Raw genomic sequence first — 72,089 nt, forward strand, 5'->3', positions numbered from 1 at the left:
AAGTCCATCATTTGAAATGATGTAATCTATGAAATCGACTTGAGTAGTGTAGAATACACACTTTTCTATCTTGGCATAGAGTCCTGCATCTCTTAATTTTTGTAACACACGACGAACATGAAGTTCATGTTCTTCTAGATTCTTAGAATAGATCAAGATGTCGTCTAGATAACAAACCACAAAATCGTCCAAAAACTCTAGAAAAACATCATTCATTAGAAGTTGAAAAGCTGCTGGTGCATTTGTAAGTCTAAAAGGCATGACGTTGTATTCAAAATGTCCATACCTATTTCGAAACGCAGTCTTCTATTCATCTCCTTCTTTGATGCGTACTAGATTGTATGCTCTCTAAAGATCTATTTTTATATAGATCTTAGCTTGATTCAGCTGATCAAGAAGTCCAGATATTAAAGCTAGTGGATACGTGTTCTTAATGGTAATCTTATTGAGTCCTTGATAATCAACACACATCCGTAATGATCCATCTTTTTTCTTTACAAATAGCATTGGAGCTCCTTCCAGAGATTTTGAATGGCATATGAAATTTTTGGCTAGATTTTCTTCAATATACTCCTTGAGTTCAGCCAACTCATTTTGTGATAAACTATAGATTGATCCGAATGGCGGTTGTGCTCCTTCTTAAAGGTCAATTGAGCAATCATAGGGACGATGTTTCGGGAGTGTATCCGCATTTTTTTTTTTAAATACATCTTGAAATTCTTGATATTGGCTTGGAATGCCACTTGAAGTCTTTTCACCAGTAGAAACGAGTGTAGCATAAATAATATATGGTGATTCTTTCATAGTAGCATGCAAGAAAGCTTTTACACCTATAAATATGGATTTAATTGAATTAGACTTATGACTCTCTACTTGATTAACTATACTATTAGTTATACTTTAAGAGAAAGTAAGAGTTTGGAAAATCTAATCTATTTGAGGGTTGTATTTTTCTAATCATGATAAACCTAAAATGACTGGATTAGAGGGAGATCTAATGATATTAAATACTACAAAACTATTATGACCATTGATTATTACTTCTATAGGAAGGGTTTCGTGAGTAATATCTCCAAAAGACAATGGACGACTATCTATGTCTTCTACATGAACAGGTTTAGTTTTCTTTACTAAAGATATGCTATGTCTTTTAGTAAATTTTTCATCTAAAAAACACGTTGAGGCTCCTGAATCTAACAAGGCAGAGACTTTGTAATGTTTAGGTTCTAAAATAATATTTAGTGTAAAACAAGGAGAGGGCTCTGAAGAGAGAATAAGACCTTTACTAGATGTTGTGCAAGGTTCCAGCCGCACGGTCCCTATTGTAGCTGGACAAACTCGTTTTCTGACATATTATCTTCTTTCACAGCCATACTCCTCATTTTGTGATTGCATCATTTCTTTGGACAATATTGAGCAGTGTGCTTTGGTTCTCCACAATATAAACATAATCCTTCTTGACGATGACGAGTCTTTTCTTGCTTTGTAAGAGGTTTGAAATGTATTGCATCAATTTACATTTCTTCTACTTCCGAATGTATGTGTTGAAGAGGTGTTGTTGTTGCCATTGAATTATAGTAACGTTGAGGTCCACTTATATGATTTTCAGATCGGAATTCAAAAAGGTCATTGTCGCACTTCACATCAAAGTCAATTGCTTGACTCAATGTTTGAGGATCAAGTAAGTTGAGCATTAATTTTTTTACCTCATATTGTAATCCATAGAGAAATTGGCTAATAAGTGCAGCATCATCCCACTTGATATTAGTTACAAGTTATCGAAATTGTAAAGCGTATAACGTTACTGATCGATTGTCTTGTCGTAAAATATGGATCTTATTGGTTGCAACATGAATTGCATCATGTTCTCCATACATGGATCGAAACTCCACCAAAAAAGCCTCTAGATTATCCAATATTGGATTTCGTTGTTCAAGAAAAGATGAAAATCACGATAGTGCTGAACCTGAAAGAAGCGTACCAATGAATCTAACTTGCGATCCTGGAGTTGGATAGCTTTGGGGTTGAAGTTCAATCACAAGTTACATTTGATTGATTAATCCTCGAAACTTGGATTTGGTGCCATCAAACTTCTCGGATAGGGTAATTCTTGGTTCTCTAATTTTTGAAGGGTGTTCCACCATAGGAGAAAGGACATGATTTGGTACAGATGTTGAAGCAGCTCCAACCATTTCTATATCTTCACTTCCTGCCAATCTTGTTGTTCCTTGTGGTGGTAAATTTAGTTGATGCATCGCAAGCATTAACTCCCTCAATTGTTGTTGCATTTGTGCCATTGCACTCTTCATTTCAACAAGTTCTGCTATGATAATACTTAGAAGAGAGAAGATGTCTAATATCGCTCAAGACAAATAGAAGAAAGGACTTGAGAACAAAGAAAATACTAAGGACAATATCAGTTTAGAAGAGGGTAATCCGCAACTTCTAATATGCTTATATCTTATGAAAAAAAAGGGGTAATCCACTCTTAATTAAGATTAGACAAAGCTCTAAAATTGTAGGTGTACTCTTGTAAATCTTTTAAGGACAAGAACTCGATGAAAAAATAATTCAGACAAGTGAGCCTTCACTCAAAGAGAGGTAACAAAATATATATAAACAAGTATATATATTAAAAGAGAAACTCGAATGGCTATTGCCAAAAGACAAGAAAACTAGAGACCCTTGAAACTAGACTAGAAGCAAGAAAAGAGTTGACATGAGTGAAGAAGGCTTCACTCTTGTCTCTATATATACTATCTAACTAGGGGCTACGTGGCGACGTTCTATAGGACCTCCAATATGTGTTGACTTTGTAGGACACATGCCTTGACTTACAAGGCAAGTTTTTCTAAGTGTGGGCCACATAGTTAGCTTGATCTTCAAGCTAACAACATGTGTGGTACATGGCCAACTTGTTGACCACGTTTCTAATCCAAAAAGTCAATTAAAGACACCTATGAAGTCAAAGCAGCATCTATGAAGCTTCTAAGAAGCTTTTATATTAAATACTATAGAATTAACTTATTTTTACCTACTTTTACTTACTTCTACGTATTTGTATATGTAATTAGTAGCTTACATGATTATGTTCGTGACACAGAGTGCTTCAACCACCACATCAAATGACAATAGAGGTTCCAAATTTTCAAACGACTATATCTGCTTCAATAAATATGAGAGGTGCATCCATTCCAAGTAATGATCTGACAATAATAATAATAAAAGAACCAAGGATCAGCCTTTTTAAAAAAGTTTGTTGGCACCCGCTCGAAATTTTGTGGCTTTGTAAATCAAGTATGACTAATCACCTTACTTCAACCTCAATGATATTCTATTGAAGCATCTTATGATGGTTTAGATGGAAACTTGCTCTCAGATCAAGCTTTATCTTAGTTTGCTCCATTATTTGAATAAATTTCTTCTATATTGTATAATTTTGAAGCATTTTTGGCAGTATTTACAGAAGTATTTAGTAAACATAATAAGATTTGTTCTTCAACAATTAAAATTTAAAGCCTTTGACAAGGAACACATTCTGCATCAACATATGTCTCAGATTTTCAAGAACTAGTATGTGATATAAATTGGGGAGAAGATGTGTTGATGAGCCAATTTCATTGGAAATTAAGAGACGATGTCGTGATACAACATGACTAATAGGTGAAAGAGTGTGGAAATTATTTTAATGTAGGAGATCTTAGTTCAAAGTATTAGAAAAAATTATCTTAGAAATATAGTTAATAGTCAAAAGGATAGTAAAAGAAAAGGGTACTAATGCTGCCTTTTAGAAAGATAACTTCTACTTACTTTAAATAATATAGGCATCTTTAGAAAGAAGTTAAGAGTAAATTCTAGCAAAATTTACTTAGAAAAACTAGATATTGATATCCGGAGAGGGCTGGTTATGAACCAGCGTCGAAATCAGATCCTGAGGTACAAAACTGAGTCTCGACGACGATTCTAGGTTTCTTTTGTAAATCGGAGAGTAGAATTTGATAGCAGACTAAATAGGATTTCTATAAGTATTGGTTTTGGATGATTTGGATCTGTATTGACTTTGTAAGAGCTTTGCAAAGTCAAGGTTTGTTTTGGATGACTTGGGTTTTATGAAATAAAATAAGATTTATATTTTGAATGATTTCAAGCGTTTTGTAACAGATCTACAAGTGAAAGATTTTGAGTTAATGGTTATATTTGTATTCAATATGTGCTGTGAATTTAAACTTGATGTAACAGTTGAATTGAGGATTATTGAGATTTAAGTGGGTCAAGGTCTTAGAAAGTTGAATTCTAGGTCCAGTGAGGGGTTTTAAGATTTCTTGCAATCTACTAGTTGGATTGGAATGAAATTTGTGTAAGAAAATATTAGACTTATTTTTTATATGTGTATGAGAATTTTGAGATCAATCGAATGGTGAAAAAGAGAGATATTGGCTCTGGTAGATTAGCATCAAGGTTGGAGAAGGAGACTGGCCAATATCCGAGCACATTTTTGAGGTTATCGTCTATTTGGTTATTTTGATCCTTTTAAAATATTTTTTTCTTATTTTCAACTTACTTTTTAAAAAGTGTGCAAAATTTGAGTTAAGATCAATGGTTTATTCATTAGTTATTGAGGTTTAAATCTATTATAGGAATTACTAGGATTTGGTTAGGGATTGGTTTAGGGTTTAGAATTTGGTTAGGATTCGATTTAGGATTAGGATTTGATTAGGATTTGATTTAGGATTAGGATTTGATTAGGATTTGATTTAAGATTTAAGAATATGGTTTGGAGTTGGATTAGGATTTGATTAAGGTTTGATTTAGGGTTTAGAGTTTGGTTAGGATTTGATTTAGGATTAGGTTTTAATTAGGATTTGATTTAGGATTTAGAAATTGATTTAGGATTTGATTAAGATTTGATTTAGGTTTAGGGTTTGATTTAGGGTTTAAAGTTTGGTTAGGATTTGATTTAGGATTTGATTGGGATTTAATTTAGGATATATTTAGGATTTGGTTTAGGATTTAGGAATTAATAAGGATTTGTTAGGATTTAAGATTTAGTTAGTTTTGGCCTAAAGTTTGAATGAAGTCCAATAGGATTTTAACTAGGATTTAATTAAGATTGAATTGAGATGTATTTGAGATATATTTGTGATCATTCTAATATTTCTTTAAGATTTCTTATTGTTTCTTTGAAATTTCTTTGAGGTTTCTGTGAATATGATTAAAACTTGTTTAGCATTGTTAGTATTCTATTAGAATTAGGATTTTGTTGTTGCAATTTCCATTCTACCTTCCATAGCCAAGTGTTTGGAGCATTCTAAAGCAAGACTTTTTGTATTATGATAAAGATGTCAAGGACTTATTGTTTCCTATACTAGATCTTCAAACACTCAATGAAGCTATTAGTGAAGTTGTGAAGTGCAATAATCATTTATTTCAATGATGACAAGATAAACTTTCTTCAATTATGCCACATGTATATACCAATTATTTTGTAGTTTTTTCACCTTTCAATTCTAATGAGCATTTGGAAGCAGAAGATATGAAGATTGATGCAGTCTGCTTCAAACTTATTTCTGAGCAAGAAAATAAATATCGAAGGAAAATTTACCTATGCTTATATTATGAAAAATTTAGCCAGAAGGATAGTAAGTATTCAAAGAAATGTTAGTGTACATATTGAATGAAGAGTGCAGCTACATCTTCAAAAGCTTTTCAAGAAAATAAGGGCATCTAGTTACAGTAAGGAATGTGTAGTTGGATTCTTCATTATCACAAACTAAAAAAGATCCTGAATTCTTTGCCAGGCCTTCCTATTGTTTTATTATACTTGTAGAGTTAGGAGTCACAAAACTAAAGTATTATGCATTATTTGACTTGGGAGCCTTTGTATGTTTTATTAGTAAAGAATTTTCTAGATCACACAAAATCTATATTGTCAAAAAATCCAAAGCCATACATGTAGAAGTAATAGATTGTCAATCTTTATTTTTTGGAGACATCATTTATGAATCAATTTGATTAAAAATAACCTTTGATAACCATAGTAGTCAAGTAGTATTCAACATCATTAGATCACTATTAATTCTAATCATTTTAGGACTCTCATGGCTTGAAAAATACAATCTACTAATAGATTTGATATCCCAAAATTTAGAATTTTTTCTAATAGATCATAGAAACTCCAGATCTATAAAATAACTTTTAACACTTGACAAGCCAAAAGTTAAATAACATTCACTTGTTAGAATTAGAATATTTGTAAGGATGGCCAAACATGGCACTACATTTGCTGTCTATGCAAATCCATAATCAAAACTTATCATTGCTACAACAATAATTCCAAAGGCATATAAGGATTTTGAAGATATATTTGAAAAAAAAAATATAGATATCCTAGCAAAGCATCACCCTTACAATTGTACAATTGATCTTCAAGAAGGTGCTTAACCACCATTTAGATCCATCTACAATTTATCTTAGAATAAACTTACAACTTTAAAGGAGTACATTGATGAAAATTTGGCTAAGAATTTTATTCAACATTCCAAGTGACTAGCTGGTGCTCCAATATTATTTGTGAAGAAGAAAGATGGATATTTATGGATGTGTGTTAATTATCGTTGTCTTAATAAAATCACAATAAAGAATCAATATCTATTGTTGTTGATATCAAGACTTCTTGATCAACTTAGTCAAGCAAAGATCTTTACAAAGATTGATCTACAAGGCGCATATAATTTGGTATGTATTAAGGAGGAAGATGAATGGAAGACAACATTTTGCACCAGGTATAGTCATTTTGAATATAATATCATACCTTTTGGACTTACTAATACACTAACCATACTCCAATACTTAATGAATGATATATTTTACAAGCATCTTGACGACTTTGTTTTGATTTATTTATATGATATTCTAATCTTTTCGAAGAATCTAAAAGACCATAAAAAAAATATCCACCTTGTATTAAAAAAGCTACAAAGTACTAAGCTATATGTAAAATAGAAGAAGTATGTATTTCATGCACCTCAAGTCAAATTTTTTGGATATATTATTTCTAACAAAGGCTTTTTTATGGATCCAAAGAAGGTATAAGCAATCATCAATTGGACAAAGCCAAAAATTGTATGTAATGTCCAATATTTTTTTATATTTGTAAACTTCTATAGGATTTTTGTTAGGAATTACTCCAAGATCTTTGCTCTATTTATGCAATTGACATACAAGGACAAGCTATACTAAGGCCCTTAAGCAGAGAAAGCTTTTCAAAGCTTAAAAGATATTTTTTATTATAGCTCTAATTTTGATACATCTAGATTTCAACAAGCCTTACTTTATGGAGACCAATGCCTCAGACTTTGCATTGAAATCAATCTTATCACAAATCCTCAATCATGGACCCTCTTTTTCTTAATATCAAGCATCTTATCAACAACCTTTTTGAAGAGTCTTCTAAATTTAAGTATAAAGACAACCTTTTGTTCTTTGAAGAGCATTTGTTCATTTCTAAAGGAGCAACTCGCTTATACATTCTGCAAACATGCCATGATTTTCCTATAGTTGGACATTTCAGATTCAACAAGATCTTAGAACTTCTATCTAAAGACTTTTAATAGCCTAAAATATAGAAGGATATTAAGGAATTCATACTTTCATGTGATACTTGTTTAAAGTCAAAGAACCCTCAATACTAGCTATATGGACTTCTTCAATCCCTTCCTATTCTAAGACAACCATAGTCATCTATCTCTATAGATTTTATTACAAATCTTCTACCATCAAGCTCATTTGACACTATTTTCATAGTTGTTGATCAATTGACCAAGATGGCACATTTTATACCTTGCAAGAAATCAATTACTAGTGAAGAGATGGTAAGATTCTTTATTAATAATGTCTATCTTTACTACGGATTGCCAAATGATATTGAGTTAGATTGTAGGCCACAATTTGTATCAAGATTTTAGAAGGCAGTCTTAAAGATTCTTAAGATTGACATCAACCTTTCTTCTGCCTTCTACTACCAAACTAATAAACAAATAGAGTAGATCAACCAATTTTTTGAACAATATTTGAGGTGCACCATCAACTATGAATAAGATGTCTAGACTTCCTACTTCTTGTTGGTAGAGTTTGCATATAACAACAAAAACTATGCATCTATGTTATAAATGCCATTCTACTCAAATTATGATCATCATCTAAAGTTGAATATGATAGAGCCTTTAAAGTTGGCAAATCTAGTAATAGAGAAGTTTGCTACGAAGGTGGCCAAATTTCAAGTAACTATGAAGACTCATCTAGAAAAGAGTCAACAACGTTATAAGCCAGTGGCAGATGAATTGACAAAAGAACATTCAAAGTTGGTGACAAAGTATGGCTTCTTTGGTACAATATAAAAATTAACATGCCATATGATAAGTTGGACTATTAAAAGTTGGGACCATTTGTGATTCTAAAAGAAATCATCAACGTAACTTATCGCTTGGAGTTACCTTCATCTATAAAGATTCATTTAGTCTTTTATGTTTCACTTTTAAAAATATATAAAGAATCAAACATACCAAGTCGAAGACAACCACCACTTCCTATAATTGAAATCAATGATCATGTTAAATTTGAGGTAGAAGAGGTATTAGATTCAAGGAAAAGACATGAAAGGCTTGAATATCTGATCCATTGGCAAAGGCATGATATCAACAATCACACGTGGGAACCAGCTGACAATCTTATAAATGCACAAATGAAGGTTCAAAAGTTCCATCAATGACATTCATTTAGACCAAAAGCAATAAAATAAAAAATAGTAGCTTGGTAAGTTCACTTGACCATGAAGATTCTTAGTTCTTAGCTTCATAAAGAAAGAAAAGAGGCAATTTTTTCAAATGTTTAAAATAATATAAGTTAGTAGTTTGAGTTCACGACTATAGTTTGTTTATATTCTTTTGATCTTATCTACTTTATATGATATGGATAGTTAAGAGATAGATATCCTGCTAGTCATACCATCTCTTCTAAGTAACTCGTGAAGACGACCTCAAGATGAAGGACTGATTGATCAATAAAGACATCGAAGGATACCAAATAATAGATCCCTAGTAATTGTATTTGAGGTAGAACGTGCCTATGAAGGATGCTTAGAAGAAGTGTTTGCAAGACAATTCGATAACAAAGATACCAAAGTTAATGCTTGGTCACAAGTAAAAGGCTTGGAGCACTATTAATGGCTACAGGGGCCTACAAACCATTTGCCTCACAAAAAATAACTAAAATATATAACAAATACCATATGAGAAATCTTCAACTTCTTGTACATATATTGACTTGTAATAACATTATTTCTTAAAGATCTCAAAATTAGAGGAGGAGGTGACGTCATAGACATACAACTAAAGAAGGTTTGAAAAGGTTCCAAGAGATTTTAGAAGGTTTTAAGAAGATTCTTGTAGGTACTAAAAGATTCCAAAAGATTCCAATAGGTTTTAAAAAGATTTTAGAAGGTTCTAGTAGATTCTAAAAAAGTTCTAGAAGATCATAGGACATCTTGAAAGGTTCTAGGAAGCTTTAGATGATTTAAAAAGTTATTGAAGAAGGATCTTAGGCTTACTTTGTTTCTAAGCTTCATAAAGCTTCCTAGGACCTAATATATATAGGAGTTGAGGTTGAAGAGATCTTTAGTCTCAACAGCTCACTTCTTATAGTCTAGCTAAGACCTTGCTTTGTATCTAATTATTGTTGAATTAATTCCATTTTTTAGTCTTGAATCTTGATCTTATATATGGTCCTTAACAATACTAGACTCATAGCTTTTCATAAAATTGTTAATAATACTCTAAAAAAAGTCAAATTTATAAGAAATTTAATATATCAAGGGATTATATTTTTCATGCCATAATAAATCTAAAATGATTGAATTAAAAGAAGATCTAATTATATTAAAAATTATGCAACTATTATGACCATTTATTATTAAATCTATAGAAAGTATTTCATGAGTAATATCTCCAAAAGATAACGAATGGCTATCTATGACTTCTACATATATAGGTTTAATTTTTTGTATTAATAGTATTCTATGGCTTTTAACAAACTCTTTATTTAAGAAACAAGTTGAGGCTCTTGTATCTATTAGAACAAAGGCTTTTTGATTATTTGGTCTTAAATGTATATTTATTGTAAAATAAGAAGAGGGTTCTAAGGAGAGGATATGACCTTTATTTGTACAAAATTTCATTTGTACAGTCTCTATTATAGTTGGACAAATTTTTTTCTGATAATTTCCACATCTTTGATAGTTGTATTCTTCATTTTGTAGTTGCGTCATTTCTTTGGAAAATATTGAGTAGTGTGCTTAGCTTCTCTATAATATAAACATAGTCCTTTTTGACAATAATAAGTCTTTTCTTGTTCAATAAGAGGTTTAAAATATATCACATCAATTTGCATGTCTTTTACTTTCAAATATTTAGATTGAGAGATTGTTGATGTTGTCATTGAATTATAATAATGTGGAGGTTTTCTTATACAATTCTTAGAATGAAACTCAAAAAGTTGATTGTCATACTTCATAGCAAAGTCAATTGCTTGACTCAATGTTTGAGGATTAGGTAAATTGAGCATCAATTTCTTTACTTCATATTGTAATCTATAGAAAAATTAGCTAATAGAGGTAGCATCATCTTACTTAACATCAATTGCTAGTTGTCAAAATTGTGAAGCATATAATATTACTAATCAATTATCTTATCATAAGATATGAATCTTATTGGTTGCAATACAAATTGCATCATGTTTTTTAAACATAGATGAAAATTCTACCAAAAAGCTTTTTAATTATCCAATTTTGGAATTTTATCGTTCAAAAAAAGATAAAAATCATAATGATGCCAAATTTCAAAAAAATTTATTAATGAATCTAACTTGTGACATTGACATTAGATAGCTTTAGAGTTGAAGTTCAATCAAAATTTGTACTTAGTTGATAAATCCTCAAAACTTGGATCTTATACCATCAAATTTCTTGGATAAGGAAATTCTAGATTTTTTAATACCAAAAGGATGTTCTATTATAGGAGAAGAGATGTGATTTGATATAGATGTTGAAGAAGCTCCAATCATGTCTATATCTTCACTTTTTACTATTTTTTTACTCTTAATGGCAATAAATTAAGTTAATATAGTGCAAGCATCAATTCTTTCAATTTCTCTTACATTTGTACCATTGTACTTTTTATTTCAAAAAGCTTTGCCATGATAATACTTAAAAAAAAAATGACTAATATCACTTAAGACAAGACAAAGAAAAGACTTGAGAATAAAGAAAATACTAAGAATAATATTAGTTTAAAACAAGATAATTCTCAACTTCTAATATGCTTATATCTTATCAAGAGAAAGGAATAATTTACTCTTAATCCAGAGAAGACAAAGCTCTAATATTGTAAGTATATTCTTATCAATCTATTAAGGACATGAATTTAAAGAAGATGCATAAACCTACGAAATCCGTGTTAAAAGAAAAGTGAAAAAATAAAAATAAAGAAGTATGTATATTAAAAGGAAACTGGAATGGCTATTGCCAAAAGACAAGGGAATTAGAGACTCTTAAATATAGACTAAAAGCAAGAAAAGAATTAATAAGAGTGAAGAAGGCTTCACTTTTGCCTTTATATATACTATCTATTTAGGATATATGTGATGACATTCTATAGGACCTCCAAAAATGTGTTGACTTTGTATAACACGTATTTTGAATTGCAAGACAAGATTTCTATATAGATGCTATATAATTAGCTTGTTTTATAAGCTACTAATACATGTGGCATGTGGTTAGCTTGTTGACCAAGTTTCTAATCTATCAATCAATTACAAACACATATAAAGTCAAAACAATGTCTAAAAAGCTTCTAAGAAGCTTTTGTAGAAGATATTATGAAATTAATCTATTTTTTCTTACTTCTATTTATTTATATTACCTAGATAATAATTACATTAGATATATATATCTGTAATACCTTGGCTAAGGTACCATAAGCCTACAACATCCACCTCTTAGTTGTAACCATTGGTACCAATGAATAGAGATGTCTTAAGACATGAATCATATTGTCAAAGATTAAATTACACCTAAGTATGAAGTGAAATGTTTTTAATAATCTTTAATATCAAAAATTCTATTTTTAGATCTTTAAAACTTATTATAAATATTAAAAAAATTTAAATTCTATGCTTAGTATATAGATCAAATCACTTATTATTGTATTATAAAGAAGAGTTTGTTGATTTGATGTTGCATTTTTGGTAATAAATCTAATTTGATTGTACTTTAAATATTTTTCATTGTGAATGTAATATGCCCAAGCTACTTAATCATACTATCAATCTTAAATTGCTATAAAAATCATCTAAATTGTGTTATATTCTATATTCTTTATTACTATTGTAAGACAAGGACACAAGTTGTCAATTACAATGTAGCATGATAGTTCTATAATTTTATTACAATTAGATTGTAATGAAAATATCAGAAGATAAATAGTTTCAAAAAGTCCATATTGTATAAAATATCGTTAAATAGTCTTTATAGTATTTACAATGATCTTCAAAATATTCTAAAGAATAATAATAAAATACAATATTTTGACAACTCAACTGCTTAAACAAATCTTCAATTGATCTCTATGAAAAATTATTGAGAGTTGTTAATTATTTCTATATCATAGCTTGTAATAATCATCAAAATGAGGATCATATGGACAACAAAGGTATTATAATTACTTATTAGTTTCAAGCAAACAATCATGTATTTGTTGCATAAATGCTTGATATAAGAATAGTATCAAGGGCATTAATCTTAATAAACTAAAAGATCAATATACTCTTCTATAACTTAAAAAGATTAAAACATTACTAAAAAATGATATAAGATTAAATTAGAATGGCTATTACGAAAGATAAGAAGACTAGAAAGTCTTGAAATAAAACTAACTATTAAAAATACATTGATAAGAGTGAAAAAAGCTTCACTCTTACATTTATATATATTATCTAATTAGAAGTTATGTAGCAACATTTTATAAGACCTTTGAAATGTGTCTAATTTATAAGACACATATATAATTTATAAGATAAGTTTCTTATAAGTGTGCCATTTAGTTAGCTTATTCTACAAGCTATTAACACATGCCATATATTATCATATTATAATACAACTATATAATAAAAATATAAATAAAATTATTTTTTAATTAATATTCAACCATCTTGATTTAATAAGAATTCAAGAAAATTAAGAAAAGCTTTGTGAAAGTCTTTTAGATTATTTACTTGTCTTAATAGCTAATAAATTAAAGGTAGCTATCAAAGTTTCTTTTTAGGTTGTAGAAATTCTTTTATTACTTTAGAAAAGCCATAAATTTGTAAAAATAAGGTAGATGAGATAAATAATTGATATGATTGATATTAGGATAAAGATGAAGATAAGGTTGTGCTTAAAAATATCTAAGATAGGTTGGATTGATACTTAGATAGGACCGATTTCTAACTTGGATCAAAATCCAATTTTGAGGTACAAAATAGTGAATCTACTACAATTTCGAGGTTCTTTTGAAAATCAAAATATAAAATTTGAAAGAAGACTTCATAATTTTTTTTATAGAATTAATTTTAAATAATTTAGATTTGTAATAACTTTGTAAGAGCTTTGCAAAGTTAGGGTTTTTTTGGGTGACCCTAGATTTTGTGAAATAAAATATGGTTTATAATTTGGGCAATTTCATGAGTCTTATAGCAGACCTATAAGTGAAATTTTTTAGGCTTGTTTGTATAGTTGTGCTAAATGTATATTGTAAATTTGAGATTAATTAGACAATAGGATTAGAGGTTATTAAATTTCAAGTGTATTAGGATCTTAGAAATTAGATTTTTAGATCCAGTAAGGTTATCTAAGTTTTTTAATAGTTTGCTAATTGGATTGAGGTGAATTTTATTAAAGCTAATAATTGACTTAACTTCCAATATTTATACAAAATTTGTAAGAAAGTTAATAGTTCAATTAGAAGTTATTCTTGCTAAAAAATCAATATTAAGATCAAAGATAGAAGCCGTTTGATACCTAAGTGGATTATACTATTTTTATTTTATTTTATAAGTTTAATTTTCTTCAAATTTATTGTGCTTATTATTAAATAAGAGATTAAAAGGTGTATAAAATTTTAAGCAAGATTAAAAATCAAATCAATAGCTTTTATATATAAAAAATATATTTAAATTAGATTTTTGAAAAAAAAATTGAATTTTTTGGACTTGCCATGATATCAGAGATAAGAAAATATGTTATATCAATTGTGAAGTATTATAGGAGTTCATGAGAGACATTTTTACATGTATTAAAAGATAAATATTTCTAGGGGGAAATTTATTGTATTACTAAGAAATTATTTTTAGAATAGATTGAGTGACATAATAAGAATTTACAAGTAATAGAGCTATTAAAGAAATTTGAAAGGTAGTATTCTCAATTATTAAAGATAGAAAAGTTAACATTAGAGCCAAATAGTATTGAATTATTTCTTCAAGGTGTTGATGGAAAATTACAAGAAAAATTGGAATTGCTTATTAAAGACAAAGAAGAAGTTGAAGGATTAATAATAAAGTGGAGAAATATTAAGAATACATTTGGTTTGCTTATAAAAAAAAGAAAAAAAGAATATACATATCCTTTGTTTAGAAATGTAAGAATGTACAAATGTATTTTTTGATATTAAAGAAGCAACAAATTTAAAGGAGGTGTTAGAAGAACATATACTAAATGCTAAGGTGGAGTTCACATTGAAAGAGTTTTTAAGAATTACAAAGGAGTTTTATGATGTTATTATTGGTAGTATATATATAAAAAAAAAAGAGATAAAACTAAAATAAGTCATGTTATTGATATGATGATATACAAAGATAAAAAAGAGATTGATAATTGTTACGAGCAATCATCAAGAAAAAAAAATGATTATAATCAATAAGTATATTTTGAAGATTTTAGTGACAAAAAAATAAAATCTTTAAGCCATTATAATCAAAAGTATTTGATAAGGGTAATTACAAAAGTATTAGTGAAGGTAAAAGATATAGAAGAATCAATTGTTGCTTTAGTTGACCACGGTTCTAAAATAAATCTTATGTCTAAAGACCTTTATGAGAAGCAAAAGTGGCCAATTGATATGGAACATAGATGGACAATACAAGCAACTAATAACACATGAGGTGAATTATATGGAGCTTGCCTAAATGTTAAAATTTGGATTGAAGATGTTGTAACAAAGTAACATTTTTTTGTATTAGATACAACATTTTATCTAATGATTTTAAGACAACCATATATTATGGCAAAAAAATAGAAACAAAAGTACTTGATGATGGTTCAGTCTATATACAATTACATAGTAAAGATGGAAGGAAAGTACCTCAATTTCTAATTGTACCTCTTAATCATAAATGAAATTGAGATAAGTTGAAGAAGAAGCCATTGATAAGAGTTATTAAAGAATTTAAGGATTTTAGAGAAGTACCAATATAAAGTAGGATTATAGAGGTATAAAAGAGGAGGTATTCTAATAAAATATACGTAATTTTGATGTAAGTTTTATTCATATTTTTAAAAATGGAAATACTAGAAATTAACACAAAGACCAAAGAAAGGAACTGGGATGCCACAAATAATAAGAAATATAAAAGACCAACAAAAATTATTAAAAGGATTTTATTGTAGCATATGGATATGACATAGAAAAATTTTGGGCTACTCTTGCTAAATTAAAAGAACAATATTGGCTGAAAAATATGTATTGAGATGTGCTTTATTTATAGAATTATATAAAACTTATTAAATATATTTTAATATATGACATTAACGTGGTCTACATCAAGCATATTCTATGAATATTTATTTTAAATGAGTTGTTGATTTGATTATAATAATAAATGGATTATATCAAATAAAATATTTGGATTTAGCTTATGAAGTTTTAATAGGCCTTATAAAAGAAATAAATCTTTCAAGATAAGAAAATGAATTTGATTTGGATAGAAAAAATATTGAAAAAGATTTGAATGAAGACATTGAAAATATAATATAAATCAAATAAGATTTGGATTATTTTGTTCATATCAAAGGATACTTAAGTTCAAAAGAGGTGGATGTCATATTGTAACACAACTGTATGAAGAAAATATAAACAAAATTGAGTTCTAATTAATATTTAGCTATCTTGATTCAATAAGAATTCAAGACAATTAAGAAAGGTTTTATGATAGTCTCTTAGATTATTTATTTGTTTCAATAGCTAGATACCAAAGTTTCTTCTTAGGTTGTAGAAACTCTTTTATTACCTTAAAAAGGTTATAAATTGATAAACATAAGATAGATGAAGTAAATTATTAATATGATTGATACTAAAATAAAAGTAAGCATAGAGTTATACTTAAAAATTCCTTAGATAGATTGAATTGATACTTGAAAAGGACAAGTTGCTAACTTGGATCAAAATCAGACTTCAATGTACAAAATTGCACACTTATGGTGTCTCTAGGATTCTTTTAAAAATCAAAGAGAGGAATTTAGAAGAAGACTTTATAAGATTTCTTAAAGCATTGATTTTAAGCACTTTAAATTTGAAATGTCTTTGTAAGAGCTTTACAAAGTCAAGATTATTTTGGATAAATCTAGGTTTTGTGAAATAAAATATGATTTATAATTTAGATAATTTCATGAATTTTATGGCAGACCTATATGTAAAATTTTGTGGAATTATACATATAATTGTGCTAAATGTATGTTGTAAATATGAACTTAATAAGACAATTGGATTAGAGATTATTGAAGTTTAAGTTGATTAAGATCTTAGAAATTAGATTTTTAGGTCTAATAAGGTTATCTAAAATTTGTAATAGTCTATTTATTGGATTAGGTGATTTTTATTGCACCTAATAGTTGACTTGATTTCTAACACTTATCCAAAATTTGTGAGGAATTTTATGGTTCAATTAAGAGTTATTAATGCTAGAAGATTGAGATTAAGATCAAAGATAGAGGCTAGCTAATACTTGAGTGGATTATGCTATTTTTTTCCTATTTTATAATTCAAAATTTTCAATTTTATTTATTTATTTTGATAATTAAGAGATTGAGAGGTGCATTAAATTTTAAGCAAGATCAATGGATTAATCAATAAATAATAAGTTTCTAAAATTAACTCTGGATTAATTTCAATTAATTAGATTTTGGACATGATTTATTTAAGAATTGATTAAGATTTGATTTAAGATTTAGGATTTGATTAGAATTTAGGATCTCATTAAGATTAATTTAGGATTTAAAATTTAATTAGAATTGTTTCAAGATTTAGAATTTCCTTAGGATTTTTTTAGAATTTCTTTAAGGTTACTTTAAATTTCTTTTATATTTCTTTAGGATTTTTTTTTAAATTTCTTTTAAGATTGTTATTTTTATTTTTCTTCTGAATTTCTTTTGGATTTCTTTAAGGTTTCTTTAAGGTTTCTTTTGAATTTTTAAATATAATTTTTGGATTTCTTTAGGATTTTTTAAGATTTCTTTAAGATTTATTTTTATTTTTATTTTTAAATAATTTCTTTATGATTTCTTTGTATTTTTTTATAATTTATTAAAAAAATTAATTGAAATTAATTAATATTTTATTATATTTATTAAGCTTTAATTATAATTTATATATGATTTCATTAGAGTTGTTAGGACTTGTTGTTGCAAATTTCTTTTATATTCTACAACCAAGTGCTTGGCCCATTGTCAAGAAAGAATTTACATAATACAACAATATGGCTAATTTGTTGGCTAAGTTTCTAACCTATCAATCAACTATAAATAAGTATAAAGTTAAATATGTATCTATGAAGCTTTGCCACAAGATAATGCCAAATCTACCTACATTTATCTTTTACCTAACACTTCCTATCTATCTATCTATATATATATATATATATATATATATATGATATTACTATCCTTTTTAAGGACAAGTTCTATGAGGAGTGGCATTTATGTATTGAGGAGGTTCAAGATGTGGCAAATTGTATATGCTACATATTACTTTGATTTTTGTTCTTTTTATAGGTGGTTGATAGATCTTTTTAGCCATTGATAGTATCCCATATCAAGATAATAATACCACCATGATATTTAATCATTTTTTATGCCTTTGTAATTCTTTCAAATAAAACATTTAAAATACTATCAGGGATAGTTCCTATCTATAATAAAATCACTAAGCATTGAGAGTCTCTTTTAAGATTTTGATACCAAACATATTGTATTTCACCATCTATTTTAAGAAAAACATGTTATTCTTGAAGATCTTCATTTCTATTATATTGTCTAGAAGATTGTGACAATTACAATACCTTCTTTGATAATTCAGCAAATGATAGCTCTTGAGTTGAATTTGTTAGTTGTAGATTCTTTGTCTCCCTAGTGTCACAAATGTTAAAATTTACAAACAAGAATAGAACGTAGAATGTAATCTTTTATAAAATATGTTTCTTTTGTAACAAAGATTTGTTTTTCTTCATCTTAATTTTGATGGATATTATCAATAAAAAAAACATCAACCTTCTTTGTTGCATTTATAATATTCTTAATTGGCTTCTATATATATTCACTAATATCATATTTATACCAATGAAGAAGATATTTTAATCTAAATCAATGATATCCTGAGTCTTAAACTTCTTTAATCTTGTACTCTTGATTATTGTTCACTTTTATAAGATAAGGTGACATTTGTTATTTTTTTTATACATCTATTTTTATCTTAACTTGCAAGACAAGTTTTTTATATAAGTGCCACACAATTAGCTTGTTCTACAATCTACTAATACATGATTAACTTGTTGAACAAGTTTCTAATCTATCAATTAACTATAAATACATGTAAAATCAAGTAATATATATGAAGCTTTTAAGAAGCTTTTCTAAAAGGTCTTATGAAATAAACCTACTTTTATTTACTTTTACTTATTCCTACCTAATCATATAGATATTTACTGAAATATTTATTTATGTCCATGATATTATCCCCCCTTCTAAGGACGAGTTCTAAGAAGAGAGGTCTTCATATGTTGAAGAAATCCAAGACATGGCAAATTATATTTACCACATAATTTGATCTTTATTTTTTTTAAAGATGATTGATAAGCCCTCTCAGCCATCGATAGTATTCCATATCAGGGCGAAAAGACCACTCTATTATTTGGTCATTGTTCAGGCCTTCATAACTTCCTTCAAATAAAGTATTTAGAATATTATCAAGAATTATTTCTACCTCTAATAAAATCACCAAACATCAAGAATCTTTTCTAAGATCATGATACCAAACACGTTGTATCTTACCATCTATTCAAGGAAGGACATTTTGGTCTTGAAGTTCTTCATCTCAATTTTTCCGTCTTAAAGTTTTTGATAATCGCAATGTCTTGTCTGCTAAGTCAGCAAATTAAAGCTCTTGAGTTGAATGTGCTGGTTGTTGGTTTCTCCATCTCCTTAACTACACAATAGCTATAAAAAATGATAGAATATAGAGTATTATCTTCTTTTGATCTTATTTCTTTTATAGCAAAGATTTGCTATTCTTCATCTTACTTTTGATGGATGTTAATGATGAAAAGCTTCAACTTTCTTTGTAAATTTATAAGATTTTTTTATTGGCTCCCATGTGCATTCATTGATATCATATCCATGCTAATGATTAAGATATTCTAACCTATTTGGATGCCGCCTTGAATCTAAGACTTTTTTTACCTCAAACTCTTAATTACTATCTACTTTTATAGCAGGAGATAGCATTTGTCTTCTTCCTAAGATATTCAATGTCTTATATGGGTCAAGAAAGGTCACGTTTTTGTATTGTGGTTTGGCTACCATGTGAAAATAATGTGTTTATATATTTAATACACAATATACTAGACAACATGGTGAAAGCCATATTATTGGATTTTTGTTGGTTATAACATGTAGATAGATTATTAGCTCAAAAAGAGATTTAAAAGGGCTTCTATTAAAATTTATATAACTTTATTTTCTTTTGATAATGATTTTAAATTTGATCTTATTAGTAGTAACTTTTAAATATTTAGAGTCACCTTTGTTAGATATGGATGATCCATAAAGTCTTACTTTATTTTTTTATATGGTATTTATGACATATATTGTGTAAATCTTATAAAAAAGGAGTTGGAGAAGAATTTGGTAGCAAAAAAAGTAGTTAGGATACCTATATGAATGAATGGAGATGGATGATGTAAATCTCGATTCCTATTGGTCAAAAATCATGATCAATGGGCTTCAAGGAGACTGCTCAAGGCCAAATTAGGGATTAGGATTATACTTTCGATCCATTTGAGCTTTTGGAGGCTAAAGTCAATAGATTCAGGATTTTGACCATGTTTTTGGTACAAATTTTGAATCAATTGTAGTTTTTATGAAAGAGATATAGGCACTCAAAGTTGAGATGTTGATTTTGTATCTACTATCACACTTTTGGATATAACGCAAATATATAAAAAACAATAGAGGATTGACAACTGAGGTTGGAGAGAGCACTTTTTTTACTATAATTTTGGCTTATTTTTTGATAGATTCTAAATTAAAATAAAAGAGATATTAGAGGTTGAAGTCAATGCTTGCAAATCTAAGGGTAGTAAATGACTGGATTTGCTAGTGGTTTTGTTTTGAGCTATATCTTGAGCAATTTGACAAGATTTTGGCTCAAAATTTTTAAAAATGTGTATGATCATGTTCATAAATTTTATGTATAAATATTATGGTATTTGGATTTTGAATTTGTGAGATATGAAAAAAATAGTACTCAAATACTTGTGAATTAGGATTTGAAGCACCTGCTAGGGTTTTCAAGATGTCAGATGATCAATAGCAAATTTATAATTGAATTTTTTTAATAATATTTAAGAATAAATTCTATATTTATCTGTAAATTTAAAAAAAATTAAATAGTTGAATTGAGAGATATGAATATCTAAAATTCAAGAAGAAGAAAACCTTTGTGGAAAAAATATATTTTGAAGGGATTTTATTATAAATTGAGTATTTTATACAAAGTAAAGGGGTTTTTTGGAAGTCAAAACTGTATATATATGTTGAAGATGGATTTATGAAGCTACAGTTAAATTTTGATATAAAGATGAATTTTAAAGAAGAAATTATGGATTTTCTTTGGAATTATTGTAAATCTAACTTACTAGCAAATTGTTAGTTATGATTTGATATAACCAAGAATGTTAGGAAATTCTTAGATATTTTAGAAAGCCTTATGTATAAACTTTCTTAAATATAAAAGATTTTACTAGTACAATATCTTTTTGATATTATAGTATTTATTTGTCTTCTACTTTAAAGGTTAAATAACTTATTGGAGCTTGGCTAATAAGTTAAAACTAAACTATGTACAACTAGGTATCCAATGTATTCCTAGATAGAAAACCACGCAATACAACAATACAAAATATAAGGTGGATCTTCGTAGACTCTGGTAGATATAATCAATAAGCAACAAAGTTTACTTCTTTACAAATAAGAAAAGGTCTCAGCCTACGATAGTCCAACTTATCACAAGGATGAGTAGTCTTGATATTGTGACAAAGTAACCATACCTTATCACCTACATTAAATTTTTTTTTGCTCCTTATAATAGGCATTTGTATTGATCTTTTGTCGTTCTTGAGCTTCTTTTAATTGTATCTTCATTGTTGTATGTAACTCTAACAAATGATTTACTAAATCTTCCATTTCAAGATTATCAACTTTTGAAAAGTCAAAAGTATCAAGTTATGGCTGATAACCATAATTAACAAAGAAAGGTGTTTATTGAATTGAAGAATGTATCAAATTATCATATGCAAACTTTACCAATGGAAAAAGAGCTGTCCAATCATCTTGATGATTATTGATGGTACACCTCAAATACTACTCCAAAACTTGATTCATCCATTCTGTGTGCCCATCAATTTGAGGATGAAAAGTCAAAGAGAGCTTTATATCTACTTTTAAAATCTTGAATAGGATTCTTCAAAATCTTAATACAAATTGAGTGTCCCTATCTGATATAATATCTTTTGGTAATTCATGATAGCAATAGATATTGTTAATGAAAGGCTTAGCTATTTTTTCATCTAAAATAGATTTTTTACATAGTATAAAATATGCCATTTTGATGAAGAAATCTAAAATTATAAATATAGAGTCATGTGAATTTGAACTTAAAAGATTTTTAATAAAATCTATAGAAATAGAAGACCATGACTGTTCGAGTATAAGCAATAGTTGGAGAAGTCCATAAGGTTGATGACGAGGAGTTTTTGATATTGAACAAATGTGACATGATTGGACAAAGTCTTTTACAGCCTTCTACATTTGCGGCCACCAAAATTCTTTAGATAAAAGCTCTAAAGTCTTGTTGTATTGAAAATATCATGTTGTTGGAAAGTCATGATATATTTGATGAACACGTAAATATGCTTCTTCTTCTAGAACATATATCCATCTTTTAAAATAAAGTAGATTGTTCTTGAACTAGAACTTTAAAACATCATGAGACTTAAAAGAAAGATTTTTGATATCATGAACAAGATAATCAGAGGATATACTTGATTGAATTTATTTGACAAAGGTCAAATCAATAATCAATGTTGATTTTATTACTTAAAGATAAAAATGCTATTGCTTCTTTATTAATTGAAAGATACATTTTCTTGTTTTGGTGCAAGATAAGAGCATCTAGAAAGAACATCTAATAAACTTTATTGTTTTCTAAGTTGATAAGTGATCTTGAAATCAAATCTTCATAATGACATACTCTAATAGACTTGACAATGATTCAAAATGCGTACCGATATGAAATACTTGAGATTCTTGTGATTTATATATATTATGACTAGAGTTAAAGCACCTTCTAAATAATGATGCTATTCTTGAAATGAATCCACAACTGCAAGAAGTTCTTTATTGTAGATGTCATAGTTAATCTTGGCTATTGAAAATTTTCTGAAATGAAAAGCTACTAGATGGAATTTGTCATCTATTAATATTTGTGACAGTACTATATTCAAATCAAAGTCTAATGCATCTATTTTAAAAAAAAATAACTTAAAAAAGTCAACACGATATAAAGTTGGTACAAAAATAAATTCTTTTTTCAGAACAACAAATGACGCTTCAGCTTTTTTATTCTACTAAAGTTTGCCTTTACAAATCAAACTTTTAAATAGAGCTACAACTTTAGAAAAATTCTTCATAATGATTTAGTAATTATTCAAATCTCAAAAAGTATTATATAATTCTTACTATTTTTGAGGTCTTTCAATCTATGATAGTTTACACCTTCTTTGGATCTATCATAAGGACTTCATTGGAAATGATGTACCTCAAAAAGTCAACTTGAGTAATATAGAATATACACTTTTCCATCTTTATGTATAACCCTGCATCTCTTAATTTTTGTAATACATGACAAACATGAACTTCAAACTTTTTTATATTTTTAGAATAGATTAAAATATTATCTAAATAATAGATAAAAAATTCATCAAAAAATTCACAAAAGTCATCATTCATTAGATGTTGAAAAGTAGCTAGTGTATTTGTAACTACAATAGGCATGACATTATATTCAAAATATCCATACTTAGTTCAAAAAATAAACTTCTATTCATCTCTTTCTTTGATATAGACTAAGTTATATGCTCCTCATAGATCTATTTTTATAAAGATCTTTGCTTGATTTAATTGATCAAGAAGTCATGAAATCAAAAGTAGAAGATACTTATTCTTGATAGTGATCTTGTTAAGTCGTTAATAATCTACACACATCTGCAAAGAGCCGTCTTTTTTCTCCACAAATAAGATAGGAGCACCGGCTCAAGATTTAGAATGGCATATAAAGTTCTTAGCCAAGTTCTCATCAATGTACTCTTTGAATACAACTAACTCATTTTGTCATAGTCTATAGATTGGTCTTAATAGTAGTTGAGTTTCTTCTTAAAGATCGATGGAACAATTATAAGGACGATACTCCTAAGAATATCTATATTTTTTTTTTCAAAAACGTCCTAAAAATCTTAATACTTGTTAAGAATACCACTTGATATCTTCTCATGATCGGCAATGGGCATGGCATATATAGAAAAAGATGGCCTTTTATTTGCAGTATACATAAAAGCTCTTGCACATATCAACAAAGATTTAGATGTACTAGACTTATGGGTTTTTACTTGTCTAGTAAGACCTTAGGCTAAACTATGGAAAAAATCAAGATTGCAAGAAATCCAATCTATTTGAAGGTTATATCTTTTTAACCATAATAATCTTAAAATAATTGGATTAAAAAGATATTTAATTATATTAAATATTACTAAACTATTATGATGACTAATTGCTACTTCTTTAGGAATAATTTATGTGTAATATCACCAAGAGACAATAAATATCTATCTACTACTTCTACATGTATAGGTTTGATTTTCTTAACTAAGAATATATTTTATTTTTTGACAAAGTCTTCATTTATAAAACAGACTGAGGCTCCTAAATTTAAGAAGACTAAGACTTTGTGATTTTTTGGTCCTAAATAGACTTCTATTATTAATAAAGTAAGGGATCTGAAGAAAGAATAGGACCTTTACTAGATGTTGCATATGATTCCAACTGTACGGTCTCTATTACAGCTAGAACAACTCATTTTTTGACACATTGTATTCTTTGGCAATTGTATTTCTTATTTTATAATTATTTTGTTTTTTTGGACAATGTTGAGTAGTATGTTTAGCTTCTCCATAATGTAAGCATAAGCCTTCTTGACATTGTTGACTCTTTTTCTGCTCTGTGAAGGTTTTGAAACCTATCATATCAATTTACATTGATTTTTTTTTTCATAATTAAGTTTCTAAAAAATTAGGAGCTACTGTCATTATTTGATTTGTTTTTTTTAGCCATATCTTTCTTCTTCACGTCTTTTAAATAATTGATTGTGACATGTAATGGCTTAAACAATAAATTATTCTAAAGATTTTTTCTTTGGCATTATCAATAAAAAATCTTTGACATTATTCTTTAATCCATATCAAAATTAATTGATAAGAACTTTGTCATTTGAGTCCATATCACAAGCTTGATTTTAGAATTCAGCAGCATATATGCTAATCATGATCCTTGCGATAAAGATAAGAGCTTGGTCTCTCCTACTCTTTCTTCATTACTTTCTCTGAATATGGCCATAAACACTTCTAAGAATGAATTTAAATCATAAAGAAGTTATAAATAATTTTTATTAAAGGTACAAACCAAGAAAAAGTACTTTTTAATAGAAATGTGCCTATGAATCTGACTTGAGTAAATCCATCGATATATTAGAAAAGATGCAACTTTAGATAGAACTTGACTTATTACAAAAATCCTCAAAATTTTGTTCTTATTCCATCAAACTTTTCAAGCATATTAATCCTTGTCCCCATCATACTTATAGAAAAAAAAACTCCTTAGATTTGGTTGTGAGGTCGATCTACTTGCTTCCTTCAATTATATAATTTTTTGCTGTAGATCCTAAACTTCTTTGATAGGCATATGCATAATACTTCTATGATTCACATTAGAAATACATGAGATTTCTATTCTTAAAGTGTTGATAAATTCGTGAAGATCTACAATAGTTATAAATCTATTCTCACTTCTGTCCAGAATAGCATCCATAATTTTTCCTTCCATAGATAAGTCAAACAAATTCAAAAAATTAAATTAGAAGATGATAATCTGCAATCTCTAATAAAAAAAATTCTACAAAGAGGAATAATCTACTTTCTTTAAGGAAAAGATCAGTATTAAAAAATAAGGTTTTTTGTCTAAAGGATGATAGTTTGCAATCTTCAAAATACAACAATAGAAGTGGAATAATCCATTCACTTTTAAAATAAGATAAAATTAGTAAGTTAGTACTCTTATTAAATTTTCAAGGATATGAATCTCAAGGAAAGAAAATTCCTAATATACTTGTGTATCATTGAAAAGAACTAGAAAATCCTCCAAAGATGATGTAATATTAAATTAGAATGGCTATTGCCAAAAACAAGAAGACTAGAAAGTCTTGAAACAAGACTAAGGACTAGAAAGGCATTGACAAGAATGAAGAAGGCTTCACTCTTGCCTCCATACATATTCTTAACTAAGAGCTATGTGGCGATGTCCTATAGGACCTCCAAAACATGTTAACTTTACAATACACGTATCTTAACTTGTAAGATAAGTTTTCTATATGAGCACCATATAATTAACTTGTTTTGTAAGCTATCAATATGTAATTAACTTGTATACCAAATTTCTAATCTATCAATCAACTATAAATACATGTAAAGTCAAGCAATGTCTATGAAGCTTCTAGAAAGCTTTTCCAAAAGGTCTTATGAAATTAACTTGCTTTTATCTACTTTTACCTATTCCTACCTAATCATATAAATATTTACTAGAATACCTATGTATGTCGGTAATACAAGGATGAAGAGTTTTTGATCTTGAAATAATGTCACATGATTGTTCAAAGTCTTTGACTGCCTTTTATATTTGAGGCCACCAAAAATCTCTAAATATTAGCTCCAAAGTCTTATTGTATCCAAAATATCCGGGTTGTTAGAAAGTCATGGTAAGCTTGAATAACACATAATTATACTTTTTCTTTTGAGACATATAAGCAACTCTTCAATAAAATTTGCTTGAAAAACATAGAATCAATAATTACCATTAATTTTGTTACTCAGAGATGAAAATATTTTGGCTTCAAGAAAATTATTTTTTGATGGTTAAAGTCTGACTTTTCTTTTTTTGGTCAAAGATAAGAATGTTTAAAAAAGATATCTAACAAAAATTCTTCCTTTTTCTAATTAATAAGTCATTTTGAAATTAAATCTTCATAAAAACATACTCCAGCAGACTTTATGACAATTCAAAATACATATTGATATAAAATACTTGAGATTCTTGTAATTTGTATACATAGTGATTGGATTGAAAGTGCCTTCTAGATAATGATGTCATTATTGAAATGAATCAACAATTATAAAAAGCTTTTATTTATAAATCTCATTTTTGATCTCAATTGCTAATTTTTTTTTAAAATAGAAAGCTATTAGATGGAATTTGTCATATATTTTTATTTTTAATAATATTAATTTTTAAATAAATACTAATGCATCTATTTTCATAAAAAATATCTTAAAAAAGTTGACGCAATGTAAGATTGGTGCAAAAATAAAAGTTGTCTTTAAAACTTCAAAAAATGCTTCAACTTCTTTGCTCCACTAAAGTTTGTCTTTACATGTTAATTATGTAAGAGAAGCCACAAATTGAAAAAAAATCTTAATGAAGATCTAGTAGTAATTCATAAATTCTAAAAAATATTGAACATCTCTTTTTATTTTTGAAAACTTCCAATCTACAATAGTCTTGACCTTCTAAAGATCCATTATAAGGCTATCATTTGAAATGATGTATCCTAATAAGTCAACTTCAGTAGTATGAAATATATAATTTTCTATCTTGGCATATAGTCTTCCATTTCTAAATTTTTGTAATATACAAAAAATATAAAATTCAAGCACTTATATATTCTTAGAATAGATTAGAAGGTTGTCTAGATAATATATAATAAAATCATAAAGAAATTCTTAAGAAACATCATGTATAAAATGTTGAATTGCAACTAGTACATTTATGAATCCAAAAGCCATGACATTATATTTGAAATTTCTATACTTAATTTAAAATGTAATCTTTTAGTCATCTCTTTTTTTGATGCATATGAGATTGTTTGTTCTTTGTAGATCTATTTTTGTAAAGATCTTTCTTTGATTAAATTGATTAAGAAGTCTTAAAATCAAAGATAAAGAATACTTATTCTTAATAGTGATCTCATTAAATCTTTAATAATCTATGTACATCTATAATGATCTATTTTTCTTCTTTATATATAAAATAAAAGTACCTACTAGAAATTTTAAATAGCGTATAAAGTTCTTAGCCAAGTTTCTTTTTAATGTATTTCTTGAATGTAGCCAATTTTTTTTGTGATAAATTATAGATTGGTTCAAATGGTGGTTGAGCTTTATTTCAAAGATTAATTGAAAAATCATTCAAATAATACTCTAAAAGAATATTTATATTTTTTTTCTCAAAAAAATCTTTATAATATTGGTATCAACTTGAAATACTAGTTGTCATCTTTCTACCATTAAAAATAAGTGTGGCAAATATAACTAAAGATGATCCTTCTTTTGCAACATACATAAAAGCTTTTTCACCTATTAATGAAGATTTGGTTGTATTGGACTTATGGATTTTTACTTCACTAACAAAATCTTAGATTAAACTATGAAAAAAATTAAGATTATAAAAAATCTAATCTATTTCAAGATTGTACTTCTCTGGCCATAATAATCCTAAAATGACTAGGTTGGAAGGAGATCTAATTACATTAAATATTACTAAGCTATTATGACCATTAGTTTTTATATCAAAAAAAATAGTTTCATAGATAACATCCCCAAAAGACAATAAATAACTATCTACTATTTCTACATGCATTAGTTTGATTTTCTTAAGTAAAGATATTCCTTGATTTTTGACAAATTCTTCATCTATAAAATAAGCTAAGTTTCCTAAATCTAATAAGACAAAAACTTTGTGATTTTTTGGTTCTAAACAAACTTCTATTATAAAACAATGTGAGGAAACATGACCATTATTAGGTGTTGTATAAGATTCAAGTTGCACGATTTCTATTATAGCTGAAAAAAATAATTATAAACACATTATCATCTTTGGCAATCACACTTTTTATTTTGTAATTGAGTTGCTTCTCTAGATAATATTAAATAATGTGCTTAGGTTCTCTACAATACAAGAACAAACCTTTTGAATGGCATTAATTTTTTTTTTTTATTTAATAAGAAGTTTGAAATATACCATATTAATTTGAATATGTTATGGTTTTGATGAATAAACTTTTGTAAACTTTAAAGTGATTGCCATAATTTGACTTGTGCCTCTTCAATCAAATCTTTATTCTTAGAATCTTTTAAAAAGTCAATTATTTTATGTAATGGCTTAGGTAATAAATTATTCCAATGAATTTATTTTTTATATTATTAATAATAAATATTTAATATTATCTTTTAATCTGTATCAAAATTGATTGATAAGGACTTTGTCATTCCAATATGCATTACAAGCAAGGTTCTGGAATTCAGCAATATATATAATAACTAAACATAATCTTTCTCATAAAGATATAAGTTTGGTTTCTATTACTCTATTTTAATTACTTTCTTCAAAAATAGTCGTAAATATTTTTAAAAATAAATTTAGATCATAAAAAAAATATAAATATTTTTTTTATCAAAGATGTAAACTAAAAAAGAACACTCCCAAATAGAAATGCACCTATAAATCCAACTTGAATAAATCCATCAAAGTATTGAAAAGGATGCAAATCAAGATAGAACTTTATTTGTTGTAGAAATCCTCAAAATTTTGATCTTATTCTATTGAATTTCTTTGATATGCTTATTATTACCTCTCTTATACTTATAGTAGCAAGTCTTTTTGAATTTAGTTGTAAAATTAATCTACTTGCTTCTCTTAATTGCACAACTACTTGGCTCAAACTTTAAACTTAATTGTTGATATGTTCTTTAGGTTTTAGAATACTACCTCCATGATTGATATTAGAGATACATAAGATTTTTATCATAAGAATATTAATAAGCTTAGAAAGATGTACAATAGTTGTAAATTTATTTTCACTTTTTTCAAGTATAGCATCTATAATTTATTCTTTTATATACAACTCAAAAAATTTATAAGTCAAGTTCAAGGAAGATAATTTATAACCTCTAATACCACATAAAAATTTCTACAAAGATGGAAAATCCACTCTATTTAAGAAAAAAAATTAGTATTAGAAAACTAAAAATTAGTTTAAAGAAAGGTAATCTGCAATCTTTAAAATACTACAATAGAAGAAGAAGAAGAAGAAAAAAAAAAAAAAAAAAAAAAAAAAAATCTACTCACTTCTTAAAAAAGATAAGAATAATGAGTTAGAATTCTTATCAAACTATCAAGGCCATGAATGTCAAAGAACTAAAAGATCAATGTTCTCTTATATCTTTCAAAAAGACTAAAAAATCATTCTAAGATGGTATAAGTTTAAACTAAAATGACTATTGCTAAATGTAAAAGGATTAGAAAGACTTGAAACAAGACTAATGACTAAAAAGGCATTGGCAAGAGTGAAAGAGGCTTCACTCTTGCCTCTTTATATATACTATTTCACTAGAGGCTATATGGCAATATTCTACAAGACCTTTGACACGTGTCTAACTTATAAGACAAGTTTCTTATAAGTGCATTATATAGTTAGCTTGTTTTATAAGCTACTAACATGTCCAATATATGACTAATATGTTAGCTAAGTTTCTAACTTACCAATCAACTACAAATACATATAAAGTCAAGTACGCATCTATAAAACTTCTAAGAAACTTCACTACAAGATAATATCAAATTTATTTACATTTACTTTATATCTAATACTTCTTATTTAAATTAATATATATGTCTGTAACAAATAGTTCCAAAATGTATAGTCTTCATCTTATAAATGAAAAAAAATAGCTTACAAATAATCAGCTAGACAATCTTCAACAATGAAGAGAAGTTGTACTGTCAATCTCTACTTCTTTTTCTCCTAAAAATTCACAACTAGGAATGATATCAATTCAAATTTTAATATAGCACTAATAATAAAGTGACATTTTTTTTGTAATTATATTCACACTATTAAGTTAGTAGAATCATATGCATACAATCTTGTAATAAATTAGATGTATAAAGTAAAATAGATAAAAGTTGCATGTATCACATTTTTGGAATGATAAATTTTTGTATAATTTTGTATTATTTCAATAGTTTTTTTTGCATGACAAAAGTAAAGTGTATTATATATGAGCCATCAAACCTTTGATCCAAAAATATTTTTAGTACAAATTGATTATAATAATAATAGATTGTGAACTTATTTTGTTTCATATACCTACATATTTATTTCTCAACTTGCAACAATTCTTTTTTCTTTGGCACATAAATAAAAATATGTTAGTAAATTACAAAAAAAACGTTTTGAAACTAAAAAAGATTGAATTTTTTTTAGTTGATTTAACAAATTATTGTCTTTTCTTATACAATGTAGATATTTGAAATACATTGGTTTGAATTAAAAGACAAATACTAGACTATGTCAATGCTAGTTAATTACCTTGACAATACTTGAATTAAAGATGACAATGAATATTTTATTGTTGCATAGACAAACAAATATTTAAACTTTGGAAATATTAATGTTTTGCATGTAGAAGGAGCTGACTCCATATTGAAGGGATATTTTTGGGATTCAAACCAAGATTTCTTCAAATTCAAGTCACTTTTTTGCAAGCATTTATAAATCAAATCAATAAAATTAGAACTCTAATTACAAGCAAGTACATAGGGGCCTATTTGTTGTTCCATTTGAAGCATTGAGATATCAAAAATCTTTGTAATTTGACCTAAGAAATGCCTCATTATTAATTTCTAATAATATTAGATTTTACATATCTAGTAAATACCAAAGTTATTAGTTATAAGTAGCTTATTTATCTCATTTATTAGTATACGAAAGTTATTAAAATATTCTTATATATTAGACCATATATGTATAAAAGAATATATATTTTATATATAAATTTATAATTATATATAAATAAATAAGATTATAAAATTAGAAAGAATATAAATATTTAAAAATATATAATTTAAATAATAACATGATTTTTATATAATAAATTTTGATTCTTCAATTGTATTTTGAATATTAAAAGAACGCTAGTTTTATATTAGATCTTAAATTTTGATAAATACTTAGAAAATCAATAATTAGTAATGGCTTATTTTTGCCATAGAAAATAACTTTAAGTTCCACAATATTAAACAAACAATATTTTCTTCTATATTTAAATTTTCCAAAATACATTTTTAAAATTGAAAGAACAAAAAACAAACAAACAAACAAAGGATAAATAAAGAACAAAAAAACCTTGTCTATTATAAAGTGTAAAAAGCGAAAAGAATAAAGAACAAAAAATTTATCAAAAGTTTGAGAAGCAAATGAGAGAGTGCCACCAAAATATGTATTAGAGAATCAAACTTGCTACAAGGGAAAAGAAGAAGAATTTGACACATAATCTTCAAAGAAAATCAATTAAAAGCTTTAATTGAAAAAAGTAGCGGATTCCACCGAAAGCCACCCTCAAAATATCGTCTCGTATAATACTAAAATAAAATAAAATAATACCAACAATACTTACACACGTCGTGGTTGAAAAGATTTATCCTCCAATCCTTGGCCCACGTCACGTACTGGTCTACGCTCCACCACCCCAGTCAACGCATGTGTGAATGGGGTTCGCAAGGACGGAATCTTCAATCGATTTAAGCCACGGCTCGTGAAAAGCCTGCGCGAGCGCTTCCGGCCGATTTGAGCCGGAGGGATGGCTTTTTCCTGCTCTTTCCAGGAAGTTGAATCCCTCGAGAAGCAGAGGGGCCGCCTATCAAATGGTCCAGTGCGGGGCCATTTGTTTTTACGATTCCACTCGTCGAAATTGTGACCATTGGATTTCGCAGATTGCGCGTCCCTTGAGACCTGGCGTTTGCCATGGATCCGCGCCAGCTACAAAAACCACGAGTATGATCGATGATACCGCACTTTTTTGCGGTGTGATCTTCTGTAGCCTTGACTTGCCCTTACACGTCGATCACTTGTTGAGGACTGCATAGTCCGCGGATTGATTTGGCTCTGACGTGTACGTAGGTTTTGTTGGATCTCCACCTGTGCTTACATTGTCTGGCCATGCGTGTCATTCGAGAGCCCATTTTGTTTTTGTTTCGCTCTTCTAGCATGTTTTTGTTGTTTTGTTAGTTGATTGATTCTCTGTTGCTCGCTGGAAGCTTGTTCTGAGTGGTTTGCCTCTCAAGGAGTGGAGTTAGAGCAGTTGCGTACTTGTCGTGTTCCGTGTCGTGGTTGGAGAAGTTCTGCCTGTGGTGGAAACTTTTAGGGTGTTGATCAGCTACGCCATGACATCGAGTAGGACGGTGATTATAAACAACACGCAGTATGATTTGAGCGTGAAAGCGGGCGTCCAGCGCTACCACTTGGATTTTGCCAAGATTGGGAGTGGCTCGAAGCACACGATGGTTGTGGATTACCACGATACTTACCAAGAATTTCGAATTGTCTCTGAGGGAACGGGGATGGAGATCGTCGTGACGTCCGACGACTGCTGTGATTACAAGCGCATTACTATCAGTGAAGCAAATGGCAAGTTCAAATTACATAGAGAGCCTCGGACGCATCATGTCCCCGACGAACAGACCGTTGCCGCTCCTCCTCCGAAAAAACAATGCAATGGCCCTAGCTGGAAGTTGTGGAAACTTATAATCTAAGTCGGCTTTAATGTGTACATTCAAATCAGTAGTCTCGTAATTTGTTCATTTGGTAGGAACTACCTTGAACTTAAGCAGAGTTTCTTTTTTGGTCAACCCCTCATTTTGAACTACTCATTTTGAACTACTCATTTTGAACTACTCATTTTTACATCTATTTAATTATTTTTTCTAGTCGTTAATGACTCAATGTATAAGTGGTGGCATCTCCCACTGATTACAGCCTTGGAAGTCTGCATCTTCCTTGCATGAGAGATCGCATCATCTTACATCATTCTCCCGAATTTGATCAACCAATATCGAGAAATAAAATACAATCAAAGTTCCATAGAAATATGTTTCCACGATAGTTATCCGACACATGTCAGTCTCAATTCCATAATATTTATTCCAATCAACAACTCTGCCTCCTTAAGAAAATTCTTGAAGACGCCACAGATGGAATGAAACTCTTTCTGCTAATAGTTCATGTGTCTAACCGTCCTAACACTACTAATCCTACAGTGAACACGGACAACTACATGCGCGTTTTAAAATTTCAAACATTCCAGGCCGCTAACTCCTGCAACTTCCACCACACCTCTGTGCATGTAGTTGCCAGCCCAAAGGAAGCCCCCCTCTCTGCTTTCACATGCAACTAAGGACAAAATTGTCTACTATGGAGTCAAACCCCAAACTGCGACCACCATACTCACGTGCCAACTTCTGTGCCACGCCGCACTGACAAACAGCCGGATATAACTAACAGCGCCTGAGATATGCAAGGTTGCTTCGAATGAGCCGATCCGGTGTGGACATGGAGGGCAGTGCGCGGCGGCGTGGAGCATGCAATGCGGAGTGTAGGCAATGCAATAGGCATGTGTAATAATTATCCGTTCCGGGGTATTAGCTTGGGCTGACTGACACGTCTGGGAGGATTGATTCTTCTTCGCAGGGATTCTGAACCTGTTCAAAGCTCTGCCCACAATGACTGACTGAATCTGGAGATCTCGTTTTGGCGAAGGTGTGTGGAAGGATGGATGGTCAGAGAGGGGAATGTTCTTTTGCAGATTCTGATGTCTTCGGAGGAATGACAAAAAGTCGTAGTGCCTCATTTCTGGGTCTCTCTCTTTCTCGCTTCATGCCGACTGGTTCATGGCAACACGTTGGTTGATTGATTGATTTTCTTTTGTTTTTATAATTTTACTTTGATAGATTGTGGTATTATCAAGAGGCCACCCAGAATCAGCTTTGACATTGGGTACTACGGAATATGAACATTTGAAATTGGTGTTACAGAAATTGGGTACTACTGAATTGTTTGAGAACATTTAATGTTTATTTTTTTAATTTTAATTTTTATTGTGGCCTATTGATATTAAGTTGATTTCTCAAGGGTGATGCAAGTAAGGAAAGGTTGTCTTAAGGTAAGAGTACTCCAATAAAAGATGCAATGCTTTAAAACAATATGACCTGGTCAAACAAATAAACAAATGAAATTGGTTTAGTTTTAAAACAATACCTAAGTCAAATCTAAGATCAATTGGTCAAAAAGATGTATTCTTTTTTATGCAAAATAGTCTCTATGACACAAGTCTTACATCTAAAATGTGATTAGAAATATAATTAGAAAGGAGTTTTACATATTGTCTGTTATCCACTTCCTACTCTTTAATCTAAAGACAAAAAAGATAATTCTTTGCTTAATCTTAATACAAGTGGCACATTTATTTGGTTGATTTATCATTTATTTGTATACAAAATTTCATATTATTTTTCCATTATCTATGTAATTGGTCTACTTAAGATATGTTATATATTTATATACCAATACTTCTAATTTAAAGATATATATATATATATATATATATATATATATATATTCAAATTATTAAAAAATTAATGTCATAAAATAACCAAATTATCTAAAACTTTTAAAATTTAAATAACATATCTATTATCAATATTTTTTGTTGCCATAAAATTTCTTTCTAAAAGCATTTATTTCTTAGATTAGTAGCTTTTTTAAATATCAAATATTTAAAAAAATTTAAAGTTTAACAAATTTTATGTCAAACCTAAAATAGCTAGCTAATAGTGATTGTATAAAGAATATTGAAGTCAAGACTAAATTTTGTATTCTATATGAAGATCCTTTCTATCTTAAGTTTATACATACTATTTGTATTTACATAAGTTTTGTTTTAGATCTTATTTGTAAATATACAAGTTGTAATGTAAATCTAAAGAAATCTATAAACATAATATCTAATTTTAAAATGATATAATCCAAAAGCTTTACCAAAGTCTCTTAATTAATAAAAATAAAGGCCTTTTAAAAATCTTAACTTTTGAAGATAACATGTAATAAAAAGATGTTACAACATGATGCAAATTATCATTTTAATATGATTTTAAATATAAAAACTTATAGCTTGATTGTGGTATTTATAAAAGTATATACATGTATATATATATTAGTTCAATCTTGTGCCATTATGTACAAAAAATCTATAAAATTTTAAATTTTGGTTACTAAGTCAAAAGTTAGCCACTTCTAAAAAGATGTTGAAAAAAAAGAAGAAAAAAAAAAAGAATATAAAGAATATACACACAACAATGGAAAAAATTTATGTTTCATTTTTTATTCTAATCTTACATTCTTCAATAATTATCTTTAAGATTTGTTAATTGTTATTATAAATGACATCTTTATCAAAAATTACCTTAGGTGCAACTTAAATGGAATTTCTATAGAAGATGGATATAATATAATCCTTAGAAGAAAAATCAATTATCTTTTGTAGTTTCTAGATAATAATCTTGTTTCTATAACTTAATTAATTAGTTACTTAATGAATAAGCATAATCTAAAAAGTCCTTGACGTAGAGAAATACTTTGCAATAACATAACTAGACATCCTACCTTAAGCTTTAAGTTAAATGGTGGCAATTTGTTATAGACATAATCAATACTTGTAACTATTTAGATAAGAAGAGTTAAGTAGAAGTTAAAGTATGTAAATTTGATAATATCTTGTAAAAAAACTTTTTAGAAACTCTATAAATGAAGATTTGATTTTATATGTGTTCATAGGTGATTGGCCATGTGGTGCATATATAGAAACTAGTCTTATGGATTAGACATGTATCTTATAAGTTAGACACATGTTGTAAGTCATATAAAACATCATTATATAACTTCTAGTTAGATAATATATATAGAGGCAAAGAATAAAGCCTTCTTTACTCTTATCAACACCTTTTTTGTTTTTAATTTTGTTTTGAGAGTATCTAGTCTTCTTTTCATTGGCAATAGCTATTCTAATTTTGATATTATACTATCTTTGAGTGAATATCTATTCTTGCTTAGCAACATAAGAATGTATTGATGTTTTAGTTGGTTGGAATTCATGTCTTTGATACAATCTAAGTAGACTTAAGCTATTCAAATAATTCATTAAATAACAAGTGCCATTGTTTGTACTATCTTCTATAAGTATTATATTTGTATTAAAATAAATATGTAAAAATTTAAGATATTTTTTCATATTATATATTTTTAGATTCTTTTTATTATAAATTCATATAGATAAAATTGATTTATTGGTAAAAAATTCAACTCTAAATATTCTATTTTCATTGAATTTTGAATAGATAATTTAAATAAAATTTATATATTTTTATACATTTAGATTAATCATTACACTTCTCAATAGATCTATAAATATTAATTTATTTTTAATTAAAAAATAGGAATTATTTTTAGAAATATTTATTATAAAAATTATATCATAAAAAACTAAAAAAAATAACAAAAATATATTATGCATTTGTTCAAGAGTTTTTTTAGCAAATAATCAATTCTTTATAAATTTATCTTCTAAATGCATATTTTTTGTCAACTTATACACTTTAATATGAGATCAAATCTTTGATTTTTGCAAAAAAGCATCATCAATCTTATTTCTTAAGCTTTTAACAACAACAACAAGTAGAATTTGTTAAAAATCTCTACCAACGACTATAATAAATTTACCAAATAATTTGTTGGTTCTATTAATGTCTTAGAAATTTTTATCAAGTGCTCCAACATAATAACAATGTTTTATTTGTATCTCATCTAAGATAATAAGAGCTATCTTTTTTAGCACATTTGCAAATGGTATGTTTTTTGTAATGTTACTAAACAAATCTTTATTAAGGCAGATCAAAATATTAAACATGTAGTATATAATCCATATACTACTTTAAAGTTATTCTTTAATTTCAAAGAAAATAAAATAAAAAAGAATATTTCTATCACTTTGAAAATTTATTATTATTATTGTATTATAAACAAATATTTTTCTACTTCCTATTGGATTTTCTTAAAATACAACTTTTTAAGATTTTTATCTACTAAAGCAAAGATATTTAAATATATGGTATTTTGTTCATCATTCAACTTTGGCACACATTCTTCTACTATTTGTTTTAACTTGTCACAATTCTATGCCATATGTTTTTTAAGCATTTAATTTGTAATATTGTTATTCCAATTCCTTTCCCACCATGGTATTAGTAAAAAATTAATAAGTATTTTTTTTAATTCTTATAAAATTTCATTGAAAAGAGATAGTCTATAATTTAATCTCTTTTTTTATTGACTTATCAGTTCTATAATCATAAGCCAATTGATAATCTACATCATTACAAAAACTTTTTTTAAACTTATCCTATAACCCTTTTTGATAGGTAAGTGAATATTTAAAAAAATTAACATCAAATAATGCTCTTAAGAACTTCTTTATTTTTATTATAGAGACTTTTTTAAAGCATTGAATCTACTCTATGTTATTCTCTATTAGTCCTATTTCTAAGTATGTTTTTTTTTAAATCTTGGTTTAAATACTTTATTTATAGTCTATAAATCTTTAAATGAATATGGCCCATACACTATTGTAAAAAGAAGTCAAAGCTAAAAATTGTCTCTTCTAATAAGATCAGCAAAATATAACCTCCCAAGTGCAAATCCACATTATTTTACTATACACTTTTTTGAGGTCTTGTTTTACAAAAAATATTGTAAAACTCATGGTACTTGTATTGCCAAAGAATCTTTATGGATTTACATATTTCAAAAAATACTGTAATTCTTGTATTAATTTTTTACCTTGTAAGATAGTTGAATATTAATTATGTTATAAAAACAACTAATAACAATAAAAATTCATTAAAGTAATATATACAATCCATATTTTTTTTTACCTCCATCTTTATTGGCCTTCTTTGCTCTTTGTCTCATTTGGTTATGCTATCCATATTATTTATATGAAAAAAAAAATAAAAAATAAAATAAAAATAAAATAAAATAAAATAATAATAACAACAATAACATAATTAAAATAGAACAAAATTCTTTCTAAGATCTAAAATCCTTCCAATCTATAGAAATATAAATTCCATCACAACATAAGATGGAATAGACTAGAATAATATAGAATGAAACAATGAAAGGTAAAATAGAGCAAAAAAAAATAGAATAGAACAAAGAAAAAAATATAAATCAAACTTTACAAAGAAAAAAGAATCAAAGCCATACTTCATCAAATATCCAAAAAGAGTTGACTAGTCTTATTTACACTTTGTCCAACCTTCCTAGAACTTTTTAGAATGTCCTTAATGATAGGCTCCACAAAGATAATTGTCTCTTTTAGAAAGTTGTAGAAGTAAGCTCTATCTAAATAACTGTCCTAAGCCCTTCTAAAATATTCTATAGTAGATTCTACATTGACCACCAACCTACAATCAATTCAAAAAACTTATAAAAACTTTTCAAAAATGGCTCCAAATACCTATCTCTATGTGTGAATAATACAAATGCCTCATCATAATTAATCTTCCTTCCACTAATGTAAAACATCTTCATTTTGCTTTCAATGGTATTTCTAAATTATCTCTTAATAATGGATGAGGTTTTGTACAAGTTCTCATGATGCATCATGGAAGGAATAAATTTTTTAGATGACTTTGTCCTAAAGTTGTAGATGTCTATTGCCATGGCAAAGGTAGCAATACTCCAAAATATTCTCCACTTCATATTCTTGTTGGTCATCAATCACAACCAGTGATGGTGGTGGTAGATATCAATCTAAAAAGCACCTTATTTTGGTATTAATTTGCATGCTCCATTTGTCCATCTATTTGAAGATAGAAGGTTGTAGACATAGTAAATTATGTACCTAGTAGCTTGAACAAAGTCTACCAAATACTCTCTATAAGGCGCGATCTTGATTTGAAACAATGATACGAGGTAATTCATAGTAATAAAAGATAGTGTCAAAGAATATCCATCCAAATGTTGGGGCATCAATGCCAAAGCACACTGCAGCCAAATGAAGCTGCTTCGAGAATAAGTCCACCGAGACAATAACCATAGTATGATTATAAAAGATCTGTAGCAAATACGTAATGAGATCCATGATCATCTACTTTCATTAAGCTATAGATAGTAGAATTAGTTGCAATAGTCCAAGAGATATTGTACTGTATGATTTATTATATTGGCATGACTTGCAAGAGTGCACAAAAGCTTAAACACCACAATCCAAACCTATCCAAATCCATGTCCTTGAGATCTATTTTAGAGTCTTCTTATGCCTTAGATATCTATATATTGGACGGTCTTATTTTTTTTAAAGTATATGTGTTTAGAGTATAGCATCGTTAAGTACATAAATTCACTTCTTGAAATAGAACAAGCCATCATTGACATAGAGATCTTAATACTATACATTGTTCATCTTCAACCAATTAGTAACCATCTTGAAATAAGTATTCCAATGTATAGCTTCCTTCTATTCTATTCTTTTAGTTAGGTTTGAAATGATACTAATAATAGTAGTAACTTATATATTGTCTTCTAATTTGGGCCTGAAGTTTGGTTTTTATAATAATATATCTGACACAATATATTGTCACCTTTGTTTATACTCAAGCTAAATATCAAAGAGCTGCAATTATTCCTTCCAACAATGATGTTGTGATTTCATATTTTTTAGATGTAAATTATGTAGTAGAAGTTGATGGTCAGTCTAAACAATCACTGGCTTCTCTAACAGATAATGATGCCACATCTTTGTGGCATGTACAATTGTTAGTTTCTCTCAATCACATGCAGAATAATTGCACTCTATATTTTTGAGTTTTTGTGATTTATATGCCACAGATTGAAGGTCTCTACCAAAATCTTATTGAAAGACCATGTTAATACCAAAGTTTACAAGGAAGCATCAATGTTAAGTATATAAGGAGGTTAGATTCATATAGTTAAAGTATTAAAGTAGTAATGAGTGCATCTTTTAACTTATTGAAGGCACTTTGCTACTCTAATTTCTAATCAAATAATGTTCTTTTCTTTAATAAGCTTGTCAATGAAGCAATAATTTATACAAATTACCAAAAAAAAGAGCAATAATATCTAATAAGACCTAAGAATGAACAAACTTTAAAAGTATTCTTAGAAGTTGGCCAATCTTCTATCCCTTTCACCTTATCTAGCTCTATATGCACACCTTCACAGGATACTAAATGCACCAAAAAGATGACCTCCGACTTTTAAAATTTATACTTTGATTACTTACAATAAAAGTAACTCTTTCATAGCAAGCCCAACACTTTTTATATCTCTCTCTCTCTACATATATATATATATATATATATATATATATATATTATTCATACTTTACCAAGATTTTACTATAGATTAGGATATTATCGATAAAAGCAACTACATACTTGTCTAAAAAATTCCAAAATAATCCATTCATATGATCCATAAAGGAGATTGGAGCGTTGGTGAGACCGAAAGATAAAATAAGTCATTCAAAATATCTATAGTATGTACAAAATGTTATCTTTTTTATATCTTTCTTTGTAATAGGTATCTGCCCATATCTACTTCAAAGGTCTAATTTGCTAAAGATAGTTGGACCTTGAAGTTTGTCAAGAAGATCATCCACATGTGAATGTAGATATGTATTTTTTATAATCTACTTATTGAGGCTTCAATAATCAATGCAAAACCAAATTCTACTATCTTTTTTGAGTGCAAAGAATATATGTGCTCCTCAAGGCAACATACTTTCTCAAACAAGGCCTTTTTTCAAGAATTCATTCAATATCTTTCATAATTCTTTAAATTTATTCGGTGCTAGATGATAAATTAGCTGACTTGCTAATTTAGCTCCATACACTAGTTCTATTTGAAAGAAGATATCTTGTTCAAATAACATGCCACTAGGTAAGTCGATTAGAAAAACATCTCAATATTCATATATGAGTCAATCTATCTGTTTTGTTCTTTTGACTATCTTTCCTATCATTGAAGCAAGATTTGGAACCACTACATATATCAATTGCTTATGTTATATTTGCTTCTTTATAAAGGCATCTTTACAAAAATATTTTTAGCTATAGATTGTATTGCTACCTCACTCAATGAAGAGGCACCAAAAGTCACCTTGCATCTATTGTCTTTGAAAGAGATTGCCTTTGCTAGCCAATCAACTTACTTATTTCCTATCTCTTGTCATAGCATACCAAAGATAATGTCATATCTCAGCTTTCTATCTTGAATTTCTCCCTCAAGGTTTCTTCTACATATGTCTCACTTATTACATTCTCTTCATCATTTACAAGATATATATTCTTTTCTTTCATCACCTTAGTTTTAATCCCAAGTCAATTGATAATTCCAATGAAAATGTAATTTTTTATAGAGTTGCAATCAACAAGTACTCAATAAGGCTGTCTTCTTAATTAACTTTTTAGATATACCATTTGATTCTTTTGATAGTTGTCTGACATCATGTTATTTATCTTTGATAGACACCAACTATCCTTAATACTAGCCTTTGATGCCTTTATTGAAGAGCCTCTTTTTTTTGCTCTACTTCTTTATTGACTTAGTGAATATGAAGATTGTGAATATTCTTTGATTTTTTGGTGCCTAAATTTTGATATTTTGGAAAATTTCCAATCTAATGGCTTAGCTCTTGATAGTAAAGATATAATTTTTTCTGTACCAATATTTGTCGTCTTTATAGTATTAGTTGTCCTTTTAGGGCATTAATTTCTATCAACATTGATTGTTGTGCCACAATACTAAATAGCGGCATAGGTGAAATAGGACTGATTTATCTCAAGAGTTTAAGATCCTTCTAATCCACAGAAATATAAAACATCATCATAAAATAGGACAAATTGGATAAAAAAAAAATTAAAAAAAATTAAACAAAATAAAACAAGAAAGAAAAAACTAAAAAAATAAGAATAGAATAGAACAAAATTAAACGAGAAGTTACAAAACCAAATTTTACTAAGAAAAAAGGTCCAAAGCCATACTTAATGAAATGTCCAAAAGGACCTATTTAGTCCTATTTACACTTTATTCTACTACATTGGACTTTCTAGAATGTTCTTAGATGATGGATCTTACTTAAATAACTACTGTAAATTCTTTTTAGAAAATTCTATAGTAGATCCTATCTAGATGACCATCTTAAGTTCTTTCTAGAAGGTTCTATGGTAGGCTCCATCTAGATAACTACCTTAAACTCTTTTTAGAATATTCTACAATAGATTTTATATAATCCACTTACCTAGTCTTAATTCTAGAAACTTTTATAACTTCTCAAACATGGTTCTAATTATCTATCTCTATATGTCAATAATACAAATATCTTATCTATATCTTGTTATAATAGGACCTTGTGCTATATATCATGCTTGAATTTTTTTGAAATCTATAGAATCAATTCTTATTATAATTATAATTGCCTCTTCAAATATTTGTGAATTCCTTAATTCTACCTCTTGCTGAATCACAAGTTTCAATTCTTATACAAACCAATCTATCATCTGCATTTCTGAATTATTGTTAATTTAAAGATATAAGAATTCAAATCAAAAAACAGAATCTTATACTGGCCTAGATTATGTAAGGTTAACAAAAATTGACTCCTAAGCTTGGTCTTAAACTCCTTTGAGTCACAAAATCCACCTTAAGCTCCATAGCTTTGAACTTGATGTTGCTACCAAATAATTGCCGCACTTCTCAAATAGCTCACTACATACATAATTCCTTTAGTGGTATTTGACCTAGATAATTAGATGTATTGTTGCATGTTGAAGAACTATTAGCATACATCTTCTTGCTTTAAAGTTCTAAAATATATATTGGGCTTGTTGAATTTCAACCTACCAGATATCTACTTCTTTGTCCTAAAGGCTTCTATTTTTCCTTGTAAAGTAGCTATCTTGTTTAAAAGGTGTTATATTTGAGCCTCCATATGAGATGGCTCTATCATATCTTTCATGCTATAATTTTTTTATACAACTCTGTTATTATAATACCTTCTTTTTTTCTAATTGACTTCTTAAAAGTAGCTTGTAGTAGTTCTAAAATATTACCCAATGTGACCACAAAAATTGATCTCCAATTAAACCATGGCTATTAATATACTACCAAAGAACAGACTAACACTAATTTGATATCAATGAAATAAGACTGAATTCTCTCTAAAATCTAAAATCCTTCCAATCTACAATAACATAAATTCCATTACAATGTAAGATAAAGCAAATCAAATCAAAACAAAATAAAATAATAAAAGATAAAACAAAGCAAAAGAAAAGAAAATAGAATAAAAAAAAAATCCAACAAACTTTACTAAGAAAAAAGAACCAAAGCCATACTTCACCAAATATCTAAAAAGCCTTGGAAAATTCTATTTATATGTTGTCCAATCATCTTAGAACTTTTTAGAATGTCCCTAATAATAGATTCTATCAAGATAATCATTCCTTTTAGAAGGTTTTAGAAATAAGATCTATCTAGATAACTACCTTAAGTTCTTTTATAATGTTTGATGGTAGATCCTACATGAATCAACAATATAGCCTTAATTCTAGAAACTTTTAAAAATTTCTCAAAAAAAACTCTAACTACCTATCTCTATGCATCAACAATACAAATGTCCTATTATAATAATGGAGTAGAAAGTATGGATGGTTTCATTTATGAATTTATTGCAATACACCTCTTCTCTTTTACAATTATATCTCTCATCTCTTTTATCATTATTCTATTGTCATATATAACAACAACTTCTAAATAAAGTTGAAAGATTATAATATATTTTATTGGCATCATTTTTAAAGTGAAGATGTATGTATATATTATCATTGATCTTTTTTCTTTTCTTTGCTTTAGATATTGTTTCATGAGCTTATCAATAATATATGATATTTTTAAAAATATTTTTGAAGTTTCTATACTATTTGGGCTACAAATTGGTATTACATACTATCTTTTTAAGTGCAATTTTAAGATCATAAATATAAACCTGTATATAACTTGCTTCTATATTTTATTCTAATAAAAAAAATAGTAATTTGATGCCAAAGCTCTCCAAATATGCAAAAGCTTTATAGACCACATTATTATAAGAGAGTATTGATAACATTGCACTAAAAGATATAAATACATGTGCTATATTATATTATCTAATAGTCTTTTAAAAGTCCTTGATTTATTCATCATATCTATGAAATAGATACCTAATTTACAATAAGAAATATTTAAGAAGTAAAAGATCAATTTTTTTTATAAAAAATACATATATCAAATTATAGATTTAGTTTTGTTGATTGCATGATTTATTCATCCATTTTGATGAAGTGCTCTACAATATAAGTAATGAAGGTCCATATTTCTTACTTTATAACAACCTTTTAATATTTATCTTTTATTATAATATTCAAGAAGAAGTTTCTCCATTTATTTACTAATTTTTCTTACTCTATCATATTTCTTTGTTGTTTTTTTTATTTTTTTTAAATTTTTTTCTGTTATATAAGTAGTATTATATCAAAGATAAAAACTTAAGAAATATACATAAATAAGTGACATAATTATCAAAGAAAGATGATAAAATGATAAAAATTATATATATATATATATATATATATATATATATATATATATATATATATATATATATTCAAGAAAAAACTAAAATGGATATTATCAAAGACTAGAAATTTAGAGACTCTTGAAATTAGACTAGAGGTAAGAAAAGAATTGATAAGAGTGAAGAATGCTTTATTCTTGCCTCTATATAAACTATCTAACTAAAAGCTAAGTGGCAACATTCTATAAGACTTCCAACATGTGTCTAATTTATAAGATATATGTTATAATTTGTAAGTCAATTTTTCTATATGAGTACCACATAATTAACACCAATACATATAATTCATAGTTAACTTATTGGCTAGGTGTTCAACCTCCTAATTACCTTTAGATACTTATAAAGGTGAAACTACATTTATGAAACTTCTTAAATACTTTTCTATAAGATATTATTAAATTAATTTATTTTTATCTACTTCTACCTATTCATATTATCTAAGTAATTATTCGAATAAATATGTATGTATGTGACACATTGCTTCTTCATATTGTCATAATATAATACAACTATATAATAAAAATATAAATAAAAATAAATTTCTAATTAATATCTAATTAAATTGATCCAATAATAATTCAAGATATTTAAACATAGATTTATAAAAGCCTCTTAATTTATTTTCTTATCTTAATAGTTAGTAGGTTAAAGATTGATTAGTAATTTTACCTTCTAGATTGTAGAGACTCTTTCACTATCTTAAAAAGACCATAAATTAGTAAAATTAGGTTAGAAGAGATATATAATTAGGATGGTTGATACTAAAGTTAAGTTGAGAATAGGATTGAGCTAAAAACTCCTAAGATAGGTTAGATTGATACTTGAGGGTCGACTATTTGTGAAACAGGGTTGAAATCAGACCTCTAGCTACTAAAACGACAACCTAGAGAAAAATAGGATTTCATTTGAAGATTAGTAATTAAAATTGGAGAGCTAGCTTGAAAATTTTTCCAAAGACATAAGGCTTATTTTTGTAAGGATTGGTTTTAATTTGAAATTGTTGTTCAAAGTCAGGATTTATATTAAAGACTTAGAATTTATGCAATATAATTAGGGCTAGCACTTGGCTAGTCCATGCAATTGGTGTCACATCTATTATTCAAAATTTGATAGTACTTGATCAATTGAGTGTATTAAGTATATGTGAAATTTTGTGACAATCTAATGGTGCAATTGAGAGATATCTGGATTTTGGTATAAGAAGGTATCAGAAGTTGGCAGTTTGGAGTTGGATAGGATTTCTATGATATCTAAAGTTCTGCTAATTGGATCAAAGTGAAATTTGGCATGATATTAGAGTACTTGAAGACAAAGCTATATACCAATTTTGAATTGAAATTAACAATTGGAGAAAGAGAAATCACTGCTGGAACATTTGTATTAACTTTCAAGTTGGCGGCCAAGTAACATTAGTGTGGTTTTTGGGTATTTTCTCACGATTTTTAAGTTGGATTGAGGTAAATTCTTTTTGAGCACATAGAAGACTTATAGTGGCATTTTTATGCAAAATTTTGCTTCAAGTGGATAGTTAGATTAGGAGCTACATCTTGCTAAAGCTTTGCTAATTAGAGTTAAGATTTACAAAGAAATTTTAAAATTACCTAATTATGAAAGTAATAAAGCAATCAGAGTTTATGTATGGTTGAGATTACTAAAAAGAGTATTTTTGAATACTTTATATTAAATTTGAGCTTTTTTGAATTAAAATTTAAATTAAATTCTCCTTATAAGGTTAAAACATATTAAGATTCTTTGATACTTATAAAACACAATCCCACCTTCCATAGCCAAATACTTGGTGCATTTCCAAATATGACAACACCTAATATGACAACGTACTCTTAACCTTTGTTGTCCATTTTCTTAAGAATTCATAGGCTAAGCAATGTCACAACTAATACCATGATTTTTATTAATTATAGTATCATGTCTTTTTACATCATATTCATTCTATTGTCTATGTTCTTCAACACGTTCTTATATCTTTTGTTTTAATTCTTTGATTACACAAAAATTGTATACAAATACAACATTATTAAAAAAAAAAATCTTTTTCCATCAAATGCATCTAATCTCCTTCTTATCTACTCTATAATTGCTTGTGCATATCATCAAACATCTTCAAGTATTTATCTTTATTTTCCAATAGTTTGATAATTATTGATAATTGGCATGCTAATTTTAATTGTTAAAAAATATCTTTTAATAATGATAATAATAAATAATATATAGATTTTATTTAATGCCTAACTGTATATAATACTCATACTCATACTATTAAAATTATTTTTTAAAGTCATGCAATAACAAGTACATAAGCCATATTTTTAAATTTTTCTTCTCTAATGTCTTGCCAATAATAAGAAAAGCTAAAGCTTCAAAGAATTACCAGTCAAAGTATACAAAAAGGTTAAAAATATAACTAGATAGTTTGTATATAAAGTAATGTAAAAACATTTTAAAAAATCAATTAGTTATTACCTATGAGATAGAGATACTTGAGTGCCAATAAAGTTAGAATAACTTCTATCAAATAATGGGCTACAATCAATAGAATTATTATTAAAAGAATAAATATTCTTTTCTATGGTTTGTCATTAAAACTTGATAATATTCAAAAAGTCATATGATTGCATTAAATCTAATATTTTTTTTAATTAAAATTCATATGAAATATCAAAGAATTAAGTAAAAAACATAAAATATGAAGCATTGTCCTTATAAATAATTTTATGGTACATGTCTATGAATATCACCACAAAAAAAAAAAAAAAAAAAAATCCTTTGTTTACAATTATTAGATGAAATAAAGTAGGTGTTGTTACAAAATCTCTTGTATTTGTATAAGTATTTAAAAGATATAATTAAAAAGATAAAAAAATCAAAAATTAAAATTAAAACATAAAAATTAAAACATAATGCTTATTAGAAATTAAAATTTTAAATTTTTGATAGATGTTTATGATTACTAAATATGCATACCATCATACAATGAATAATGGCTTTTTTTGTATAATTAATTTTAAATTAGCAGATAGTTTTTGACTATTTTTTACTAATTTTAGAGCTTTTGCATCCACTTATGGTACATTTGTAGAATAATTTCTTGTTTCTATAGAATTCTCAAGATATCATCAAAACTATGAATTCTTTAAATAAAGTTATTTGAGGCAAATTCATAAACATACTTAAGTGGTGAATTTATCTATCCCTATGAACTCAATGAACTATCCAATTATAATGAAAAATCCTTCTATGCACCATATGCAATACAATATAAGCATTGCTATTTTTTTTTTGTCTTTAAATGCATTACAAACAACTATGTTACTTCCTTGATACAATTCCAAAAGCTCAAACTACAAAAATATATAACAAATAATTCTTTATTACATGTATATATGTTAAGACTTTTTAAAGCCTTAGCAAAGTTAAAATAATAAGGAACAATCATAGAAATACACATGTTCTAAGGTAAAATAGAGTTGAGTAACTGCTATTATTTTATGAAATTTTCCAGTAGAAAAATTTCATGTCACATCTATTAATCTTTGTACAGCCCTATTATTTGAAATAATCTTTGGAGTTGCTTAATTCATAAAAACTATAGATTATTATATTTCTAAAGAACAATTTTTTAGGTTTCATATTCTTGTAACTTTTTAAAATAGGTAAGCGCCATCTTCTTGTCAATTCATTTATTTATAGAACTCATGAAATCATGACATATATTTAAGTATTTATGAAAATCTTTATCTATTATTATTTATTTGTCAAATTCGTGCTACTTGCATGTCATTTCCATTATTTTAGAAATAATTCTTCAAATATCACAATATGTATAAGTTTATTAGAATCTAATATTTCAATTTAATATGATCATTTTTTTATATTTGATAAGGCTCTAAGAATAGAATACATAAGATTGTATAAGTAATAACCATCTAATTAAAAATTTGGCACAAGAAGCCTCTGAAAATTGAAATTCAATCTTAATAATTTCATATAAAGTATATTAAAAAAACATAGCTATTTTTTAAGTTTAAAAATATTTGATTTATTATATAATATTTTTTTAGGTCTAATCAAAAATACTATTATCCAAAAAAAATTTATATATAGTTTTATAAATATAAATTATTTAAGTAAATATTTTCTATATATACACAAGCCTAAGCCTACAAAATCTAGTTTCTAGCATATTGATCTAAAGCAATAAAGTACTATAGTCTTTTCAAAAACATACAATAGATGGAAATAAATGTAGAGGTATTGGATTGTGAAAGCATTGTACTTGATTTCTCTATTATATATGAGATGTACTTAAAAGAACATCTTTGTAAGGTCCTTTAGATTATAGTTGAAAAGAAGAGATGCAAAAAGAAATATTTCAGCAATACATATAAAAATAAAAATAAAAACAAAAATTCAAGAATAATATCTCAAATATTACGTACACATGCTTAAAATGGACATAATCATGTAATGGCATAGTACAATTTTTTTAATTGAGTATTCTATAACTTTTATATAAAAGATCTAATTAACCAATGTTATATATCTTCCAAAATAATGCAAATTTTTTAGCACCAAAATGAATAGTATATATTCTATCTACTAACTACAAGCTATATGTATATTCACCTATTTCCTTGTATCTTATATTCCAAATATACACTACATATGTATTCATTTGCTTACTTATAATTTGTGATCTATGTATACCTTCCACATTTGCATTCCAACTCACACTGCACTATATATCACAGCAACAAAAAGATGATTTTAATATGATTACAATTAGCAAATACATTCATGAATATTTGACATTAAGAAATTATATTTGGATTTGAAATTGATTTATAGATCTAAAACTAATGTTTTGTTTTGATAGACTAATTAGCATGTTATTGCACTACTAGTCTTTTATGTTCCAATTTTGTGTAGATATGCCGTGGTTGTGAAGCTCTTATCATCTAATTCCTAGTATTTTTGAATTTCTATTAAAACACACAATCTATTATACAATTTTCTTGTGGATGTGACTAAAGCTTTTTCATGTGCAATGTAGCTCAATTACATCTTCTTTTTTTTTTCTTTTTTTTTTTTTTTTTACTCCAATTGTTCATATCTTGCTTGTAATATTGCAAATTTTCTTTTTGTTCTCATGATGTAGTGGATGGCTTGTAAAAGAAGGCTAATGTTTTTGTTCACACTAAACAAACTTCTCTTTTTGGTATTATTTTGATTTCTTCTATCAATCTCTTTTTATGGTTGAGAGGTAAAGCAATAGAAGCAACAATGGAAGAAGGGAGACAAAAACATGGATTAAAGCTTTGGAAGCTTCTACCAAGATAGAAAAACCTAAATCTAAACACCTCCTTTGCAGCTAAGCTAATTTTGTTATCTAAGCTTATGAATTAGTTTGATGTAGCTTTCAAAAGAATACAAAATTCTCAAATAAATACATATATACTAAGAAAATCAAGGCTAAAAACTATACACATTGTCTAATCCTACTTAATACAAGAGGGCAAATACTTAAAGCAAGAACAAAAGTCTATAAAGACATACCTTTAGATGACCATCCGAAAGTTTGATGTAAGCAATTGGTGCCTTAATCCCTATAATAACATGATTCACATTTCATCTATAGTCATAGAAATTGCATTTATAATTCTATATGTCATTTTTATACTAAATACACTGATAGATCCTCTAAATTCTCCTTCTTGTTATATTATGCAAATCCAAGAAAAATTAATTTTTCATCTATGAAAATTGAAGAAAATATGTAAAAATATATCTTGTCATGTAGTTGCAATGAAGCATGCTAAGGCTACAAAATTGTGAGGCTCACCTAAAATATATATATATATATATATATATATATATATATTAGATGCTTTTTTAAAAACATATTTTAGGACCATCTTTTAAGATGAATTTATCACAAATTTCAATGAATAACATTATTTATGTTATGTAGAAAAAAAATTATCTCTTTCCAGCATCTTTTCCTCTTATGACCACTTAACTACGTTTACTAAAAATAAAACCACTTATTTTTATTATTTCAATTTCGACCAATTACAAATTTTTTGAAAGTAGTAACCTCTGACATCCAAAGTCATGGCCCTTAGTTTTCTCCCCAATACCCTGAAACAAACAAACAAACAAACAAACAAACAAGTATAAGAATCACTCACACACCATATAAAACTATGGATGAAGAAGAGCCTTGGATGTAGCTCCTGCCGTTTTCAAGCTGGGATTTGAAGTTCAAAATTTGAGCTCCATGTCGTCGGTAAGCGGTTCTCAGCATTCATCCGTTACCGATCGGTCCTCTCGCAGCCGACAATGTCCTCCTCCTCCCTTCGCCACTCACTCACAAGTATGGCTGTTGAATTGCAAGTCTCGGTGGATTATTCAAGCACCTGTTGGATTCTACGGAGGAGGGGAGGTTCGCTGGTGGATCCATGTAAGCTGTGTGTGTGTGTCTTTGTTGGAGCAGAGCCATGGAGTGTTGTAATTTGCGTTTGCTGCGCAGTTTTTTCATCTCGTGAGCTTCGATTTCTTGTTGGTTATGGAGTGGATTTGGAGTTTTACATGCCAAGTGGAGTTGCTAGAAGTTTTTATCCCGGTGGTTGGATGACATCCTGCTTCTCTTGATTGAATAACGAACTGCGAGAGGATTCCTTTGTGATATTGTTTTGAAGTAAGTCTTCGTTGTGGGTTTGTGGAAGAAGGTGACGAGGTTTAGGGTTTGAGCGCCGAGTGGAGAGAGGTGTTATCGACTCCGGATCACAGTTTGTCATCAAGCTAAGTTTTAATCACTTCCTTGTGACATACATTTTTTTGCGGGCATCAGATGTCATATGTTGGTCAAGAAGTTTTGCGTTTGTACCAATTCCATGCTGCTTCAAGTGCGTGTGAAGCCGCTAGATGAGTTTCCCGTTTTCAGGCGTATAGGGTCTTTTCAGAAACATGCAACTCTCCCAAGGTCGCTCTGCATTCCAATTCTTGCTCGAGCATTTGAGATAGCGTTCAATTCTGCGCTCTTGTTTCCAATTGGTTTATCACGTGGCTGCACTGCTCTCCGATCGATCAGTACCTCCCCGCATTCACGAACGACTCCTCGGACTCGGTTGAGAATGGGTTGGGCATGTGCGACTTGCACGTTTATCAACGATGCAGGTTCGGCTTGTGGTGTGTGCTTGATGCCTGCTCCGGGATCGCCGAGTTCTGGCGATGCGAAATGGACATGCGAGGCTTGCACTTTCGAGAACATTGGAGAGACTGCATTCTGTGAAATGTGCGATACAGGTCGATCAACTGTAGGAAGGTCAGTGCGTGGCTCACCGTTCCGACCTTTGCGAGCAAGTGCCAGGGTGAAGCCAGAGGTTGGCCGTGTTGAAGAATCTGCACTGCTTGAGAATGTCAAGAGCGTTGAGGCGGAGAGCCTTGTCACAGGTGGAACGTGGTTCGGCGACGAGAGTCTAAAGGTTGCCTGTGGCAGCCAAAACCTCAAGTCTAGGAAGCACGAAGCCAAGGAAGTGGAAGTAATTGATCTTTCTGAGTCCGATAGTAGAGGAGATGAATTTGTCGTGAAGGATGGTAAGAAAAAGAAAGATGTACAAGAAGAGTCTAATCATTTGCTCGAGAACCTGCACAAAGAGAGGATATCTCGAATGCAAGGAAAGATGTCTGCAGAGGATTCCTCAGCTGTTAAAGTGGGGAAGGATGCCGTTGATTCTTCGTCGAGTTCTCCAGAGCTTGAAAAAGAGAAAGAGTTCGTTCCTTTGACCTCTTTGTCGAGGGAGCAAAAACTGGCGTACATAGAGGCCGAGGGGACATGGCTCGAGAAGCCGACTGCCGACCTGACCGTATTGAGCTACAATGTGTGGTTCCGTGAAGATTTGGAACTGCAAGCTCGATTGGATGCGATTGGAAACGTCATCTTGCAGCACCGTCCGCATGTTGTTTTCTTCCAAGAAGTAACTGAGACCATATACAGAATTTTCGAACAAGCGAGCTGGTGGAAATCCTACAATTGCTCTGTCAATCGTAGAGTGGCTTCTCAACGAGCATATTTCTGCATGGTGCTAAGCAAACTGCCGGTGGTATCCTTCAGGCAGAGCCCATTTCGTAACTCAATAATGGGTCGGGAACTTTGTCTAGCAGAATTAGATGTAGGTAATGGGGCAAGACTGTTGGTTGCCAACTCACATTTGGAAAGCCCTTGCCCAGCTCCACCTACCTGGAACCAGATGTTCAGTGCTGAGCGGGTCGCACAAGCGAAGGAAGCTATGTTAATGTTGAAAGATTTTCCTAATGTGATCTTTGGCGGAGATATGAATTGGGATGAAAAAACGGACGGGGTTCCCCCGTTACCCTCAGGTTGGTTTGATGCTTGGGTGCAGTTGCGCCCAGGTGAGGATGGGTTTACTTATGACACCAAGGCGAATAAAATGATATCTGGCTACCGCTCTTTGCGGAAGAGGGTAGATCGTATGTTCTGCCAGCTTGAGGATTTCGATACTGTGAGCATTGAAATGGTGGGAACTGAACCGATTCCTGATCTCACATATCCCAAGGAGAAGAAAGTGAAGGGGAAAGTTGAGATTATAAGGTACCCTGTGCTGCCTAGTGACCATTTCGGGCTTCTTCTGACATTGAGGAAAAGTGCTTGACACCAGTTTTTTATCGCACTTCAAGCCTCTTGTTTTCTTCATAAACTTCTTGTTTATAGCCACTTCTTTTACTTTTATCTCATCAATGTTGAATTAGCAGTCGTGCAATTCTGTAGTTTTGAGAATTTTTGTACGGGCCAAACGTATTGGTCTCTTTTATACTTTCATCTGAAATAGTACTGCACAGTGGAATCTCTCTTTTTCAAGTATCTTACAGGACTGACTCTAGACGAGTTCACGTTTATTGGTGTCAATTTTTATAGGTATAACTCTTCTGGTTTGAAATCAGAGTTCATTCCTTCTGTTTTCAATGCAATGTGGGTTTACTGTAGCGATCATACTACCTCGAGGGAAGTGCGCTCAATGATTTATTGGTCTATATAGCAGGTAGTCCAGATATCTTGAACATTCAGTCAAAGGTTGTTTCATTGAAAATCCACGCTATGGTGTGCAATGTTGCATTGGATTTACATGCTCGGACAAAATTCTAGTAGAATTGCTACAGACCAAAGTAATCGAAAAAATAAAATAAAATAATGTAATGATACATCGAAGTCTAGCCTCTTGGAGTGAGAGTGAAAGCAAACATGTTTGTTTTTGATCATGAGTTTCAACTCTACTACTACTTGAGAATTGACAACAGCATTTACAGATTTTCATGATTGTAATACCGGGGGTAAAAAATCTAATAGTGATTGGGCAAGAACAAGTTGGCTATTGATACTTGCAATGGAACGCACGGCTGTGCAGGACAATTTAAGCTGTATTAACAAAATATATATATATATATATATATATATATATATACGTATTTGTAATCTAATTATGTACTATCTTGTACGTATAGATAAGAAAATTACAACTTGTTATTTATGACTTTGTAAGTATATGTGTGTACAGAGATATATATATATGTATATATATACACAACATTTTAAGTAATTGTTTTACAAATTCAATGTATTTTATAATCAAGTAGTTTATAAATATGTGTGTATATATTCAATTTATAAAAAAAACCTTTGTTAATTGCATATATGAATAATGATTTAGTAATTTCTAGAATGTGTGAATCCTGATCTGATATTGTTTAATGAGAGATTTTTATTGAATATATTCGAAATTTGAAAAACATTATTGCATATATACTATATGATTGTGTTATTAAAAGTTTCTCCTATTAAAATAATTTCGAATTTTGGTGAAAAGTGGAAATTTTCGAAATTTATTTACTCAAGTAAATGTAATCAGATGAGCAACAATGTAAAATTTTATTTTTTTTAATATATGTCATATCAGTTTTTGAAGTTGTGCGTCAAAAATTCTTTTGAGCCAATGCAAAGACTTTAGAACACTGGTTTTACAAGAAGAATAGAGTAATCTTACCATTATGAGCAATAAGCATTAGGTAAATAAACTTTTAAAAAGTATAAATGTGTTTTTTGGACTATTCACACATTGTGATGCTTTGATTTCACAATCTGTTTATTTCCACAACTGTTGGTTATGTTTAACCGTATTGAAATCAAAGTTCAAGGGCCTACTTTTGAATAGGGTTTGATCTATAAGCTCTTGCTACTTTTATGTTGTCTCCTCGCTGCATATAAATGATTAAGATGCATGTTTATTGCAGTTCTTCTGCTACAGCATTCTAAGTGGCGTTTTCGTTAATCATTAGGTGAAGAATGAAATTGTTGATAATAAACAGCATCACTGTTTTTGGGATATTTCCTCTCCATCCATAACATATCACTTTGATCATCTTATGTTATCAGTAATAGACCCACTTATTCACATATTATTGTGATCCAAGTTGTGTGTTACGATTCAATCAACACGGTGTTGGAAGATGCATGCTGTGTGATTTCCGACCACCATAACTGCTGTACCAGGAAACCTCCAGGAGAGGTGAAAACACAAACGGAATGTTGGGCGATCTGAGTACTTGAAGGCACTGATTGTGTAATAGTGTATGTGTGTGCTGTGTATGTTTCCTTGTAGGCATGGTAGTAGATGAATAATGAAACAGTTTTTTTTTCTTATAGAAGTTTACATTTTTATAAAATGGTATATAAAACATACTATGGAATTTATTTCATTGTGTCTCCTTTTTCAACTTTTTTTTGTGTTAGTTATTTTGAGGTCAAAGATGTGTTTTTGTTGAATATTAAACTACTTGGCTGGTACAACAACATTTTTTAAGTAAATAAATCTTATTTGTGAAGAATTATTATTGTGTCATAATTCAATTTTAAGTGGTGTTTTTACACAAAAAAAGACCAAGATGTAAGCATCATAATTATATGATTTCATATTATTTTGTATTATTGCTAAAACAAAATGGAATACAATCATTTTTAACCCCAATTTTATACAACTCTAACATTGCCTTTTAAATATGAATATATAATTATTGAAGAAAGATAATTTTGAAGTCACAATACATAGCATTAACAAAGTTGTATACAAAAAAAGTGTGGAAAAAGATGATTGTCACTTCCAATATCCGTTACTTATAGGTAGTGGTTGTTGCCTTAATTAACAATTTCCATCCTTTCATTATTACATCCATCCAAGAATATATTAAATATATTCATTGGCATCTTATTCAATACAAGGATATATCTTAAATACATCTTTTAATGGCACATATTTTATATTCTTACATAGTTTTTTAATATTTCATAATTGAACCTTTTATCCTCTTACCCTTGTCTCTTGACTCTTGATCTCATTTCTTAATCATAGGATGGTCTTTTCACATATCAAGAGTCAACTCCTTGACCATTATCAACTTATCTAAGGTAATATCCTCTATAGGATAATTTATTTTATTTCACTTTAATAAAGGTCAAAAACTTGCAATCCTAATGCTTTTCTCAACATGTGATGTCTATCATTCACTTATGTCTTTGTCAACAAATTACTAGGCATTTCTTCTATTACATAATATTTCATGTCAATCACTTCTATTTCAATCTTTTTTCTTGTAAAGTGATATTAAATGTCAATGTGCTTGGTTCTTAAATGATGCTTTGGATTCTTTGCAAAAGTAAGACATCCTTGGTTCTCTTACTTCAATGGAGTTTCTTTCAATTGCAGTAGTTCAATATCCCTCAAAAGTTGTCTTAGCCATATTGCTTCTATTGCACTATGGCTTCTTATCATGCACTCTATCTCTATTATAGATCTTGCAATTGTTGGTTGTTTCTTATAATTCCATGAAATGGCTCTTACTTCAATAAAAAAATACATATCTTGTTATTGACCTTCTATCATTTACATTTTTAGTCCAATTTGCAAGACTATAATCATAAAAAGTAATATTATTGTCTCCTAGGCACAATTGGAAGTACAAAGTTCCTTTTAAGTATCTCGTGATCCTTTTGATGGTTGTCTAATGAATTGGTCCAATCTTTGAGATGTGTTGGCTCACAATACTCACTGCATATGTAAGATCCATCAATTTTATGTGATGTTCTTATATATGAAAGGACAGAAAAATAAGCATTGTAATTATATAATTTCATATTATTACTAAAAAAATAGAATACAATCAATTTTAGTGCCAATTTTATATAACTCTAACATTATCTTTTGAATATGTAATAGAGAGTACTTTGGCTTCATTATCCAAAATACAAATGAATCTAATCTTTATCAAGTAATACATTAAAGATTGTAAGATATTAAATTATTTTATTAAGCTAAAATACAAAATAATTAAAAAAAAAACATATAAATTTATAATTTATTAATTTTTTGGATAAAACATATAAATATAGATATGGAAATAAAAAAAATTATAATATAATATCACGGACATATATATTTACCTCAATAGTTACTTATATAATTAAGTAGAAGTTGATGAATATAGAATAATTTCATAAAGTCTTCTAAAGAAGCTTCTTACATGCTTTATAGACGCGGTTTTGACTTTAGATGTATTTGTAGATTAGAAAATTGGCCAAAAAACTAACCATATATTGGTAGCTTGTAGAACAAGCCAACTACGTGGCGCATACATAAATAACTTGCCTTGCAAGTTAAGACATGTGGCTAATAAAGTCAACACATGTTGGAAGTCCTATAGGACATCGCCACGTAGCTCTTAGTTAGATAATATATATGGAGGCAAGAGTGAAGCCTTCTTCACTCTTGTCAATGCCTTTCTAGTCTTAGTCTTGTTTCAAGACTTTCTAGTCTTCTTGTTTTTGGCAATAACCATTCTACTTAATATTACATCATTTTTTGAGTGACTTTCTACTCCTCTTCAGTGATAGAAGAGTGTATTGAGGATTCTCTTCTTTGAGATTCATGTCCCTAATAGTTTGACAAGATTACTAACATATTGTTTCAATCTTGTTTTAGAAGTGAGTGAATTACCTCATTTCTATTGTTGTATTTTGAAGGTTACAGACCACCCATCTTTAAACAAAAAATCATGTTTTCTAACACTATTCTTTTCTTTAAAGAGAGTAGATTATTCCTCTTTGTCGGATTTTTTTTAGAAGTTGTGGATTACCATCCTCTAATTTAACTTCTGAATTCGTTTGAATTGTCTATAGAAGAAAAGATTATGGATGCTACTTTCAATGAAAGTGAGAATAGATTTGTAACTATGGCAAATTTTCATGAGCTTGTCAACACTCTAAGAGTGGAAATCTCACATATTTCCAACGTGAATCATCAAAGTACTATGCCTATGCCTATGGAAGAAGTTCAGAGTCTGTGGCAAGAAGTTGTGCAATTGAAAGAACGAAGTAGATCAACGTCACAACCAAATCCACGGAGTTTTGCTTCTACAAGTATGACACGGATAAGGATTAGTATGCTTGAGAAGTTTGATGGAATAAGATCAAAATTTTGAGGATTTTTGCAACAAGTCAAGCTCTATCTAAGGTTGCACCCTTTCCAATATCTTGATGGATTTATCCAAGTCAGATTCATAGGTGCACTACTATTATGAAGTGCTCTCTCTTGATTTGTACTTTTAATGGAAAATTTTTTACGACTCCTTTATGATTTGAATTCATTCCTAGAAGTGTTTATGGCCACATTCGGAGAAAGTGATCGAGATCGAGTAGAAGAGACCAAGCTTTTATGCTTACAACAAAGATCACGATCAGCCACTATATATATTGCCGAATTTCAAAACCTCGCTTGTAATGTGGATTGGAACAACAAAGCACTTATCAACCAATTTTGATATGGATTGAAAGATAGCATCAAAGATTTGTTATTAAGAATGCCGAAAGTAGAATCTTTGAAATAATTTATTACTCAAGCCATTGCATGCAACAATCGTTTATTTGAAAGATGTAAAGAACAAAGTTTTGGTTGGAGAGGAACAAGTCAAGTAATGGTGGCAGCTCTCAAGTTTTCTAAACGTATTCATGAAAGCTGGAATCAATGCAAATTGATATGATACGTTTTAAACCTCTCACAAAATAGGAAAAGACTCGACGTCGTAAAGAGGGATTGTGTTTATATTATGGAGAAGCTAAGCACACTGCTCAACATTGTCCAAAGAAGCAACACAATTACAAAATGAGGAGCACAATTACCAAAGAAGATAATGTGTTGGAAAACGAATTTTTCTAACTACAATAGGGACCATGCGATTAGAATCATGTGCAATACCTACTAAAGGTCCTATCTTCTCCTTAGATCCCTCACCTTATTTTATAATAGAAGTATATTTAGGACCTAATAATCACAAAGTCTTTGTCTTCTTAGATTCAAGAGACTCAGCATGTTTTATAAATGAAGATTTTGTGAAAAATCAAAAAATATCTTTAATGAAGAAAGTTAAATCTATACATGTAGAAGTCATAGATGGTTATTCGTTGTCTTCTCGAAATGTTATCCAAAAAACTATTCCTTTAGATGTAGCAATTAAAGATCATAACTGCATAGTAGTATTTAATGTAATAAAATCTCCCTCTAATCCGATTATTTTAGGATTATCATGGCTAGAAAAATATAACCCTCAAATAGATTAGATTTCTTGTAACCTTAACTTTTTTGATAATATAATCTAAGATCGCGTTAGTAAAGTAAAAGTACGTAAGTCTAGTAAGTCCAAATTTTTACTAGTAGGTATAAAAATTTTCATGCATGCTGCAAAAAAAAGATCATCTTTTGCTATATATGCTACATCCATTTCTAATGGTGAAACAATGTTGAACGATATTCCTAACCAATATCAAGAATTCCAAGACGTTTTTGAAAAGAAGAATGCAGATATTCTCCCCGAGCATCGACTTTATGATTGTTCAATTGATCTACAAGAAGGAGCTCAACCACCATTTGGACCAATCTATAGCTTATCCCACAATGAATTGGCTACATTAAAGGAGTACATTGATGAGAATTTGGCAAAGAACTTCATACGCCATTCTAAAGCTCCAACCAGGGCTCTTATCTTATTTGTAAAGAAGAAAGATGGATCTTTGCAAATGTGTGTAAATTATCAAGGACTCAACAAGATTACCATCAAAAATAGGTATTCTTTGCTTTTGATTTCAGGACTTCTTGACCAATTCAATCAAGCAAAGATCTATACCAAAATAGATTTACAAGGAGCATACAACTTAGTTCGTATCAAAGAAGGAGATGAATGGAAGATTGCTTTTCAAACTAGGTATAGGCATTTTGAATATAATGTCATACCTTTTGGACTAATGAATGTACCAGCCAATTTTCAACGTCTTATGAATGATGTTTTTTGTGAGTTTTTAGATGATTTTGTTATTTGCTATTTAGACGACATTTTAATCTACTCTCAGAACAAAGAAGAATATGAGCTTCATGTTCATTGCGTGTTACAAAAATTTAGAGATACAGGATTATATGCCAAATTAGAAAAGTGTGTATTCCACACTACTCATGTTGACTTTTTAGGGTACATTATTTCCAACGAAGGCCTTATGATGGATCCCAAGTAGTTTCAAACTATCATAGATTAGAAGATTCCAAGAACAGTACAAGATGTGCAATGCTTTTTATGCTTTGTTAATTACTATAAAATCTTCATCAAGAATTTTTTTCAAGTTGCAACTCCACTTACACATTTAACTTATAAAGACAAACTTAAGTGGAATAAAGAAGTAGAAGCATCATTTGATGCTTTAAAGAAGGAGTTTATTTTTACACCAATCTTATATTGCGTTGACTTCTCCAAGGTATTTTTTTATAGAAATAGACGTATCAAATTTTGTTATAGGTGCTATGTTATCACATATAGAAACAGATGAAAAATCCCACCCGATAGCTTTCCATTCAAAGAAATTTTTAACAGCCGAGATTAATTATGAGATCCTTGATAAAGAGCTCCTTGCAATTGTGGATTCATTTCAAGAATGATGTCATTATCTAGAAGGCACCTCAAGTCCAGTTACAGTGTATACAGACCACAACAACCTTGAGTACTGCATGTCAACACGTGTCTTAAATCATTGCCAAGCCTATTGGAGCATGTCTTTATCTAGATTCAATTTGAAGATCACTTATTGACCTGGAAAACAACAAGGTCTATTGGATGCTCTTTCTAGATGTTCTTATCTTGCACCAAAAGAAGGAGATGCATCTTTTGATCAACAAAGATCAATTTTCTTGAAGTCCGAGTATTTTCATCTTCGAGCTATAAAATCAACATTGACTATTATTTCAACATTTGTGAAGAAAATTCAATCAAGCATGTCCTCTAATCCTCTTATTCAGGATAACAAGGATACTTCTTCTAAATTCCATGATATTGTCAAGGACATACACTAGGAAGTTATAGAAGATTTTAGAAGATTCTAGAGAAGCTTTGTAGTTTGTAGAAGCTACTTGAGAAGCTTTCAAGCTCATGGAAGCTGCTTGAGAAGCTTCCTAATTCATAGAAGCTAATTGAGAAACTTCCTAGTTTGTGGAAGCTACTTGAGAAGCTTCCTAGTTTGTAGTATATCTAGGATTCGAGACTGAGGGGATCCTCAGTCTCGACAACATACCTCTTGGAGCTCTAGCTCACCTCTCTAGTGTTGTTCTTGTACTCATTTGATTAATCTAGTTCTTGTCGATTCTTCTTGAGCTTTTTGTTTAGATTTCCAGTCAGTATTCTAAATTCGTGACAGTTTGTCGAGACTACACTCATCTTTCATATCAGAGCTAGTTCCCTCTGCTTGAATGTGCTGGCATTTTAGAGGTTGCAAATTATCCTCCTTTAAACTAATATTTCTTCTATTATAATATTAGAGTCTTACCTTTCTTGGAGAGAGTGGATTATCCCTCTTCTTGAAGGTTTTAAGGCATTTTAGAGGTTGCAGAGTATCCTCCTCTAAATCAATACTACCTTCTTGTAGAGTCATTCCTTTCATTCTCTTAGAATGGCCGAAAGTCAAGATATTAGTATGATTGAAAGTTTGGAGTCCAAGTTGGATGCCATTATGAATACTCTTGCTACGTTATTACAAAGTATTGTAGAGATTGAAAGAATCATTGTAAGACTTCATAATGGTAGAGCATCTAAGATGGCACAATCAAAGATTCATCAACCCCACGCTTCAGTACCAAGAGAAGCAGCTTTGCCTCTAGTTCAATAAGGACTATTGGTCTTACAATGAAAGGAGCCCCGAATTAGCCTTCCTAACAAGTTTGATGGTATGCTTTCCAAGTTTTGAGGTTTTGTCAATCAAATTAGATTGATAATATCTTTACAGCCTAAACGCTATGTGATAGAGGAGTCATGTGGTGGACTGGACAGAACTTTGCTTACGGAGCAAGCTCTGTCATGGTTTGCTCCTTTGTTTGAGAAAAGATCGTCAATTTTAAACAACTTTGAAACTTTTTTGGAGGCATTTACGGAAGCATTTGGCAAACATGACAAGGTGCGATGGATTACAATAAAGATCCGATCGCTACGACAAGGGGCACGCTCCGCGTCAGTCTATGCATTAAATTTCAGACAATTAGCTTGCAATATCAACTGGGACGAGGAAGCATTGATGAGTCACATTTATTGGGGCTTGAAGGACAATGTGAAGGATTTGTTATTATCTCTTCCTGATCCGTGAACGCTCAACAAAGCCATTAGCCAAGTTAAGAAGTCCGATAATTGCCTGTTTCAACGTCGCTAAGACCAACGCTCAAGATAACATACTGCTCACCATGCCCCAACTATATCAGCAAGCAGCTTGAATTCACATTCAAAGGTAGAAGACATGCAAATTGACGCGATACCTAATTCTAAAAGAAAAAAAGTGGTGTATAGAGGAAGGACTATGTTTAAGGCCACAGAGCTGGAAACTGCCCCAAGAAGCAAAATCGACATATTGTCAAGACTAGAGGCATGTTTGTTCAGGAAAACGAAGATGCCCAGCCACAATAGGGACCGTGCGGATGGACAATTCAATACCACAACAACAATCAAGTTCTTCTCTTTCCACTCAGCCTGCTCATTGCTTTACCATTCCTCTATCTTTTGGCCCTCAGAAATTAAAAACCTTAGCGTTATTAGATTCAAGAGCATCTGCTTATTTTTTAGACAAAGAATTTGCTAAGCGTCATGAGATTCTTTTAGTATAAAAATATAAACCTGTTCACGTAGAAGTAATAGATGGATGACCTTTATTGTCTGGTAGTGTCAGCCATGAATTAGAACCTATAGAGGTGAGGTTTAAAGACCATAATAGTTATATTATTTTTAATATTATTAGAACCCCATCAAACCCTATTATTCTTTGTCTTTCTTGGTTAGATATGCATAACCCATCCATAGATTGGAGGTTAGAAAGGATGACATTTTCTATAGAACATTCCGAGAGTAAGCCTGTTAGAAGATCTCGAATCAAAAAATCCTTATTTATTGGAGCAAGAGTGTTTATAACATAATCCAAAGAAGGTACACCGTTTGTCATTTATGCGACTCCAACTAGCTGAGAGAAGTTTTTGACATCAAATATACCAGAGCAATATAAGGATTTTGAAGACGTATTTCAAAAGAAAAATATCGACATGCTACCGGAGCATCGACCATACGATTGTACCATAGACTAACAGGAAGGAGCACAACTACATTTTGACCCAATCTAAAATTTGTCGCAAACAAAGTTAGTAGAGTTGCGAAAGTACATTGACGAGAATCTAGCTAAGAACTTCATTTATCATTCAAAGTCCCCAACTGAGGGACCAATTTTATTTGTGAAGAAGAAAGATGGCTCGCTGCAGATGTACGTGGATTATCGAGGTCTCAACAAGATGACAAAGAAGAATCATTATCCATTATCCTTCATATTAGGTCTTCTAGAGCAACTTGGATATACAAGGATCTTTACAAAGATTGATCTAAGAGGAGCTTACAACCTTGTACGTATCAAGGAAGGAGACGAATGAAAGATAACTTTCTATACAAGATATGGCCATTTTGAATATAATGTCATGCCTTTCGGTCTTACCAATACTCCAATGGTCTTTCAATACATGATGAATGATATCTTTCAAGAGCACCTTGACGATTTTGTTGTCATCTATTTAGATGATATTTTGATATTTTTCAAGAATGTAGAAGAGCATGAGAAACACGTTCGTCTGGTCCTTAAAAAACTTCACAAGCAAGGACTTTACGTTAAATTTGAGAAGTGCTTGTTTAACCAAACTGAGATGGAATTTTTGGGATTCATTGCAACTATGGAAGGCTTGAAGATGGACCCTGAGAAGATGGAAGCAATTGTATCATGGAAAGTTCCAAAGACCATTAGAGATGTACAATGCTTTCTTAGCTTTGCTAACTTCTATCGAATCTAAATCAAGAATTATTTTCAAGTTGCTGCTCCGCTCACTCGGTTGACATGTAAAGACAAGCTCGAATGGAGACCTCTAACGAAAAAAGTATTTCAAGATCTTAAGACGACATTTACTATGACTCCAATCTTGGTACATCCAAACTTTGCAAAGGCCTTCTATTTGGAGATCGATGCTTTAGATTTTACTATAAAATCTATACTTTTGTAAATATGCATAGACGAAAAGTTTCATTTGGTTGCGTTCTACTCTCGAAAGTTTTTTGCTGTCGAGATCAACTATAAGATCCACAATAAAGAACTTCTTGCGATAGTGGATTCTTTCCAAGAGTGTCACGGACATACTCATGTAAGCTAGTAATTACATATACAAATAGGTAGAAGTAAGTAAAAATAGGTAAAAGTAAGTTAATTCTATAGTATTTAATATGAAAGCTTTTTAGAAGCTTCATAGACACTGCTTTGACTTCATAGGTGTCTTTAATTGACTTTTTGGATTAAAAACGTGGTCAACAAGTTGGCCATGTACCACACATGTTGTTAGCTTCAAGATCAAGCTAACTATGTGGCCCAAACGTAGAAAAACTTATCTTGTAAGTCAAGGCATGTGTCCTACAAAGTCAACACATATTGGAGGTCCTATAGAATGTCGCCATGTAGCCCCTAGTTAGATAGTATATATAGAGACAAGAGTGAAGCCTTCTTCACTCTTGTCAACTCCTTTCTTGCTTCTAGTCTAGTTTCAAGGGTCTCTAGTTTTTTTGTCTTTTGGCAATAGCCATTCTAGTTTCTCTTTGAATATACATATTTATTTATTTATATTTTGTTACCTATCTTTGAATGAAGGCTCACTTGTCTGGATTGTTTTTTCATCGAATTCTTGTTCTTGACAGATTAACAAGAGTACACCTATAATATTAGAGCTTTGTCTAATCTTGATTAAGAGTGGATTATCCCTTTTTCTTGATAAGATATAAGCATTAGAAGTTGCGGATTACCCTCTTCTAAACTGATATTGTCCTTAGTATTTTCTTTGTTCTCAAGTCCTCTCTTCTATTTGTCTTGAGCGATATTAGACATCTTCTCTTTTCTAAGTGTTTTCATGGCAGAACTTGTTGAAATGAAGAATGCAATGGCACAAATACAAGAGCAATTGAGGGAGTTAATGCTTGTGATGCATCAACTCAATTTACCATCACAAGGAGCAACAAGATTAGCAGGAAGTGAAGATATAGAAATGGTTGGAGCTGCTTCAACATCTGCACCAAACCATGTCCTTTCTCCTATGGTGGAATGCCCTTTCAGTGTTAGAGAAACAAGAATTGCCCTACCCGAGAAGTTTGATGGCACTAGATCTAAGTTTCAAGGATTTATCAATCAAGTGCAACTTGTGATTGTACTTCAACCCCAAAGCTATCCAACTCCAGGATCGCAAGTTAGATTCATTGCTACGCTTCTTTCAGGTTTAGCACTATCATGGTTTTCATCTTTTCTTGAACGACGAGATTCAATATTGGATAATCTAGAAGCTTTTCTGGCAAAGTTTCGATCCATGTATGGAGAACATGATGCAATTTGTGTTGCAACCAATAAGATTTGTATTTTACGACAAGGCAATCGATCACTAACATTGTCGTATTACGTGCTTTCCTGCTCGAGAATGCACCGAGCGTCTGGCTGTAGAAGGTAGTATGAAGATTCGCCAATAGTTAAGCAGTCTATCAGTTTTTGACTGTTGGAATAAAAATGACTGCAAGAATACACCGTAAATCTATACGGATGCCCTTCGACTGCTCGCCAAAGTCCTTTTTGTCCCGGCTGGTAGGTCTCTAGATGTTACAGAGAACCCCGAACAATCCAAACTGCTAATCTTCGACACCGCTTTATATTCACGATCTTGTATTCACTGACTGTCTCGTTAGATTAACCCAATAAATTTCATTCACTCCGCATACTCAATCCTATAGACACCTTTTTAATTCTTCATCACAGACGTAACTCGATTTCACAAAATAGTCAAGAGTAATCAAACCCACTTCATTAAAAATCCCGATTTACCATTATAATACTAACTTCAGCAACGATTGCCTCAGTCTTTCCAAACCCTATGAAGAAAAAAAACCCAATTCTCTGTCTTCTTTTCCCGCTCGAAGCATGAAGCTAGCTCTCTCCCCACAAACCCTAATGAAACCAAACTAGTGACCTTGAAAAGAACTTGAAGCTAGTTCTTCGATCCAAAAAACCCCCCCAAAACTTATTCTCTCCCCTAACCTTATCCTTTGAATTTCTTCAATCTTCCGTCTTGGATCCGGAATTGGCTCTCACCGTCAGAGCTTGGATCCGAAATTGGCTCTCGTCGTCAGAGCTTTCTCCCACGTTTTTACCTTTAAGAGATCTTTTTACAAAAAACAACGTTCCCTGAAACGGCACAAAGAACAGGACAGCCTGAAACAGAATCAAAACCCCGTAATCGGGACCACATTGAGTCGCTCGACCAATTCAGGTCTCATATTGGCTAAGAGTCCAGTAGTAAGATCCGGATGTCCCCGTAATTAGATCAAATTGGTCCTTCACGTCAGATTGGCTGAGGCCCGTAGTAAGACCTGGATTTTCCCGTAATTAGACTGCATTGGGTTGCCCTGCCAATTCAGGTCTCATATTGGGTAACAGGATCCGGATTGGATTCTTGAAATTGGATCCAATTGGCTCTTCAAACCAGGCTCACCCGTCGTGTGAATTGGTCCTTTCTCTTCCTGTTGACTCCTGTTATTGGAATCGAATGGAGTATTTCAGTATGCCCCGGCTGACTGTAACGGGGTGATTGAACCTGGCCACTCAGTATTTGCACTTGAGTTGGTCGTTGCTCCCAATATTCGAGGTAACTGAACATTAATAAAAGTCCCCTTTCTTTATGTTTTCATGGTATACTCGTGTTACAACACGACATCCACCCCCTCTGAACCTGTTCATCCTCCAGTATGCACCAATTTACCCAATTGTTGTTTGATTTAGAAAATATCCTCTACGTCTTTGCCCAGTTTGTCTTCGTCACCTTCATTATCCAAATCACTTTCAATCTCTTGCTGCGGAATCTCTATACCTTCATTAAGGTCTTCCATATTCATCTCCGCGTATCTTCGTTTAAATATTTTTACTCGCTTCCCTCCAATTGGTATTTTCAATTTTGTACCATCTAACTCCCGTAACGAGTAAGTCACATTATCATGAACAATTGTTATTACATATGGTCCAAACCAATGTTTTAAAAATTTCCGCAAAGTACTATGTTGATTATCCAGACTATTGTCATAAACAAGTACCCAGTCACCTTCCTCGATTGGCTTTGGTCTCAACCGATGTTGCTTATCGAATCGCGCCTTATTTTGTAACCTTGCTCTTTTTAACTTTCCCAATGCTATCTGGACATCTTCTGTTCTTTGCTCCAATTGTCGAATCCTAATAGCCAGAAGTTCTTCTCTTGTCAATCCATCTTCCCATGGTAGCATACTCCAAGTAAGTACCTTTTCTTCAATCGACATAATTGGTTTTTGACCTGTCATAAGTTCTACTAGCATATATCCAGTCACCGCACTATGTGTTGTTCGATTAGCCCATAATGCAAATGACAAAAGCCGTGGCCACTCTTTAACTTTCCTACTACAAGCTTTAACTAATGCTTTCACAATCGCTGGGTAATCGCGTTCGTTTTTTGCATTCCCTTCTGGATTATAAGCAGTAGTCAGTGATAGTTTAACTCCACATCTTTCAAAGAACTTACGAGCTTCTTGTGCATTTAATTCTCCACGATTTGCAGTGATTTTTCCTACGCATCCGTAGTGGCAAATGACATCTTTAAGCAAAAACCTAAAAATCCCCTCTGTAGATTTTGTCCTCAATGCTCTTCCTTCTACTTGATTTGATAAATCTTCACGAACTAAAACCAAATATCTCATCTGCCATAACCCAACTAGCATAATAACCAAATCAACAACCCATTTAAAATGAATAGCCAGAGGATACATAGGATGAAGACCATCTCGATGTCGGATATTAGAATACGATTGACAGATTTCACATGACTCTACAAATGATAGTACATCTCTATACATATTTTTCCACCAATATCATTCATTGAGTTTGGCAAAAGTAGCCCAGATTCCTCTATGCCTTGCCCATAAACTATCATGAAACTCCTTTAATAATTTTAGTTTTTCTTCTTTTTTGCCTATCACTCGTCGTGGCATCCCAATTCCTTTCTTCGATCTCTTCCATAAGAATCCATCTCGAAGTAAAAATCCATATGCTTTTTTTCTTATTTGTTTGAATTTTTCTGTAGACCAATTCCCCTGCTTAGTCAAGGTATTCAAGTAATGACCAATATCCAATAATTCTCCTTCATAAGATTCTTCAAGAAATAGCTTGTCTTCCTTGTTGAGATTTGATATTGAATAGAATTTCAATCCGACATCATCAATGTCTTCAACCATTTCGTCTTCCCTCTCGTATCTTGCTCGAGATAGCATGTCTGCTACTAAATTGTGCTTCCCAGTAACATGCTTAAATTCTGGATTTAGTGACTTAATATAAGCAATCTATCTCAACATTGCAATATCTGGCGTTGAATAGTTAATAATCATTTCAAGCAATGGCAAGCAATCTGTTTCAATTACTACTACTGCCCCAATCAAATAGTCCTTTTCAGCTTTCATAGCCGAAACAACTCCCCAAAGTTCTCTTTTGACTTGCGAATATGCACGCTGATGAATACTTAAAACTTTAGCCCCAAATCGAACTGCAAATCTATTCCCATTTGAATCATCTTGACCCACAATCCATCCAATGGCAATTGGACTAGCGTCCACAGTAAGAATCACTGGTCTATTACACTTATAATCAACCTTCCTCAATATTGGAGGTGACATCAATAATTTCTTCAATCTTTGCATTGCCTGAATATGCCTTTCTTCCCATTTAAATCGGTAACCCTTGCGTAACAGTTCATACAATGGATCTGCTATGTGAGCATAATGAGGGATCTAGATTCGATAAAATATACATGCACCTAAAAATCTACAAACCTCTGTTAAAGAATCACAATCCTCTTTCATCCTTCCAATTGTATTAACTTTAGTCGGATCTGGTTTTCTTCCGTAAGATCCACATAAATGTCCAACAATCACAACCTCTCGTACTCCAAATACGGACTTCATACCCGATAATGTAAGTTAAACTTCTCCAAGCCGAGTTAAAATCTTTTCACAATCTTGTATATGATCAATAACATATTTGCGACACCCCTTTGTATCTAAAGTTTCATCCTTGTCTCCTTCTCTGCACCTTTTTATAGGAACATCATCCAGAAAAGGCATAGTCCTTTCCGGAATAAAATCACTCAATACCTTATTCATCCCATTCATCATATGCGCAACTGAGTTGATCGCGCCTTGAGGAAGAGTGCACATTCTAACCAATCCAAGTGGTGTCCTCATTGTTGTTATATCTCTACTTCCTTCGGCAAGTTGAAATTGATCATAACTTGAATACAAGTCACCCATTGAATAGATCGCCCTTCCAACAAACGCCTCAATAAATTCATCCACAATAGGTCCAATTCTTGCATTCGTGACAGTTACTGCATTCACCGGTTGCATATCTTGAATAAACCGTAGTGACCTATTCTTCTTAGGTACCGTAAACCATCGACTAGAATACGGCACAAACGAGGGTTCTAATATTTTCATCTTTATCTTTTCTTTTAATAGTTCCACCAATTTAGGTAAATGTGCCCTCGGTACTGGAATCGGTCTTAGATTCCAAGGTACATGCGGTACAGTGAAGATAACCATAGGTGTTATAATATTTGGATCTACACACCTAATTTCATGAGATTCGAAAGCAAACGATCTACCTTATTTAACCAACATCTTTTTGAAGCAAGTAATTTCCTCCAGCAATAAAGAACCATCAGAACCAATCTTCAATTCTTCAAAAGTCTCTTTAGTAAACTGATGTCCAATACTCATTGGATCTCTTAAACTTGCTTCTTTTGATGCTTCTCCCATTTGTTCTTTAGAATCTTCTCGTAATGGTCCGGCAACAGGCTTTACCTTCTTATCTGTCGTTTTATATCTCGTCTCTACAGTGACTTCTGGTGCTTGAAAAGATTCAAGCATGGTATAAACCTCTCTCGAATGAATCTCAACAATCTTATCATTATCTCCTAACCCAATAGATGTAATCAATTCCAATGAATCTTCCAGTCCATTTTCTTCATAAACACCCAAAATCCTCTCATCATCTTGCAATGTACCTAACTTGTGTAACTGTCCTTCAATATCATATAATCTTTTTCTTTCTTTTCTTTTAAAATCATCAATTTTCTTATACATAATATTTCCATTCTCCAATATACCAATAAAACTCGCATCAAAGGCACCTTCATCTCGCGAGAGTACCTCCTCTTTTGTACCTCCATAATCTCGCTTTACAGTGGTACCTCCCCAAAATCCTTAAATCCTTCAACAATCTTTGGCAATGGTTTCTCCCTCAACCTATCTTGATTCCGTTCATGGTAAGGAGGCACTGTTAGAAATTGTACAGCTTTCCTCCCATCTTCGCTCCGTACCCTTGCATAAGCAGAACCATCATCAAGTACTTTTGTTTCCATCCGTGTTGCCGTAATATAAGGTTGTCCTAAAATCAACGAATAAGACGTTGTATCTTGAACAAAGAAATGTTGCTCCATCGCAACATCCCCAATCCAAATTTTGACATCTGGACAAGCTCCATATAATTCGCCTCGTGTGTTATTAGCTGCTTGAATTGCCCATCCATGATCCATATCAATTGGCTATTTTTTCTTCTTATAAAGATCTTTAGACATGAGATTTATTTCAAAACCATGGTTGACTAAAGCAACTATTGGTTCTTCTATATCTCCTACTTTCACCAATACCTCAGTAGTTGCCCTTGCCCAATGCTTTCGAGTATAATGGCTCAAAGT

At 29.9% G+C, this 72,089-nt stretch overlaps 1 protein-coding gene across 2 annotated transcripts; it reads left to right on the forward strand.

Moving 5' to 3' along the window:
• The first annotated feature begins 51,843 nt into the window (after nucleotides 1-51,843).
• LOC112273510 (uncharacterized) lies at nucleotides 51,844-54,635 on the forward strand. 2 transcript variants are annotated; one of them, XM_024502403.3, is made up of 2 exons: nucleotides 51,844-52,087; nucleotides 52,356-54,635. In XM_024502403.3, exon 2 carries the CDS (start codon nucleotides 52,485-52,487, stop codon nucleotides 54,297-54,299), a length of 1,815 nt encoding a protein of 604 aa, XP_024358171.1. In that variant the 5' UTR covers nucleotides 51,844-52,087; nucleotides 52,356-52,484; the 3' UTR covers nucleotides 54,300-54,635. The 2 variants fall into 2 exon arrangements, with proteins under 2 accessions (XP_024358171.1, XP_090101557.1); XM_090245431.1 differs by having other exon boundaries at nucleotides 51,962-52,087; nucleotides 52,353-54,635.
• The last annotated feature ends 17,454 nt before the right edge of the window (nucleotides 54,636-72,089 follow it).

Source organism: Physcomitrium patens, chromosome 20, assembly GCF_059467195.1.
Source record: "Physcomitrium patens ecotype Gransden chromosome 20, ASM5946719v1, whole genome shotgun sequence".
NCBI lineage: Eukaryota > Viridiplantae > Streptophyta > Bryopsida > Funariales > Funariaceae > Physcomitrium > Physcomitrium patens.

What these genes read in the sequence shown, in the direction of transcription:
- LOC112273510 (XM_024502403.3), top strand. Translation starts at nt 52,485, where the DNA reads ATGTTGGTCAAGAAGTTTTGCGTTTGTACCAATTCCATGCTGCTTCAA.